This window comes from Bos indicus, chromosome 16 (genome assembly GCF_029378745.1).
Source record: "Bos indicus isolate NIAB-ARS_2022 breed Sahiwal x Tharparkar chromosome 16, NIAB-ARS_B.indTharparkar_mat_pri_1.0, whole genome shotgun sequence".
In the NCBI taxonomy this organism is placed as follows: Eukaryota; Metazoa; Chordata; class Mammalia; order Artiodactyla; family Bovidae; genus Bos; species Bos indicus.
Window position 1 is genome coordinate 7,272,254 of NC_091775.1, and position 72,089 is coordinate 7,344,342.

General features: G+C 41.3%; 2 long non-coding RNA genes and 1 other non-coding gene across 3 annotated transcripts in view; 2 read left to right on the forward strand and 1 right to left on the reverse strand.

Annotated features, from left to right (window-relative positions):
- LOC139176320 (uncharacterized) overlaps positions 1 to 5,374 on the reverse strand; it is an 11,939-nt gene extending 6,565 nt beyond the window's left edge. The window contains exons 1-3 of the long non-coding RNA XR_011560723.1: positions 4,831 to 5,374; positions 4,380 to 4,404; positions 1,428 to 1,987 (exon numbers count right to left, since the gene is read on the reverse strand). This is a non-coding gene — a long non-coding RNA (uncharacterized lncRNA). The remainder of the gene's footprint in view (positions 1 to 1,427; positions 1,988 to 4,379; positions 4,405 to 4,830) is intronic.
- A 26,050-nt stretch (positions 5,375 to 31,424) lies between these two features.
- On the forward strand, positions 31,425 to 57,264 carry LOC139176545 (uncharacterized). Its single transcript, XR_011561007.1, has 3 exons — positions 31,425 to 31,703; positions 32,702 to 32,837; positions 57,117 to 57,264. It is a non-coding gene; the product is annotated as an uncharacterized lncRNA (long non-coding RNA).
- A 14,429-nt stretch (positions 57,265 to 71,693) lies between these two features.
- TRNAC-ACA (transfer RNA cysteine (anticodon ACA)) lies at positions 71,694 to 71,765 on the forward strand. The gene has a single exon. It is a non-coding gene; the product is annotated as a tRNA-Cys (tRNA).
- Positions 71,766 to 72,089: the final 324 nt, after the last annotated feature.

The following is a 72,089-nucleotide window of genomic DNA, read 5'->3' on the forward strand; positions in this document are numbered from 1 at the left end:
TTTGAAGCAAAGTGGGAAGCTACTGGTAAGGATGAAATAAGCTAGTCGCAGGAGGACAAATACTGAACAATTCCATTTACCTGCCATATGGAAAGCAAAGTTCAGGGAAGCAGAGAATAAAAGGGTGGATCCAAGACCTGGGAAGAGGTTGACACAGGGAGTGTCTGTCAAGGGTTACAGGAGTTTAGTGGCAGTATGGAAAATTCTAGAGACGTGCTAAACAACATGGTGCATTGAGTTAACAGGACAGACTGGACACTTCAAAGGGTAAGAGGCAAAGCTGGAATGAACTTCCTCCATTTATGCCTGGAGCCTCTTCCTTTCTCAGATTTCTCTGAAACTGGGTGTTGCTTTTGGCAGCCCTTCTGCCCTTCTGCAGGGGCTGCCTGCAGAAGGAAGGCGCCTCCCCAGTACTGGGGGCCTTGGATGAGGGGGAGAGATTCATTCTGAGGCTCCAACAGAAAGAGTTTGAATGAGGGAAGTGGCAGAGTGGTGAATCATGAGCAATCAAATCCTACAAGACCTACTAAGTGATGAGATTTACTATTAAATGAAGGTGTGGTTGACCCCCTAAAGGGGATTCTGAAACAGTTTTGCTCATTAAGAATCTTATAGGACTTCTATGGTGGCTCAGTGGTTAAGAATCTACCTGACAATGCAGGAGACAGGAGTTCAACCCCTGGTCTGGAAAGATTCCACATGCTGTGGAGCAACTAAACCATGTACCACAACTACTGAGCCCACGTGCCAAACTATTGAAGCCCAAGAGCCCTGGAAGCCATGCTCTGCAACAAACAAGCCACTAAAGTGAGAGGCCTACGCACCACAACTAGAGAGTTGCCCTTGCTCTCCATAAGTAGAAAGAAGCCTGGGCAGCAAGGAAGGCCAAGAACAGCCAATAAAAATTTTAATAAAAATTAAGAAGAATCCTGTAAACATCTTCCTCAGTAGTGATGGGATTTGTCTTCCTGGGAAAAGGATGTTCACTTGGTATAAAATCAATGGATACAGTGAATGTATATACTTTGTTTTATTTTTATACACATAAACATTCATGGTACATTGTGATGGGAAATATTTTGGGGCTGACACCACTAACAGTGACGTTTAGGGTGACAGATATTTTGGAAAACACAACCCAAAAATTCAAACACACAAAGAATCACACTATTCATTATACATAAAAACACACCCAGTCCCATGGACAGAAACCTACACTATTAACCATAATACAGCTTCTTCCTGGAAGTACAGTAATCATCCACATTGATCTCTTGTAAATTACTTTCTATCACCAGGGCCCCTATACTCATTCCCAGCAGGAATTTGGAATCAGTTTGGCCTCTACACTAAAACCAGCGAGAAAGCCCCAACTTTCTCATCTACAAAGTTTTTTCTCCCAAAGGGAACGATTCTAGAATACATACCACTTTCACATCCTGAAAGGGCCACCTGCAAGTACAGAAGAGAAGACGCTATGAGGGTAAGATCACATAGATGCACAGTCTTTGGTTCATTTGGTGACAGTAGAAAACCTGATGAGGAGCAGTGTGGAGTCCAGGGAACCCAGCAAGATCAGCACACACATACTCAGGATGAAAGGCATGACCTGTGCCTGGAGGATGGAACTCCAAGTCCATTTAGGCTGGAAATTGCCCAATTCTTTTCCTAGAAGAAATGTTGCTGCAGGAGAGAGAAATCTGTACTCTACAGAGTGTAATGGATGCTAACAATTTTAGTATCTTGTGGACTGAGGAATCATGAGTTGGTAATAAGACTCTCATCTACATTATCCCAACAAAGGGAACTGTCTCTATATGAAACAAAAACCATCAGAGTCACAACTTAATTCTACTGAAAGAGAAATGAAACAATATTTCTATCTCATACCAAAAAAAAAAAAAAAAAAAACAGCTTGCCTTGGAGAAACACTGAGTCTCTTCTGTGTTGTCACATGGTGGGTTGACTGGCAGGTCCTCAGTGAAGTCTAGAGGGACACAGAGTAGCTGTTAGAACACTGGTGAAGCTGTTCAGGAATCATGCAGGGGGTTTTCTTTTTGTGTGGACATGGGGTGGTGTGTCCAGATGTGGGAGGTTATTAAGCATGAGGTGAACTTATGTTCATCCATCCTCTTTGGAGGAGGAAGGAAAGTCAAGGAGAGGAAGAAGGAAATGAAAATAGTACTTTGGCTTTCTAGCTAGAGGAACCTAATCAACATGAAATATTCAATCTAAAAAAAGGAAAGCTCTAAAATGTGTGTATTGTTCGATGAAAGAGACCCGTGACTCCTCCTGCTTCTTGTGAGGTCCTGCTAAATTACCACTGTCCCTTGATTTTTCCCAGATCACTCTTCTCCAGGATCTATAGTTGCTGATATTCTAATCATCATGTTTTGTATGAGACTTTGTACTTGATTAAAAGTGATCTTTGTTAGGGAACTGAATTCAATATTGGGCAAAGTGTGCTATTCTCTTAATTCACTAACCAATTTTCTTAAATGAAATCAAATATGCAGTATTTGGCAATACTGAATTCCTGCCATTTAATAAGAGCCACTATGAATGATATCATATTTTTCTATCAATATTTGTTTTCTATAGTGTGCATATCCACTGAGTCAGTTCCTGTCCACATTCACAAGGGCAATATGTATAGTGGGAAAGTTGATTATAGAAAGCACAGTTTCTCCACCAGGTTTTCTTGGGGAGCTAGAGGGACACAGAGTTGCAGTCAGGACATGGGTGAGGATGCTTATCAATCACTCAGTGTTTCTTTCTTCTTTTTTTTTTCTCCTTTTATTTGAAGGGGACATAGGGTCAAGTGTATGCATGAGGGAGGTTAGTAGCTATGGACCGAGCTGCTGTTGAATCATCCTTTTTGCTGGATGAAGGAGAGCAAAGGAGAGGAGAAGGAAAGAAATGAAATAGTTTCTGCGTTTTGACTAGGGATAACGTAAATGATGGGGAAAAAAGTAACACTAAAATGCATGCCAGCTTTCAGTGACAGAGACCCATGAACTTCCTGCCTGTTTAGAGCATCTGTTAAATGGTCCCTGTCTTCTGGATTTTTTCTCAGATCATCACCTCCCCAGGATCCACATTTGTAGCTACTGAATTTAGAATGTTTTCTCTCAGACTTTGTTCCTAAAAAAAGCAAACTCTGTTAGAGGACTGAATTCAATCCTACCTTTCCAAATAGCTACTATTAACCATGTGATATTCTTTCCCAGTCTTCATTTTCCAAACAATGTTTCCATGTCCACTGAGTCAGTGGCAGTTCACTCACAGAAGTCATACATTTAGTGGGACAGTTCGTTGTAGAGAGGAAACATAGGCTGAACGCTGACTTTGTCTAACCCAGGATTACAATGTTCAGGAGATTACAACAAAAGTAATGGTCGTTAGACTAACTACCAAGTTCCACTGTGAGATCTATTTGACACCTTCCATTGACTGTGTGCTACAGGGTCTAATCAATGTAAGTTTATGGTAATGTCACCCAGTACAATGAAATGTTTCCCTGATAGAATCTGCTCTTGTTCTTGTTTAAGCAATGACACTAGCATCAACACATATGACCAACATTGTCTGCACAAGGCCACACAACTCTCAAGATCTGAGAGCTGACCAGGAAGATGCGACCACATGGTGCCTTTTACCCTAATGACTGTGCCAAAGTTGGCTGTTAATCCACTTTGGTTGCCCTGGGTTTCAGGACAACTGACCCCACCTTAAAATGAGTCTGGAACTCTGGAACTCTAGTACCTCCAGGCATGGACATAGATGCAGGGACCCCTTTCTCCATGAATGAGGACCATGGCTGAGCAATAAGTGCAGGTCAGGGGTCCAGAGCAGACACAATGGGACCACCCATAGGTTCCCAGTTTGGCTTGTCCACTTAGGACGTCAAGAGCTTGGGCTGCTTTTCTCAGCACCATCTCCATTTGAGGATAATGAATATTAACCAAACTTGAGGAATGGCTGAGTTGAGGGAAGAGTCAGGTAATATATAGACAATGTCCAGTGGTGATGAGAAGTGTTGAGACAGTTTATGGTTGACTTGCGCTGTGTAAGAGGGACACATCGCCTGAGGAAACCCACACACATAGAGCTTCAGAATCACAACACATGGGCCCAGACATGGGCCCACAAACGTGATTCACACAAAGCCACAGTATCTAAACGATGTAGCTGTTTCCAAGTACCATAGAACACTGACATTGTTCTTTTCTGGGAGATCAGTCTCTTCTCTGGACCCCAAGTCCTCACACCCATAGGAATCCAGCAATAGGGTGACTCTGGAAAGCTAGCTGGCAAGAGAGCCCCAGAATCATCAGCTAAATTGTTCCTCAGCAGAGGGACGGTCAGTGAATACTTACCATGTTCATTGGCTGCTCCGGCTGCCTGTGATTAGAGAGAAGAGAACAGTGTGAGGGTTGCCAGCACCGTGTGTTCTCTGCAGTAACTTTTATATTATATGATATTTTGTTTTCCTCAGGTAACTAAACTCTTAAAAAAATCAATCGTTCCAAAAGGAAACAGAGAGGACCCTTGTTGAAAAGGCTGGGCTCTTTCACTTAGGATCTTTCAGTTTCCAGGAGGAAAAAATTCTACTGAGGAAAGTACCTACAGTAGTAATTGACGGTATTTTTTAGTGCCCTTTTGAATCAGGTCTCTGTTGATAACAGAATTAATGTCAATATTTCACCAGCAAGGAATTGCATACATAAGTCCTAATATACATTTTCAGATTACTGTAACTGTATTTCACTGAATGAAACATAAAGAAGTGAAGCAGGATCCATGTGAGACACAAACAGTTGAGCTTACCTCCAGGGGTCGGAGAGGTGATTCCTCAGCCCCGGCCTGGGGCAGTTCCACCACGAGGTGCTCCTGGGGAACTAGAGGGAAACAGAAGGCCATCAGGACAGAGGAGAGTCTACTTCCAAAGATCTCAGGTTTCTTGTTTGTTTGTTTGATGGGACATGGGGTGCAATGTGTACATGAGAGAGGTTAGTAACTGGGGACTGAGCTGCTCTTAAACCCTCCTCTTTGCTGGATGAAGTACAACAAAGGAGACAAGCAGGAAGGCAATGAAAGAGAGTGCCTGCACTTAACTGGTGATAACCAAAGTAATGGGAAAAGTGAAACATTACAATGCATGCCAGCTTTCAATGACAGAGACGCATGTCCCTCCTGGCTGTTAGAGCTTCTGGGAAATCACACCTATCTTCTGGATTACTTCCTAGATCACTGCATCCTCAGGATCCACTGTTTCAGCTATTGTACTTACCAAGTCTGTGAGACTTTATTCTCGATTAAAAGCAAACTCTTGTTAGAGGACTAAATTCAATACTACCTTTCCAAATAGCTATTATTAATCATGCAATGTTGTTTTCCAGGCTTGATTTTCCAAACAACGTTTGCAAGTCCACTGAGTCAGTGGCGGTTCACACTCACAGAAGTCACACTTTTAGTGGGACAGTTCATTATGGAGAGGAAGCATGGAGTGAACCTGACTGTCTCTGACCCGGCTGTGTATGAGATTTACGACAAGAGTCATGGTCACTAGACTATCATGTTCCACTGTGAGCTTTATTTGACAATTTCCCTCGAGTGTGTACTACAGGGTTTAATCAATGTGAGGTTATGGTAATGTTACCCAGTACAATGAAATACACCTCTGATGATAATATGCTTTTGTCCTTGTGTAAACAAAGACAGGAACACCAGCACATATGGCTTACACTCTACAAAAGGCCACCCAACACTCAGAATCTGTGACTTTACCAAGAGGATGTGAGTCCCGAGATTCTCTTCCCAATAATGACTGTGCCAAAGTTGGCGATAATCCACCTATGGTTACCCTGGGTTCTTTGACCACTGTGCCCACCTTATAATTATAATGATGGGCAGGATCTGGACCCCTGGGCCTGCTAGTACCTCCAGGGATGGCTATAGATGCCAGGACCCCCTTTCCACATGACTGAGGATCACGTGGCTGACTGGTAGGAGCAGCTTACTCATTCAGAAGAGCCAAATTTGGATCAACCCTAGGTACTCAGTTTGGCTTTTCCACTAGGAGGTTAAGATTTTGGGCCATTTGTCCAATTGCCATCTTCACTTGAGGAAAATTAGTATTAAGCTATTTTGGGGAATGGGTTCCCTGATAGCTCAGTTGTTAAAGAATCTGCCTGCAATGCTGGAGACCTGTGTTTGATCCCTCAGTTTGGAAGATCTCCTGGAGAAGGGAAAGACTACCCACTCCAGGATTCTGGCCTGGAGAATTCCATGGACTCTAGTGCATGAGGCTGCAAAGATTTGAATACAAACTGAATGACTTTCACTTTCACTTTTGAGGAAAGACTGAGTTGAGGAAAGAATCAGGTAATGTATGGCCAGTGTGCAGTGGTAGTGAGAAGTGTTTAGAAAGTTCACAGTTGACTAGTGCTGTGTACCAGGGAAACATCTCCAGAGGCAACACACACAGACACAGAACTTCAGAATCACACCACCTGGACTCACACAAGGGCCCCCAACCCTGATTCACACAAACCCACAACATCTAAATGATGTAGTTGCTTCCAGGTACCATAGAACAAAGACACTGTTCTTTCCTGGGAGATCAGTCTCTTCTCTGCACCTACAGCTTACACCCTAAGTAGGAACCTGGCATCAGGGCCACTCTCCAACCAGAGCCAGTCAGAGAACCCCACCTTTATCAGTTGGATTGTCCCTCAGCAGAATGATGATCCCTGAATATTTACCGTGTTCACAGGCTTCCCCAGATTCCTGTGATTGCAGAGAAGAAAACAGAGTGAGTGTCTCAGCATCTTGAATTTTCTGCACTAAGTCTTCTGTTATCTGTTTTTTTGTCCTCAGGTAACTAGCACTCTTCATTTCAGTGGCTCCAAAATAAAACAGACAGTCTTCTGTTGGGAAGACTGGTCTGTTTCTCTTAAGATCTCTCAGTTTTAATTTGATCAGTGTTTACAAATTGTTTTTCAAGAAAGAACACTTTCTGCTGAGCAAAGTACCTACAGTAATAAATGATGCTGTCTTATTTAAATGTCCTTTTGAATCAGGACTGTGTTAATAATAGATTTATCCTCTCTACTTTCCCAGCCAAGGATTCTCATGCCTCAGTGGTAACGTAAATTGTCAGATTACTATACCTGTGTTCAACTAAAAGGAAAATAAAGCAGTGAAGCCGCAGCCTTGCCCCGGTTAAGAAAGGTGCACTTACGTCCACAGTCCTCAGAGGCTCGTCTTCAGCCCAGTCCTGGGGCAGTTCCACCACGATGTCCTCTTGAGGAACTGGAGGGACACAGAACAGCACAGGGACACAGGTAAGGTGCTCACTGACCTCTCAGGAGTCTTTTTCATTGGAGGGGCATGGGGTGGACGGTATGCATAAGGCATTAGTAACTATGCACTGAGTTGCTGCTGAATCATCCTCTTTGTTGTATAAATAAGAGCAAATCAGAGGAGCAGGAAATAATGAAACAAAACTTCTGTATTTTAACTAGTGATAACAGTTCGGGATAAAAGAAACACTGAAATGCATGCCACCTTTCACTGACAGAGACTCATGAAACTCCTGCCTGTTTATATCTTCTGCAACACCAGCCCTATCCTGACGGATTTCTTCCTAGATCACTGCCTCCCCAGGATTCAGTTTCAGCTGATGCACTTACTATGTTTTCTGTGAGATTTTGTTCTTAATTAAAAGCAATCTCTGTTAGAGGACTGAATTCAACCCCTACCTTGCCAAATAGCTATAATCTATCATGTGATGTTTCTTCCTAGTCTTCACTGTCCAAACAATATTTGCACGTCCACTGAGTCAGTGTCTGTTCACACTCATTGAAGCCATACATTTCGTGGGACAGTTCATCATGGAGAGAAAGCATGGGGTAAACGTTGACCTTCTTGGACCCTGGTGTGCAGGAGGTTTACAACAAGAGTCAAGGTCACCAAGCAGAGTGTCAAGTTCCACTGTGAGATCTATTTGACACCTTCCCTTCAAAGTGTGCTACAGGGTTTAACCAATGTAAGGCTTATGGTAATGTCACCCAGTACAAAGAAATATCTCCCTGATGACAATCTGCTTTTGTTCTTGGTTAAACAATGACACTAGCACCAACAGATATGGCCTGTACTGTCTAAACAAGGGAACACAACTTTCAGATCTGTGAATTGACCAGGAGGATATGAATCCCAAGGTGCCTTTCACAATAATGACTGTGCCAATGTTGGCGATAATCCACCTACGTTTGCCCTGGGTTCCATGACCACTGAGCCCATCTTACAATGATGGGCACAATCTGAACCTCTGGAGCTCTAGTACCTCCAGGCATAAACGTAGATGCAGGGACCCCCTTGCTCCATGACTGAGGATCCCATGGTTGAGTGATAAGTGCAGGTCAGGGGTCCAGGGCAGACACACTGGGACCACCCCGAGGTTCTCAGTTTATCCTTTTCCACTTAGGAGGTCAATAGCTTGGTCCATTTTTTCTCAGCACTGTCTCCAGTCCAGGAAAATGAATATTAACCAAACTTGAGGAATAACGGAGTTGAGGAAAGAATTAGGTAATCTATAGCCAGTGCACAGTGTGATAAAAAGTGTTTAGAAAGTTCACAGTTGACTTGTGCTGTATAAGAGGGAAACATCTCCTGAGGAAACACACACAGACAGCTTTAGAATCACACTGCATGGGCTCACACATGGGACACTAACCCACGCATCTACATGATATAGTTGTGTCCACATACCATAGAACACAGACATTTTCTTTCCTGGGAGATCAGTCTCTTATCTGTACCCGCTCCCTTCACCCCTTTTAGGAATCCAGCATCAGGGCGACTGTCCAAATAGAGCTGGCAAGAGATTGCCATCTTCATCAACTAGATTATTTTCATCAGAGGGATTATCCCTGAATAATTACCATGTTCACTGGCTTGTTCACGTGCCTGCAATTAGAAAGAAGAAAACAGTGTGAGGATGTCAGTGTCTTCAGTACTGTGTATTCAGGTCTTTTGTTCTCTTTTTCTTGTCAGAAAACCAAATGGGAATGTGCTGTTCAGTCTGTAGCCCTAAAAGCATAATAGAGGACACCCCAACATAATAATAGAGGAGGTTGGAGCTCCTCCTGAAAGAGGTCTCCAGCTCATTTTCACCAGTAATTAAAACTTTCATTTCAGGAAGGAACAGTTTCTGCTGAGGAAACTGCTCCCGATTCCAGTTTTTAATTTGTGTTGTCATTTTTGAAAACCATCCTTTTGAATAAGTTATCTCCTGGGAGAAATTCATCCATCAAATTAAAAACTGTTTATATGAACTGTCTTGCGTATTTTGAAGCTTTATCTGAATTCAGCTAGAAAATAAAGTCATGAAGCAACACTTTTATCTCAGATGAATAGAAGGCACTTACTATGGAGTTGGGCGGAGCCTCTTCCTCCAACCTTGAAACGGATAGCCCCTCAAGATGGTCCTCAGGGAGCTCTAGGAGGACATAGAGGAATTGTCAGGACATCTGTGATGCTGATCGGGAAGACCTTGTTAATGTGGACACATTAGGGGAGTGTGTGGATGTGGGTGATTAATAAGTGTTGGCTGAAATCTGCTGGACAACCTTTCTCTTGGGTGGAGGAAGGCAAAGGAGATGAACGTTTCAGAAATGAGTCAGAGAGCCTTAAGCTTTCTGGCTAAAGGGAACCTGATCGCCTTGAAACTCGGTCTGATAGAGGGAAGCACTAAAAATCACACTATGCTTCAGTAGTCATGTAGAGTTGTGAGACTTGGACCATTCAGAAGGCTGAGTGCCAAAGAATTAATGCTTTAGAATAGTGGTGCTGAAGAAACTCTTGTGAGTTCCTTGGACAACAAGGAGATCAAACCAGTTAATCATAAAGAAAATCAATCAGGAATATTCATTGGAAGGACTGATGCTGAAACTTTAATACTTTGGCTGCCTGATGTAAAGAACAGGCTCACTCCAAAAGCCCCTGATGCTGGGAAAGACTGAGGGCAGGAGGAAAAGAAGGGGCCACAGAGGATGAGATGTCTGGATAGCATTATCGACTCAATGGACATGAATTTGAGCAAACTCAGGAAGACAGTGAAAGACAGGGAAGCCTGGTGTGCTTCTGTCTGTGGGTTCACAGACGTAACTTAGCGACTGAGCATTGTCATCAAAAATACATTGTATTTATTCTTTTCATAATTTTTAAGAGTTAAAAAGTTCCATCAGTTCAGTTCAGTTGCTCAGTCGTGTCTGACTATTTGTGACCCCATGAATCGCAGCACACCAGGCCTCCCTGTCCATCACCAAATCCCAGAGTCCACCCAAACCCATGTCCATTGAGTCGGTGATGCCATCCAACCGTCTCATCTTCTGTCATCCACATCTCCTCCTGCCCTCAATCTTTCCCAGCATCAGGGTCTTTTCAAATGACTCAGCTCTTCACATCAGGTGGCCAAAGTATTAGAGTTTCTGCATCAACATCAGTCCTTCCAATGAACACCCAGGACTGATCTCTTTTAGGTTGGAATGGTTGGATCTCCTTGCAGTCCAAGGGACTCTCAAGAGTCTTCTCCAACAGTGCAGTTCAAAAGTATCAATTCTTTGGTGCTAAGCTTTCTTTATAGTCCAACTATCACATCCATACATTACTACCGGAAAAAGCATATCCTTGACTAGACGGACCTTTGTTGACAAAGTAATGTCTCTGCTTTTTGATATGCTGTCTAGGTTGGTCATAACTCCTTCCAAGGAGTAAGCGTCTTTTAATTTTATGACTGCAATCACCATCTGCAGTGATTTTGGAGCCCAGAAAAATAAAGTCAGCCACTGTTTCCCCATCTATTTGCCATGAAGTACTGGGACCAGATGCCATGATCTTAGTTCTCGATGTTGAGCCTTCAGCCAACTTTTTCACTCTCCTCTTTCACTTTCCTCAAGAGGCTCTTTAGTTCTTCTTCAGTTTCTGCCATAAGGGTGGTCTCATCTGCATATCTGAGGTTACTGATATTTCTCCCGGCAATCTTGATTTTTCTGCATTCACAATTTAGTGTACCTATCAACACCATCTACATCTTTTTCATCAGATCCAATATAACCTCTGTACTCATTAAGTCATAATCCACCTTCTCCGTTGCCTCCTTGCTTTGGTAATTTCTATTTCCAGCTTCCATGAGTTAGCCTATTCTGTGTACCTTAAACCAGTGGAATCATACAATATTTGTCTTTCTGTGCCTGCCTTATTTCACTAACTATAATAAATTTTTGTGTTAAATTGCCCACCCATTTTGTAGCATATTTCAATCTTTAATTCGTTTTTATGGCAGGATATTATTCCATTCTGAGTACATATCACAATTCATTTATCCATTTATCACATGATGGTCTTTGGGTTGTTTCTAGTATTTAAATACTAATAATACACTGTGAACATTAGTGTGCAGATTTCTGTATGGTACTATAATTTAAATGTGCATATTTAAAATATCACTGAATATAACAATACAAAGTGTGAATGTTAGGTGAACTAATATGTTAGACTTTGAATTACTAAAAATATATTTTGTCACTAATTGTAAAAAAATGTACCACACATATGTTGTCTGTGAGTAGAATTTGATAACTGAAACTGAAATGATATGATATTGGAATTTTCTGTATAATCCATACAACTTTTATGTCAATGTAATCCTGCTTTAAATAAAGTCTAATAATTTAAAGATATCTTGAAACATGACTTCAGGGGGGAACACATCACACCTAGTGTTAAAAATTTAGCTAATGTCCAAACCATAGCTAGAGACAATCTTCACTTTTAAGCATGAACCAAATGCTGAATTTAGAATGCATCTTTCCTTTCATAGTTAAAGCAGTACCAACTGATATAGTTTCAATTTGAACACATGAAATAAAAGAACATTGCTTAACATTTCTGTTTGCTTTCTTAAATATGAAGCCCTGAACATACTACAATAATCATTCTTGAATGAACTTAATGAGAAAATTTCCACAGTACCTTCAGTCGAGTCACTTATAGGGTGCACCCTATTATGTGGCCAACAACAAACTCTCTTCATCCAGCTGGTTCTTGATGTTCTTGACATCCGAGGGATGTTTCTTTTCGCCTTCTGGATGAGACCTCCTGTGAAATGCATTATAATGGTGAGAGCTGTCGACATCTTGCTGGCAGAGGACCACCCGGGAGCTAATAATAATTGATCCATAATTCAGTCCTCTGGTCCCCTTCCTCACCAGATGCCTAGCAAGGCTTCCTGAATTCAAAGTGGACTTAGGAAGATCTGCAGTTTGATGTGCACTGAAAACATCCAACAGACTGGCTGTGTGTGCAAATATCTCTATTTAACTGAGACCTAGAAGCTCAGCAGAGCATGGTGACCATGACTGACAGACTGGATTCAAATCACATTTAGGAGAAGCAGGTACTTGGGAAAGACATATGGATCCCTCTTTGCCTCAGTTCCCTGTCCTGAGTGAGAGAAATGTTAACATGCCCTATTTTTAGTGCTATGAGGCCAAGAATGATTAAGTACAGGTAAAATATTAGAAAAATAAAGGAGGGACTTCCCGGGCAGTCCAGTGGGTAAGAATCTGCCTCACAATGCAGGGGATGGGGTTTGATTTCTGGTTGGCAAACTCAAGTCCACATGCCTCTGAGCAGTTAAGCCCACATGTTGCAACTACTGAGCTCAAGCACCACAACTGAAGAGTCAGTGCCCTGCAATGGAAGATCTGCACAATGTGATGAAGATCCCTTGTGCCACAACTAGGACCCGATGCAGCCAAATAAATGATAGATAGACAAATAAATAAATAGAAAAGTAAAGGACTGGTGCTTCATAATGCCTCTGTAAGTGTTCAACCTTGAATGATGGCAAGAATAAGATGGACCTTCAGTAGTGGTTGAAAGCAGAGAGGGCATTTTGATGGCTCCAATAAGTGGGGATGGAAGCTTATTCTTCAGCTTTTTCACAGAAACAAGGTTTTATAGCTCATGGAGAGTATCTATTATCACCTCTTTGACACCCAGCCCTGTTCAAGAGGAAGGGTGGATAAAGTGTGGGCTGTAATCCATATGTTACATTAGACGGTGTTGAAATTTAGAGAGATGAAGTGATTTTCCAAGGGTCACACAATGATAAATAGTGGATCTGGGACAGGATTGTACATGGTTCCCTGAGGACACAGATGCCTGCACCCCTGAGACCTGTGCTAAAACCCCTTACCCAGGAGCTCAACCCTACCTCCAACTCAAATTATCCTGCCCCTAGTTTTCTGGGGATGAGAGCTGATGCCCTGAAGAAGGTGCCTCAGCCTTACAAAGAGCTCCAATCCTCCTTCTACCACTCATCTCTATGTTTCAGTTCCTGATCCAAAATACAAGTTTCCTCTGAGCAAAGCTTCTCAGAAAGACCACAGGATTCCAACTCTGTCCATCCTCCAAAGCTTCTTCACACACTCAATCATCTCACGAGTAGCCTTCCCAAAGCTCAGTTCACCTTGCTAAGTGACCAGTGGTCTGTTTGGCCAACAAGTTGGCTCAGAGCTCAGAACCTTCTAAACCAAAGGGCACATGATGGCTCTACCAAGAATTAGCTTCCTTTTAACTTGACCAAGTCTGGATGAGCACTTAATGTGAGTTAACTGGGGAGGTGGCCATCTGTGCTGGCCTTTGGTGTCTTAACTAAGTCTGAGATGCTCAAAGTCTCACAACTGATCTGAACACTTATTTGACCAGCCTGGACCAAGTGATAGCTAAGAATGGGCAGGAGTTCAAACTTCCCCCACTAAAATTCTGACTCTATCAACTTCTCATCATGCTCTAGACCCTGTAGTGGAAGACTACAGAGCCCCATATTCTTTTTGAAAATCATCTCCATCCTCACAGCCTGGAGACTCTAACCCTAGATTCTCCTTGAGGATCAACAGACTCCTTCCCACAGTGACCAAATGTTCATCCTACTAACCCGACAGCGCTATGCCATCTCACTAAACTCCTTGGCAACAGCCAAACAATGATCCAGCCCACATCCACCCATGGGAATCCCACCAGTAAATCCCAGTTTCTTTCCTTCTTAAGTCTCTAGATTTACACTGCTAGTGTTTGTAGATTTGGGCAGCAACATTTGAGAAGAGTTGAGATGTAATTCCCTTTTACTATAATGTCTGATGTTGGGGAGACATCATGGTTCTCCTCTGTTAGTTCTTTCCATCTGTTCTCTGGTGTACAAAACTGGCATTGGGAAATTGGAAATCTAGGAAGATATTTAAGGCAGCCAGCTGACAGTAGAATCAAAATATAATTTAAGGAATAATACAAAACTATAAAACACAGTTATAACTCTGTATATAAATTAGAGTGATGGAAAAGAAAAATAATAAAAAAAAGATGAGGAAAATTCACCAGTAAAGGTTAACCAGCCCATATGAAGGAACAAAGTTCAGAGGAGCAGTGGGAACCTACCTCCCAAACAATTCAGATTACCCATTTCTCTTTGCCACCATACATGAAGCTCTCAGCTCGCAAACACACTGAATGTGGAATGTGTATCACCACATTACCATGGTGACCACACATCACAGAACTTTCAGAATTGACTGGACTCTGCACAGGATGAGACCAACTGCCACTGTCCAACTGCTACTGTCATTCTATGGACAAGTTTGGCTTTTCAGAGTAAACATTTTATTTCAAAAATTGAATCTCAAGCTCAGACATTCCTCTCTGATTATGAAAATAATTTGTATGAGTGAAAATGTTCTGTCCCCAAGCATAGCTGATAGTGACCATTTTGGGGTGAGGAGGGACAAATCTAATACATTGCGAATAAAAAGAGATTCTATTCTTGATTAGAATATCATCTCGGTACTATTCACAAGTTTGTGCTCCTAACACAGTGAGGAGAGAAAGCCTTACCTCAGGGCCACACAAGGAGAAAAGACAGACAAACAAAAAAAGCTGAGCACCCAGAAAAATGTCAGCAAAGTGCTTTTCTAGGAAAGCTGAGGGAGTGGCCTGTTTACTTCTGGGGTCAGAGTCTTTGTTCTTGAGGTCAGGTCATGGTCAGGTCACGATGTTCTTGTGGTGGTGGTGGTGGTTTAGTCACTGAGTCAAGTCTGAGGCTTGCGGCCCCATGGACTGTATCCTGCCTGGATCCTCTGTCCATGGGATTCTCCAGGCAAGAGTACTGGAGTGGGTTGCCATTTCCTTCTTCAGGGGACCTTCCCAACCCAAGAATCAAACCCAGGTTCCCTGCACTGCAGACAGGTTCTTTACTGATGGAGCAATGAGGGAAGCCCTCAGTCAGTTCAGTTCAGTCCCTCAGTCGCATCCGACTTTTTGAGACCCCATGAATCACAGCACGCCAGGCCCTCTTGTCCATCACCAACTCCCGGAGTTCACTCAGACTCACGTCCATTGAGTCAGTGATGCCATCCAGCCATCTCATCCTCTATCGTCCCCTTCTCCTCCTGCCCCCAAACCCTACCAGCATCAGAGTCTTTTCCAATGAGTGAACTCTTCACATGAGGTGACCAGAGTATTGGAGTTTCAGCTTTAGCATCATTCCTTCCAAAGAAATTCCAGGGCTGATCTCCTTCAGAATGGACTGGTTGGATCTGCTTGCAGTCCAAGGGACTCTCAAGAGTCTTCTCCAACACCACAGTTCAAAAGCATCAATTCTTCTGCACTCAGCTTTCTTTACAGTCCAACTCTCACATCCATACATAACCACTGGAAAAACCATAGCCTTGACTACATGGACCTCTGTTGGCAAAGTAATGTCTCTGCTTTTCAATATGCTATGTAGGTTGGTCACAACTTTTCTTCCAAGGAGTAAGCGTCTTTTAATTTCATGGCTGAAGCCACAATCTGCAGTGATTTTGGAGCCCCCAAAAATAAAGTCTGACACTGTTCCTACTATTTCCCCATCTATTTCCCATGAAGTGATGGGACCGGATGCCATGATCTGAGTTTTCTGAATGTTGAGCTTTAAGCCAACTTTTTCACTCTCCTCTTTCACCTTCATCAAGAGGCGTTTTAGTTCCTTTTTCCTTTCTGCCATAATGGTGGTGTCATCTGCATATCTGAAGTTATTGATATTTCTCCCAGCAATCTTGATTCCAGCTTGTGTTCTTCTAGCCCAGCATTTCTCATGATGTACTCTGCATATAAGTTAAATAAGCAGGGTGACAGTATACAGCCTTGACATACTCCTTTTCCTATTTGGAACCAGTCTGTTGTTCCTTGTACAGTTTTAACTGTTGCTTCCTGAGCTGCATACAGATTTCTCAAGAGGCAGATCAGGTGGTCTGGTATTCCCATCTCTTTCAGAATTTTCCACAGTTTACTGTGATCCACACAGTCAAAGGCTTTGGCATAGTCAATAAAGTAGAAACAGATGTTTTTCTGGAGCTCTCTTGCTTTTTTGATGATCCAGCAGATGTTGGCAATTTGGTCTCTGTTCCCCTGCCTTTTTTAAAACCAGCTTGAACATCTGGAAGTTCACGGTTCATGTATTGCTGAAGCCTGGATTGGAGAATTTTGAGCATTACTTTACTAGCGTGTGAGATGAGTGCAACTGTGCAGTAGTTTGAGCATTCTTTGGCATTGCCTTTCTTTGGGATTGGAATGAAAACTGATGTTTTCCAGTCCTGTGGCCACTGCTGAGTTTTCCAAATTTGCTGACATATTGAGTGCAGCACTTTCACAGCATCATGTTTCAGGATTTGAAATAACTCAACTGGAATGCCATCACCTCCACTAGCTTTGTTTGTAGTGATGCTTTCTAAGGCTCACGTAACTTCACATTCCAGGATATCTGGCTCTCGGTGAGTGATGACACCATAGTGATTATCTGGGTCATGAAGATCCTTTTTGTACAGCACTAATGTTGCTGTAAACCTCCCCCCAAAACAAACGCTACTCTCAGTTCTGACAAGAAAGCATCAGGTCCCAGGCACCACCATCTACCTCTGGGCTCCAGGCCCAGGCCAGGAGGAGGGGTCCTGGGCAGGCAGGGTATCCGGCACCCCGTCAGGGTCCTCCATCCAGTGCCTGGCCCTGGCTGAGGGGGCAGGTCTCAGCTGGCAGCACCTCAGAGCCAAGTCCCAGATCCCACCCAACTTTCATTTCTCTGGGTGCTTGGCGCCCAGGACCCAGCTGGGACTCAGGCTGTTCATTTAAGCTGCAGAGACACACTTGTAGCAACTTCCAACTGGGTTAATCTTTAGTTCACAGCAATTACTCTTTTTGACAGAGGTCCCAACCACAGAGGCGAGCCTGAAATGATGTGTAAGATCCTTGCACACCAACCTAACCTCCTGCCACCTCCTGGGGGTGGACAACTGATCAATGCTGGACCAAGTGTGGAAATGTGAATGGAGAAACAGGAGCTGGGAAACTCTTCCCTTAGTAGCCAGGGTCATATCCTCCAGCTGCCCAGGGCTCTGGGGACCATGCCCAGATCGTCCTCTGCAGCGTATAGGTCATGGAGGCAGGGACTGGGGAGAGGTTCACTGCTTTGTGTTGGGAAGAACCCCTGGAGAAGGGAAAGGCTACCCAATCCAGCATTCTGGCCTGGAGAACACCATGGACTGTATAGTCCATCGGGTCGCAAAGAGTCGGACAAGATTGAGCCCATTTCACTTTCACTTCGGCTGCTTTGTGGCCTGGATCTGGTCTGTGGGCACCAGTGGTGAGGGCTCTGGGCCTCTGTGGGACACAGTCCCCAAACTGTTCTGGGCCACCATCCACCTGCCTGCCTTGAGGCCAGAGGGCCTGGATAGAGTATGGAGAAGGCTTCTGTCCCAGACTCATCAAACTCTGGTGAGGACTGCTGACAGGTTTCCTGTTGGTGGAGCATGACCACTAACCCTAGGCTAAGGGTCCCACTGAAGGTCTTACAATATTGACTGTGCGCCCACCCCACCCCTAGTACAGTCTCCTCCACCCATTTCTACTCTTTCCAAGTCCCCAGACTTCCCTAGAAGAAACAAAGCCTAAGATTTAATCTTATAAACAAAATTAAGTTTCATACCTAATTTATCTACTTGTACTCTTTATTTGGACCCCTGCAAATTCTTCTCACAAAAATGAACGTTTTTGTCGTGTGTTGCAAGCATGTTTTCAATTTATCACTATCTTTAAGTTTTTTTTTTTATTTTTGTTTATTTGTTTTTGTCTGTGCTAGGTCTTTCTTGTCATGCTTGTCTTCTCTCTAGCTGTCCTGAGTAGGGACTTCTCTCTTGTTGTGGAGCACAGGCTCTAGGTGCACAGGCTTCAGTAGCTGTAACTCACAGGCTCTAGAGCCCTGGGTCAGTAGCGGTGGTGCACGGGCTAGTTGCTCAGCGGCATGTGGGATCTTCCTAGACCAGGGATCAGATCCATGTTCCCTGCACTGGCAGGCAGATTCTGAACTCCTGGGCCACAAAGGAAGTCCCATCACTGTCTTTTTATTATGGTTACTTTTACTTATATCATGAAGATATTTATTTTCAAAAACATCAGTAATTTAAATATTTTTGTTATTTTGGTTGTGAGAAGGAAAAGGGGAGGGATGTTATGACTAATATTTTTATTAAGGGCCAAGTACACCTTTAAAAATATTTTAATAAATAGGAAAATAACAGCAGGTGTTTAAAGACAACTTTTCTATTAAACAATTCTAAATATTTCTAAAGATGTTTGTCAAAATGAACTAATTAATTTTTTAGGGTAATGAGAGAAATTTCCTCCCAGAAATGATATAGAGTAGAAATATCCTGATACAGTCATAAATGGAACTGAGTATTTTGTAAAACACATGTGATAATTTATGTCTCAAAAACCTGAAAACATTTTGGAAGTGATAATGATGGTATATCAATGATTAAGTCATTTTAACAAATGTCATTTACAATGTGTCTATTCATCAGATAATGAACTTGCAGTTGTTTTCTGAGAAAAGAGGGGCACGTTCAATTTATGTTAGTTAAAGAACTTTAAAAGAATTTGTGATTAAATTTGTTATGTCCTATTAATGATTTCAATGGTGGAGAATTCACTGAGTTTTAATACAGCTCCAATTTGCCAAGTATATTTGTATTTCTTTGACCAAGCAACATATTGGACTTTTTGAAAGTTTTCCTATAGTTGATTCAAGAACTATTTATAAAAGTTGGTGAATATTTATAATAATTAAACAGGATAAATTATGTAAAACAAGGAAACAGGACCAACTTAGAGAATATCACTCTGTTAAGTGCATAGTACCTCGAACATCCTAACTAAATTCTGCTGACTATAAGTAGTGTGAGCTATTCTTGTTATGGACTAAACCTCTGTGTCCCCACATAAATTTATATGTTGAAACCCTAACCTCCAGTGAGATGGTCCCAGGAGGTGGGGCCTTTGGGAGGTAATTACATCATGAGGGTGGAGTCCCCATGACATTACCATCTTTCTAAAAAGAGGAATAGAGCTCATCCTTTCTCTCTTTCTGCCACATGAAGATAAATGAGAAGGTGGCAAAATCTAAGGAAGACACATTCACCAGAACCTGACCTTGCTGAATCCTGACCTTGACTCTCAACCTTTAGACTATGAGAAACAAATAATTATTGTATAAGCAACCTCATCCAAGGTATTCTGTTACTGCACCCCTAACTGACTGAAGCACCTACCATTATGGATTTTGAGAGTAAAGAGTTTTCTTTAGCTATTTAGTTCATAGAAAGGAGCCACAGATCCTCCCAAAAACATTGCACTGGAAAGAGTTAACTAGGCAAGGAAAACTTTTTTCAAGACATTGTGATAAAGGTCAAGACTACTGCAAGGGGAAAGACTGAACTCAACTCCCCTGAAACAAGTGACTGGGATAGGGGGATTTGTAAACACTGAGTGAGCTAATGAGAACATAACACAGGCCCTCAGCCTCAAGGTTCCCATCTGTGCTTAGTCATTGGCACTTGTGGAAATGAAGCTTCCGCCTTTCCACACAGACTGGGATAAAGGGACCCGTTTTTCAGATGATCACTTTTAGGAAGGTGGGCTCACAGGTTCTCGAGAAAGACATTCCTGGGTTGTAAAATGTTCACAGATCATCATGGTAGACAATGAATTGACACACCTTCTAAAGTAGATGGTCAAAGAATAAGGAGATCAAGAAAAAGTGTCTGGAATAAATTGGGAGATTGGGATTTATATTTACACACTGTTATATACAAAGTAGACAACTAATAAGGCTCTACTCTACAACACAGGGGACTCTCTTCAATACTCTATGTGCTGTGCTTAGTCAATCAGTCGTGCCCAAATCTTTGTGACCCCATTGACTGTAATCCATCAGGTTCCTCTGTCAATACTCTATAACTGATATATATATATATAAAGAGTCGAAAATGAGTGTATATATGTAACTGATTCACTGTGGTGTGCAGCAGAAACTAACACAACATTGTAAAGCAACTGTACTCCAAGACAAATTAGTTTTTAAAAATGTCTGAAGTTTATACAAACTGTGGGGACTGTTAAAGCCCTTTTCATAAAGCCCTAGTTCTTGCTTTTTTACTCTTGATAGAAAGGGAAAAATAAACAAAAGAAAATCTGTTGATCTGGTAGACATGCACTGCTAATCATTTTACATTGTGGTTTATTCGTGAAGAACCTCTGAATAAACGAAACAGTAAAATTAATCCCTCAGCATTCTTGAGAATACCTTTTTATTAATACATACTTTACAATTGTACATTTTAATGAAGGAAAAATATGATAATGACAACAAATCAAATCTTTCGGATGTTTTGCTCAATGATATTAGAGTATATATTATAATGACTAATCTTGTAATGGTAACAATGTGAGGAGCTAGAAGTCATCCCAGACTGCTATCAGCTTGGGATCCCCCTGAGACACCCAGACCCCTGAACACATACAGACATGTGCTTATTCCTATTTGTAAGCGTATTAGCCAGGGTAAAATTGATGAGAACTTATTAAAATACAGTTTCTTCTTGTTGTTCAGTCACTAAGTCACGTCGGACTCTTTGGGACTCCATGGACTGCAGCATGCGAGGTTTCCTAGTCCTTCACTTATTATTGTATTTGTATCATAATTAAATCCATCAGTGAGCACCTGGCATCACTTATTTCTCATTGAAAATATTTCCTGTATAATACAGTCTGCTGGATATGAGTGTAATTAAATAAGTCTTGATCTTACTTTTAAATCTAAAACCATCACTGTGTGACACTGCTGTTGTTGTTCAGTCAGTAAGTCATGTCCAGTTCTTCACAACCCCATGGACTGCAGTATGCCCGACTTCCCTGTCCTTCACTGTTTCCTGGAGTTTGCTCAAATTCATGTCCATTGAGTCAGTGATGCTACCTAACTACCTCTAACTACCTCATCCTTTGCTGCCCTCTTCTCCTTTTGTCTTCAATCTTTACCAGCATCAGGGACTTTTCCAATGAGTCTGAGCTTCAAAACAGGTGGATAAAATATTGGCACTTCAACTTCAGTCATTCCAATGAGTATTTGATGTTGATTTCCTTTAAGAGTGACTGGCTTGATCCCCTTGCAGTCAAATGGACTCTCAAGTGTCTATTCCAACACCACGGTTCAAAAGCATCAGTTCTTTGGCACTCAGCCTTCTTTACAGTCCAACTCCTCCATTTGTACAACTACTGGCACAACCATATGACCTAGGACCTTGGTCAGCAAGGTGATGTCTCTGCTTTTTAATATGCTGTCTAGGTTGGTCACAACTTTCCTTCCATGGAGTAAGTGTCTTTTAATTTCATGGCTGCAATCACCATCTGCAGTGATTTTGGAGCCCCCAAAATAAAGTCAGCCACTGCTTCCACTGTTTCCCCATCTACTTGCCATGAAGTTGAAAGGCTGTTGCTGAACGATGCAAAGACCTCTGGATTCTTGGTCTCCGGAGGAGAAGAATTCAATCTGGGGCCAGAGACGAGGCTTGATTGCTCAGAGCTTTTGTGGAATAAAGTTTTATTAAAGTATATAGGAGATAGAGAAAGCTTCTGACATAGGCATCAGAAGGGGGCAGAAAGAGTACCCCCTTGCTAGTGTTAGCCACGGAGTTATATACTCTCTAATTAGTTATTACAGTGAATCAAAAGAATGTCTGGAGGTTGTAAAGACCTCACTAGACCTACTCCCATAATTTACACCTTAAGATAAGAGGATTAGCCAGAAGCTTTTTTTCCAGAGACTGTCCTCAAGCAGGATACATTATTGTTATATAATCCTAAGGAATGTAGAAGGACACAAAAGTTTGTCCTTTCTTCCTCATTGAGAATTCCAGACCCCTCTCTCCTTGGGGACATCTGGACTTCTTATCAACCTGCCTAGGAAATGACTCTCTCAAAATGATGGGACGGGATGCCATGATCTTCATTTTCTGAATGTTGAGCTTTAAGCCAAATTTTTCACTCTCCTCTTTCACTTTCATCAAGAGGCTCTTTAGTTCTTCACTTTCTGACATAAGGGTGGTGTCACCTGCATATCTGAGGTTACTCTTATTTCTCCCGGCAATCTTGATTCTAGCTTGTGCTCCCTCCAGCCCAGCATTTCTCATGATGTGATTTGCATATAAGTTAAATAACCAGGGTGACAATATACAACCTCGACGTACTCTTTTTCCCATTTGGAACCAGCCTGTTGTTCCATATCCAGTTCTCACTGCTGCTTCCTGAAATGAATACAGGTTTCTCAAGAGGCAGATCAGGTGGTCTGGTATTCCCATCTCTTTCAGAATTTCCCAGTTTATTGTGATCCACACAGTCAAAGGCTTTGGCATAGTCAATAAAGCAGACATAGATATTTTTTTTTTTAACTCTCTTGTTTTTTGGATGATCCAGCGGATATTGGCAGTTTGATCTCTGATTCCTCTGCCTTTTCTAAAAGCAGGTTGAACATCTGGAAGTTCACAGTTCATGTAATGCTAAAGGCTCACTTGGAGAATTTTGGGCATTACAGAGTGAAGTAAGTCAGCAAGAGAAAAAACAAGTGTTGCATATATAAGGGATATAGAAAATGGTCCTAATGTATGTCTTTGCAAGGCAGGAATAGAGATTCAGGCATAGAGAAGAGACTTCTGGACACAGTGGGTGCAGGAGAAGATAGGATGAACTGAGAGAATAGCATTGAAATATATTCATTACCATATGTAAAATAGATAGCTAATGTTAACTTTATGTGTATCCCTGCTGCTGCTGCTGCTGCTAAGTCGCTTCAGTCATGTCCGACTCTGTGCGACCCCATAGACGGCAGCCCACCAGGCTCCCCCGTCCCTGGGATTCTCCAGGCAAGAACACTGGAGTGGGTTGCCATTTCCTTCTCCAATGCATGAAAGTGAAAAGCGAAAGTGAAGTCGCTCAGTCGTGTCCTACTCTTAGTGACCCCATGGACTGCAGCCCTCTAAGCTCCTCCACCCATGGGATTTTCCAGGCAAGAGTACTGGAGTGGGGTGCCATTGCCTTCTCCATGTATAACACAAGGAGCACAAACTGGTGCTCTTTGACAACCTAGATGGGTGGCATTGGATGGGAGGTGGGAGGAGGATTTAGGAAGGAGGGGACATATGTATACTTATGGCTGATTTATGTTGATGTATGGCAGAAACCAATGCAACACTGTAACACAATTATCCTCCAAATAAAAATGAATAATTTTTTTTAAAGTCCCTTTTAAAATTGACTGAAAAAATATACTTAGGAATAAACCTGACTAAGGAGGCAAAAGAACTATATGCTAACAAATATTAAACATGGATAAAGGAAATTGAAGATGATTCAAAGAAATGGAAAGATACCCATGATATTTGATTGGAAGAATTAATATTGTTATAATGCCCACACTACAGAAGGCAATCCACAGGTTTAATGCAATCTCTGTCAAAGCAACTATGACATTTTTCACAGAACTGAAACAAATATCCCAAAATTTATTTGGAAACATACAAATAAACAAAAACAACTGCAAAAGCAATCCTAGGGTAAATGATCAAAGCAGGAGCCATAACCTTCACAGACTTCAGACAATGCTACAAAACTATGGTAATCAGAACAGAATGGTATTGGCACAAAAATAGACATGTGGATCAATGGAATAGAAATAACCCACATATCTATGGTCTATTAATCTTCAACAAATGAGGCAAGAATACACAATGGAGAAAAGATAGTCTCATCCACAAATGGTGTTGGGAAAGCTGGAAAGTCACATGTAAATTGATGAAGTTAGTGTACACCCTCACACCATACACAAAAGTAAACTGAAAATGGCTTAAAGTTTTAAATATAAGACATGACATGATAGAACTAGAAGAGAATATAGCAAAACATTCTCTGACATAAATCACAGCAATATTTTCATACATCAGTCTCCCAAGGCAATAGATATAAAAGCAAAAATAAAAAAGGAACATAATCAAACTCATAAGCTTTTCCACAGCAAGGGAAATCAGAAACAAAATGAAAAACAATCTACGGAATGGGAGGAAACATTTGCAAATGGTGTGAATAACAAAGGATTAGTCTCCAAAATATACAAACAGCTCATACCACTCAATAACAAAAAAAAACAAAGGATGCAATAAAAAACTGAACAGAAGACCTAAATAAACATATTTCCAAAGAAAACATAGAGATGGCTCATAAGCATATAAAATGATGTTCAACATCACTAATAATGAGAAATTCAAGTCAAAACTACAACGATGTACCACCTCACAATAGTCAGGATGGTTATCATTAAAATGTCAATAACAAATGCTAGAGAGGGCATGAAAAAAATGGAACACCCCCCACTCCATACTGTTAATGGGACTATAAATTTGTGAAGCCATTATGGAATAGAGTAGTTACATTAAAAACTGAAAATAGAACTATTATGTTGCTATTGTTCACTTACTTAGTCATGTCCAACTCTTTGCCACCCCTTGGACTATAGCACTCCAGAGTTCCTTGTTCTTCACTATCTCCCAGAGTTTGCTCAAACTCATGTTCATTGAGTCGATGATGCCATCAAACCATCTCATCCTCTGTTATCCCCTTCTCCTCCTGCCTTCAATCTTTGCCAGCATCGAGGTCTTTCCAAATCAGTCAGTTCTTCAAATCAGGTGGCCAAATTATTGAAGCTTCAGCATAAGTCCTTCCAATGAATATTCAGAGTTGATTGACTGGTTTGATCTCCAAACTGTTCAAGGGACTCTGAAGAGTCTTCTCCAACACTACAGTTCAAAAGAATCAACACTGTGGTGCTCAGCCTTCTTTACAGTAGAACTCTCACATCCACACATGAATACTGGAAAACCATAGCCTTCACTATTTGGAGGTTGGTTGGTAATGTGATGTCTCTGCTTTTCAATACACTGTCTAGGTTTGTTATAGCTTTTCTTTCAAGGAACAAGTGTCTTAATTTCATGGCTGAAGTCACTGTCTGCAGTCATTTTGGAGCCCTCCAAAAAGAAGAGACATTACTTTACCAACAAAGTTTTATCTAATCAAGGCTATGGTTTTTCTAGTGGTCATGTATGGATGTGAGAGTTGTACTGTGAAGAAAGCTGAGTGCTGAATAATTGATGCTTTTGAACTGTGGTGTTGGAGAAGACTCTTGAGAGTCCCTTGGACTGCAAGGAGATCCAGCCAGTCCATTCTAAAGGAGATCAGCTCTGGGTGTTCTTTGGAAGGAATGATGCTAAAGCTGAAACTCCAGTACTTTGGCCACATCATGTGAAGGGTTGACTCACTGGAAAATACTTTGATGCTGGGAGGGACTGGGGGAAGGAGGAAAAGGGGATGACAGATGATGAGATGACTGGATGGCATCACTGACTTGATGGACATGAGTGTGAGTGAACTCCGGGAGTTGGTGATGCACAGGGAGGCCTGGTGTGCTGTGATTCATGGGGTTGCAAAGGGTCGGACATGAGTGAGTGACTGAACTGAACTGAAAATAAAGTCTCATTGCTTCCATTGTTTCCCCATCTATTTCTTATGGAGTGATGGGACCGGATGCCATTCAGTTCAGTTCAGTTTACATACTCAGTCATGTCCAACTCTTTGCTACCCCATGGACTGCAGCACACCAGTCCTCCCTGTTCATCATCAACTCCCAGAGTTTACTCAAACTCATGCCCATTGAGTCAGTGATGCCATCCAACCATCTCATCTTCAGTCGACCCCTTCTCCTCCCGCCCTCAGTCTTTCCCAGCATCAGGGTCTTTTCAAATGAGTCAGCTCTTCACATCAGATGGCCAAAGTACTGGAGTTTCAGCTTCAACATCAGTCCTTCCAATGAATATTCAGGACTGATTTCTTTTAGGATGGACTGGTTGGATCTCCTTGAACTCCAAGGGACTCTCAAGAATCTTCTCCAACACCACAGTTCAAAAGCATCAATTCTTCAGTGCTCAGCTTTCCTTAGAGTCAAACTCTCACATCCATACATGACTACTAGAAAAACCATAGCCTTGACTAGACGGACCTTTGTTGGCAAAGTATTATCTCTGCTTTTTAATATGCTGTCTAGTTTGCTCATTATCTTAATGATATCAGATTCCATTATCTTAATTTCTTCAATGCTGAAGTTTAAGCTAGCATTTTTTTTTTTTTTTTTACTCTCCTCTTTCACATGTAGTTCCTTTTTGCTTTCTGTCATGACACTGGTGTTGCAGTAGAAATTACTAGGCAGTCAGTGTAAAACTCTCAAACCTCAGGCTTGTTTTCAGTAAACATCCTGCTCCACTGTCCTGGATTCCTGGAATGTGTCTTTAGTCTGATCAATTATCAGCACTCAGATCCAAAGAAGAGCAGCAATTATATTCTGTTCCATATGCTTGAGGGAAAAACAGTGGTGATCATTAATCTTAAGACCATACATTTGGCCCATGGTAAAATGGACAGAGGGCATGAAAAAGGGCAGTGACTTAATCCAAGGATCAAAAGAAGTCATAAAGATGATGTTAAGTATCTTGACCTTTAAAGTGAATGTTTAGAAATAATGTGATTTAAGGGTATAAAAACCTCCTTGGGGTGATTCTTTACCCCCTCTCTATGCTGAGTGTCTATGCTGAGAGCTTTGCAATTTCCTCCTCTTTAATAAATCTTATTCAGTTACTACCTGTGCTTTTGCATGTTCATGAACTCCATTCTCTGGCTGCGTGGACAAGAACTTGGATTCCTGTCTCATCTTTTGGGGGCTCGTCTGGAAATCCTGAATGCCTACTCAAGGTAAGCACAGACACTCACTCTCAAATCTGTCATTCACTTCTCATTACCTAATCTAGCTGCACGGTCTCTTGAGCCACTCTATTACACAACCCTGCACGAGTTCCAAAGGCAGACAGTGTTAGTAGACAGTGGCCTCGGGTCTCGGTATTAGCCAGCAGATTGACCTGGGGTGCTGAGCAAAATCTCTGCTAGGCTGCTGCCTCAGTGAGAACCGCAGGACATCTACCATTTCTCTTTCCTAACATTTAGAGGTTTTGAGATTTTTCACTTAAGGTAGGATCATTTCAGAGTGTGTGTAAATACTACTAACCTTGTTCACTACATAGCTTGCTTTAGGGGAACTCCAGTTCAGGCACACCCAATGTTCAAGAGCACAGCAAGTCCACCAACTTAGGCTCTCACTCTATATCTGTCTCTAGGTGGAAAGGAAGATGGAGACAGGAAGAGGACAACAGTCTAGGGTAACCGGATAATGATGCTCCAGACCAGATGCACTCCAGAGTTGAGGGAAGCATACTTTATTGGTGTTTCTTTGCTCCCACTGTGCAAGGTGGGGACACCCTCTATCAGAAGAATCAGAGAAAAGACGAAGAGCACTGGACACTGGTCTTTTGTCTTTCAGATGGGAGCCGCCTCTTCTTGCCTTACACCCAGCTCAAAGCAGATGCCTTTGGCAAGTATACTGAAGAACTAGAAGAAGTTTGACCCTTAGACCTTGTTAAAGAAGTGTATGATCTTTTTCTGCACCAAGGCATAGCCTCAATAGGATCTATCTGATGGTGAAAAATGACCCCCTGAGGGCTCATTTGATTATAATACCATCCTCCAACTAGACCTCTTTTGTAGACAAGAAGGAAAATGGTCAGAAGTGCCATATATACAGATTTTGTCTTGAGAGAGACAACCCTCTTATCCAGGAGTTGTGGGCTTGCTACTTCCATGCTGCCTATAACTTCCTCCAAGTCCTCAGGTCCAAACTATCGCCCTTAACCAGAGCTGCCCAAACCTAGCCCGCAGGAGCCTCCACAATCTCTGGTAATGCCTTGGGCACCAGCAGCAGCTCCTACCCGAGTGGCTCCTAACCCAACACTGGTGATCTCTAGGCTATATCCTCCCCTCCTTCCATTACAAGAAGCTCCTAACGGGGACTTGGGAGCCACAGGAGTCCATGTTCCTTTCCCCCTTCGAGATTTAAGGCAAATTAAATTAGACCTAGGAAGCTTTACTGAAGATCCTGACAATTATATAAGTGTTTTCCAGGGTCTAAACCAGTCTTTGAAATGGCACAGAAAGATATTATGCTAATCCTGACTAGCGCCCTTACTGACAATGAAAGAAGTAGTAATTAAAAATGCCCAGGGATGGGGTGATGAATGGTAAGCTACTGGCATGCAGGGGAAATGTGACAGTGAATCAGCATGGTTACCTACCGGGCTACAGGCAGTGCCCATAGACGATCCTAACTGGGCACATGACAAAGACAGTGATGACTGGAAGAGAGTTCACTTTATCACTAGCATTAAGGAAGGCTTAAAAAAATCACGGGCTACTCCAAACTATCTGGAGTGATTCAGGAAAAGGAGGAAATTCACACAGCTTTTCTGGAAAGGCTCAGGGAGGCACTGAGAAAGCACACTAATTTGCATCCAGATGCCTCAAACTTATTCTTAAAGACAAATTTATTACTCAGTCTGTTCCAGATATTCAGAGGAAAGTCCAAAAACTGGCCTTTGGCCCCCATATAGATTTAGAGGGCCTCGTTTAAGGAAAGAAATATTGCTCAAAATAGTCTGAAGTCAAAACTCCCTCCCAGGTCCTCCTCACCATTCTATGCAAAACAAAGAACTCTGACCTGAAGAAAAAAAATGGACAATAAGGTTGATCACACCCAGCTCCTAGCTGGTCCCAGCTGGTCTCCAGGATTCCTTGCCCCAGCCGTTTATGAAATAACTACTCCGAACACTTCCCTGGCTTCCCTGTGGCTCAGACAGTAAAGCGTCTGCCTACAATGCAGGAGACCTGGGTTCAATCCCTGGGTTGGGAAGATCTCCTGGAGAAGGAAATGGCAACCCACTCCAGTATTCTTGCCTTGAAAATCCCATGGACAGAGGAGCCTGGTAGGGCTACAGTCCGTGGGGTCACAAAGAGTTGGACACGACTGAGAGACTTCACTCACTCCAAACAACCTTGGAGAAGAACAGGCCCCCTTAACAGTAGATGTCCACATATATGCCTATATATACTTACTCTTTTCTTGGGTTAGTGCAGCAGCTCACTAGTCTGATGCTGCCCCTTCTTGCCTCATTAAAGGTGAATCCGTTCCCTAAAGTGCCGGTCTCCTTCTTTTTCCGAACCTCGCCTCCTCTGACTCCCTTACCCTACACTGGTTAAGAGCTGCCACATCAGTATTCTTAAACAGAAATCAGGAAGAACCTAAAGAAAAAGAGAATAGAGATAAGAGAAAGGCCGAAGCTCTCATTATGGCCCTACAGGGAGTTAACTTTAGGGCTACAAATGTGGGAGGACACAAGCAGAAACCTGGCGTCTGTTTTTGTTGTGGCAAGGATGGACACTTTAAGGGACAATGCCCCCAAGGCAAGCAGAGGCCACCACCAAGGCCCTGCCCCACTTGCAAGGGAGATCACTGGGAGAGTAATATCCCCAGGGACGTAGGTTTCAGGGGTCAGAAACTCAGACACAAGATCAAGATTCACGGGGCCCAGGGCTTCCCACTTTGGCTTCTGTCCTCATTACCACACAGGAGCCTCAGGTGACTCTAACTAGAGGAGGCCATCCTGTTAAATTCCTACTGGATACCGGAGCCACTTTCTCAACCCTCCTGTGTAATCCGGGTCCTCCTTCTACTAAGTCAGCTACTAAAGGTGGCATTTCTGGAAAGCCAATTACAAAAATCTTTACACAACAGTTGAGTTGTAACTGGGATTCTCTTCTTTTTTCTCATGTGTATATGTGCATGTGCTCAGTCGTGTCCACCTCTCCGACTCTACGACCCCTTGGACTGCAGCCCGCCAGACTCCTCTGTCCAAGGGATTTTCCAGGCAAGAATACAGGAGGGGGTTGCCATTTCCTCCTCCAGGGCATCTCCCCCACTCAGGGATCGAACTTGCATCTTTTGCAACTGCCTGCATTAGCAGGCTGATTCTTTCCTACTGCGCCACCTGAGTATCCCAAGTGAGCACAGGGCGCCTGGTATGCAGGCGTGGGGTGAAGGGCAGTGGCAGCAAAACTCCAGGAGGTGAAGAAGGGGGAGGGCAACCACCCGAGGCCGGGTGATCCGCTCCTCCCATGGGGAGGCCGAAGGATCCCCCACGCTCAATCCACGAGGGACGCAGCATCCTTCCCCAAAGTTCTGATGGGGAGACCCTCCTCGAGGGCCCGGTGGGCCGGAAGTGGGGCTACGGACACCAGCCGGGCACATCAGGGACAGCTGTGGCACCCTCACTTCCACCCCCCCCCCCCCCCAGGGGTGGTGGTATAGGCATGTCACTCCACTCCAGTACTCTTGCCTGGAAAATCCCATGGACAGAGGAGCCTGGTAGGCTGCAGTCCATGGGGTCCCGAAGAGTTGGACACAACTGAGCAACTTCCCTTTCACTTTTCACTTTCATGCATTGGAGAAGGAAATGGCAACCCACTCCAGTGTTCTTGCCTGGTGAATCCCAGGGACGGGGGAGCCTGGTGGGCTGCCATCTATGGGGTCGCACAGAGTCAGACTCGACTGAAGTGACTTAGCAGCAGCAAGCCGGTGACCTGCGCACACTTGGACAAGGGCACCGCAGGGGGCGTCGCGCCGGGGGCTCAGGCGCTCTTCCTGGTCCAGCACGCGACAACATCAGCGGACAGAAGGAGGCAAAGGGCAATGGAGACGGGGGAAGGCGGGCCAGGGAAGCGAGACGCACCAGGGCGCAGCCCCAGGGATCAGAGGACAGGACAGACGAGGCACCAATGAAGTGCTGCCACGTAGGCCCACGTGGCATAGACACGGCAGAGGCATAGAACCGACAGTGGAGGTGGGGTGGCCGCCAGCTACTGCGAGGGGCCTGGAAGTCATTCTGAATGACCCGGAAGCGAAGCTGCTTCTGCGTCAGGACACGGAATCTCACCACAAGAAGCCTCCAGCACAGGAGCGGTCCCCTGGCACCCAGGATGTCTACTGACCTTCCTGGCCCCCATGGAGCCCCCGGATCGGGGCTTGCGCCCACCACCGCCAACACCCAGAACCACAACTGGCCCGGGAGAGCACTTTCCCGCCATGTACCGGTGCCTCCACGACCCTCACAGGCAACTTGCTGTGCCCAGCTTCCCCCCTCGGGGACCGAGGGCACTTCTGTGCCCGGAGACACCACCAGCCATGAAGGCCAGGGAAGGACACCACATGAGGCAAGACCGGTTAGGTCCTAAACAGGGTAAGGGGGCACTGGGCGGTCACCTATGTGGGGTGGGCCGGGAGCGGGGAAAAGCTGGAAGTGACGGGGAAGAGCAACAAACACGCACAGGGAGGGCCGGGGGACAGGGGCACGTGCGCTGTCTGGTGATCAGAAAGACTGAGTCACGGCCGACCACCTAGTTTTCAAGTAGGAATATTGCTATTTTTAAACAAAAACACGTCCACACCTGTTAAAGGATTTTGAGAGGCAGGTTGGAACCGCTCACCCTTTTATATACTATCAGCTGACTGAGTAGAATGATTTGAATTTGTTTCATGAATATAAAGATATTTTGCTGCTTTGTTTTCCTAACGTATACTACAGATTTACACTCCAAATAGTAACAGAGATGAATTTCAGGTGTTTAATACATTCATCACCTTTTGGTAATTTTTTTTCTTTTTTGTTTTATTCATCCTGTTGAGTATGTAATGGGTCCTAATTTTCTTTTTTTTTTTTCTAATTTTCTTGAATACATATTTTTCCTGATGACTAATGATATTATGCAAGTAAGCTTTTGGGTCATCACGTTCTTTTGCCAACTTTTGTTGGGTTATTTGCCTTATTAGTACATTAAACTTCTTTATAATTGGGACCATGAGTCTTTTCTTAGAATAATATATATTTCAAATAACTTTATTCATACTTTGTCCTGTGTATTTACTCAGAAAATGCATTTGGTAAGCAGAAGTTCTTATTCATAATATATTTCAGTTCCTTATATTTTCCTGTGTAGTTATTACTTTTCAAATCCTGGATAAGAGAAAATTCCTACTCCAAGATTTTGAAAATGTTTCCTTATGCTTTATCTTCTAAGAGACAATTCTATTTTTATTTGCACTTATATCTAAAATCTATCTAGAATATATTTATGTGTTTAGTGTGAGGTTGCTGTTGTTGTTTAGTCACTAAGTCCAACTCTTTGTGACCCCATGGACTATAGCCCTCCAACCTCCTCTGTCCATGTAATTTTCCAGGCAAGAATACTGGAATGGGTTGCCATTTCCTCCTCCAAGGGATCTTCCCAACCCAGAAATAGAACCTGTGTCCCCTGTCTCCTGCTTGGCAGGTGGATCATTACCACTGAGCCACCTGGGAAGCCCTTAGTATGAGGTAGGTGGTTACATTATTATTATTTTTTCTGTGTACTTATTTAAACAAACTCATTCAATTTCTTAAAAATAGTACAATTTCCTCTCACTTCACTGCAGTGGAGCATTTCTTACACATAACATAACTTTGTGAAGTATTAATGTATGTTTGTCTGGCTTCTGTTTTACTGGCCATTTTTTTTCTTCCTATTTTTACACTAATGCTTCACAATCTTCTTTACCAATGGTTTATAAGAGCCTTGATATCTGGTGGTAAATGATGATGATACCAGCAATTGATGTACCGGGCTCCTCTGTCCCTGGGATTCTTCAGGCAGGAACACTGGAGTGGGTTGCCATTTCCTTCTCTAATGCATGAAAGTGAAAAGTGAAAGTGAAGTCGCTCAGTAGTGTCTGACTCTTAGCCACCCCATGGACTGCAACCTACTAGGCTCCTCCGTCCATGGGATTTTCCAGGCAAGAGTCCTGGAGTGGGGTGCCATTGCCTTCTCCAAAAATTGTGTTTACTAATCTTTATAATAAAGAAACTACTTAATCAGATAGTTGTATTGATGGCTATGATGATGTATGTTAATATTTTGAAAAATACAATATTCTCTGAAAATGTATGTATGTATATACACTCTTGAGAGTCCCTTGAACTCTCAAGACCTTGAGAGCTCAAGGAGATCCAACTAATCCATCCTAAAAAAAAATCAGTCCTGAATATTCTTTGGAAGGACTGATGCGGAGGCTGAAGCTCTAATACTTTGGCCACCTGATGTGGAGCACCAACTAATTGGAAAAGGCCCTGATATTGGGAAGGATGGAAAGCAGGAGGAGAAGGGGACAAAAGAGGATGAGATGGTAGGATGGCATCATTGACTCAATGGACATGCGTTTGAGCAAGCTCCAGGAGTTGGTCATGGACAAGGAAACCTCATGTGCTGCACTCCATGGGATTACAAGGAGTTAGACATGACAGACGGAGAAGACACTCGGTCGTGTCTGACTCTGCGACCCCATGAACTGCAGCACGCTAGGCCTCCCTGTCCATCATCAACTGCCGGAGTTTACCCAAACTCATGTCCATTATGCAGACCTCTAGGGCTTCCCAGATGGTTCAATGGTAAAGAATCAGCCTGCCAAGCAGGCTGATCCGCTTCAGTCTGTGGGTTGGGAAGATCCCTGGAGAAGAAAATGGTAACCCTCCTCAGTCTTCTTGCCTGGGAAATCTCATGGACATAGAAACCTAGGAGGCTATAGTCCATAGGATCACCAATGAGTTGGACATGACTTAATGACAAAACAAGGAACGGAAGGGTCCTCTAATCTCCCCAAAAGAGGGAGAAGGGGTGGAAGAGAGATGGGAGGTAAGCAGGTTGACAGGAGTCTATCAAAGTTACAACTCATTCTCAGGGCCTTCTTTCCCAATCCAAACTAGAAATTTCAAGTCAATGAACATTTGAAATTACATTATAATATTGCTATTCTCATGATTAAAATGGAGAACTTAAATTCAGATAGATGTGTTTTCTGCATTTCCAAGAAATTAGAGACTCTGAGCGTGCCCACAGAAGATGTTCTTTGGCCCAAAACCTATAGCATGATTCCAGAAGAGTACAAGGGATAAGTTTTGTGGCTGCTGCTGTTGTTTGCCGCTGAATTACATTGACTTCCACTCTCCCAGTTCTGTGCAAAATAAACCATTGCCATCCTCTAACCTAACCAAATTAGACAATGTATTCCCGATTCCAGCTTTAAGGGTCCCTTTCCTGAAATCACTTCCGTAGCATATGGTTTCTATTTTGTCTCTTTTTATCCTTAATTTTTCAAGAAAACAAATTATTATATATTTGGTCATGTTAATTCTCATATAACTTAACATCCATGTAGTTGTGTAATTTTTCTTCTCATTACTCCTTCAAATATAAATTTAAATGCAAATATTTATGGGGTAACTCTTCTGAAGAAGAAAGTGTCTGAGAAACATATATATATATACACACACACACACACACGCACACGCACACACACATATATATATACAGATGTGTAAAGTGAAAGAAAGAAAGTGAAGTCACTCAGTCGTGTCCAACTCTTTGCGACCATATAGACTGTAGCCTACCAGGTTTCACCGTCCATGGGATTTTCCAGGCAAGAATATAGGAGGGGGTTGCTATTTCCTTCTCCAGGAGATCTTCCCAACCGAGGCATTGAACCCAGGTCGCCCGCATTGCAGGCAGAAGCTTTATCGTCTGAGCCACCAGGGATAGACAGATGTGTATATATATGTGTATATTCACACACACAAATATATGAATTATCCCCTCATATTTGAAGGTGATCTAGTTGATAAAAATTTTGATCCTAGCATTCTTTTTTTGTGATTTTTTAAAAAGTTTCATTGGAATGTGGTTGCTTTTCAATGCTGTGTTAGTTTGTATAAAAATTTTGATCCTAGCATTCTTTTTTTGTGATTTTTTAAAAAGTTTCATTGGAATGTGGTTGCTTTTCAATGCTGTGTTAGTTTGTAATGTATAGCAATGTGAATCAGCATACTTACATATACATCCCCTCCCTTTTGTACTTCCTTGTTATTCAGCTCATCACAGATCAATAAGTAGAGTTCCCTTTGCTGTAACATTCTCATTAGTGATGTTTTTAAAATACATAAAATATTGCATTATATAACTACTGAGCAGTCTGATGGCTAGCCCAATCCTTGTCAGAGTCTCAGATGCAGTCCTTGGGAATATCAGCCTGTTGTGTAAATTTGTGGGTGGGGAAACAGTTGCAGGCAAGACCCTAACTTGTACATATCTTTTCTAGTTTATGTACAAATGAGTGCCCAATTTAAAAGACAGCTACATGATGTCATGAAACTGATAAAGATCATTTTTAATTACTTCCATGTCCAGCTTCCCCAAAGGGCAATTCCATTGATGGGACTGGAGATATACTGAATTCATGGTGACTTAGAAGGAAAAGAAGAAGAAAGATGAATGTCCACAGATGTGTGGTTAGTTTAAACCAGTATTCATCTCTTCTGAGAATGACCTGTGAACACATAGGCTAGGTGTCAAATCTTGTGAAAGAAAAAGATCACAATTATCCTGGGGAACCAGAGAGAAATAAGAGGTCAATGGAAGCATTCCACACTATTCTATTTAATGCATATTCAGTATTCACTGCAACACTGATGCTAATTTTTCCAACCTAAGAGATTCTTTTGTGAACATTTTTGTACTTAAGTCTTTATATAAAAGCAATTCTAGGGTATATACCTGGAAGTGGAGTTTTGGGATCATATACAAGGGCATCTTAAACTTTCTCAGATATTAGCCAAATGTAATCTAAAGTATCGTAAAATATTTCTATTTATATGCAAGCAGTGTGTTAGAGTTTCCTTTACATTTTTATAAAAGAATAAATTTTTAGACTATTTTAAATCAATATCAAGTAAGGGTATAGTAGTATCATTGTCTGGAGAAGGCAATGGCAACCCACTCCAGTAGTCTTGCCTGGAAAATCCCATGGATGGAAGAGCCTGGTGGGCTGCAGTCCATGGGGTCGAGACTGAGTGACTTCCTTTCACTTTTCACTTTCACACATTGGAGAAGGAAATGGCAACCCACTCCAGTGTTCTTTCCTGGAGAATCCCAGGGACGGTGGAGCCTGGTGGGCTGCCGTCTATGGGGTTGCACAGAGTCGGACACGACTGAAGTGACTTAGCAGCAGCAGCAGCAGTATCATTGTCCTTGTTGTTCAGTCGCTCAGTTGTGTCTGACTTTTTGCAACCCCATGGACTGCAGCACACCAGGCTTCCCTGTCCTTCACCATCTCCTGTAGCTTACTAAAACTCACGTCCATTGAGTTGATGATACCATCCAACCATCTCGTCCTCTGTTGTCCCCTTCTATTCCTGCTTTCAAACTTTCCCAAGATCAGGGTCTTTTCTAAGGAGTCAGCTCTTCACATCATGTGGCCAAAGTATTGGAGCTTCAGCTTCAGCATCAGTCCTCCAATGAATATTCAGGACTGATTTCCTTTAGGATTGACTGACTTGATATTCTTGAAGTCTTCTCCAGTGCCACAGTTCAAAAACATCAATTCTTCAGCACTCAGCCTTAAAAATTAGTATTTTAGACTATTTTAAATCCATATTATAGGTGGACAAAGGTATCATATAATCTTTTAATTTGAATATTCCTGATCATCAATGCGATTGATTATTCTTTTATTTGTTTTCTGACTATTTTGATTATTCTTCTGCAGATTACCTGCCAATCCAAATTTTGCATCAGTTATGCTCTTGGTCTTTTCCCTTTTTGTGTGTGCACATTTAATGTGTATCTTTGAGACTAACATTGGTGATTTAGTTACATTGCATATTTGTCATAGTATTTAAGGTCAGTTCTTTAAAAATAAATTATTTTCTTCTGTGTGTGTGCTTAGTCACTCAGTCGAGTCTGACTCTTTGTGACCCCATGGACTGTAGCCTGCCGGGGTCCTCTGTCTATGGGGATTCTCCAAGCAAGAATACTGGAGTGGGTTGCCATGCCCTGCTCCAGGGGATCTTCCCAAACCAGGGCTTGAACCCAGGTCTCCCGCACTGCAGGCAGATTCTTTACCATCTGAGCCACCAGGGAAGCCAGTGTTATTTTATATTTTAAATGTATAGTAGATGGGTTCCCCCTTTGTACTTCTCTCTTTTTGATTGGAATTATGTTTATTTTGGAGATTATTTAGGAAAAATAATTTCTATTAGTGATATTGTTACTGTAGCACTTATCACCTTTATTTTTGCATGAGCACATTTTTGTTTTAAACTTCAGTGTTACTTCTGAGCAATTTAAAAGTGGTTTGTTAATATTTTATGTGTTATATTATTCTTATGATTTTTCATTTTCTGATCACTTTTTTCGAGTTTTTATATTCAGAATTTATAGAGAACTAACTTGGCATGTTTATTTAATTAATTTATTTAATAAATCTTTTTATTCCTTAACACAATCTATCTATCTATCTATCCATCTATCTATATATAACCTTTTGGCCATACTAAGTGGCATGCGGAATTTTAGTTACCCAACGAGAGATCGAACCTGTGCTGCTTCAGTGGAAGCTGAGAGACCTAACCACTGGATCTCCAGGGAAATCCCTAACACCTGGCATGTTTTGAATTTGCTTGTTTATTTAATTAATTTATTTTTAAAGAAGGATATTTGCTTTTCAGAATTTGTTGGTTTCTGCCAAACATCAACATGAATCAGCTGTAGGTATACATATGTCCTTTCCCTCTTGAACCTCCCTCCCATCTCCCTCCCCAAACCACCCCTCTAGGTTGATACAGAGCCCCTTTTTGAGTTCCCTGAGCCATACAGCAAACTATCTATTTTACACGTGGTAATGTAAGTTTCCATGTTACTCTCTCAATATATCCCACCCTCTCCCTCCTCCCTTCTCCCCATTTCCATAAGTCTGTTCTCTATGTCTGTATCTGCATTGCTGCTCTGAAAATAACTCCATCAGTACCATCTTTCTAGATTCCATATATATGTGTTCAGTTCAGTTCAGTCGCTCAACAGTGTCCGACTCTTTGCGACCCCATGAATTGCAGCATGCCAGGCCTCCGTGTCTATCACCAACACCCGGAGTTCATTCAAACTCATGTCCATCGAATCGGTGATGTCATCCAGCCATCTTATCCTCTGTGGTCCCTTTCTCCTCCTGCCCCCAATACCTCCCAGCATGAAAGTCTTTTCCAATGAGTCAAATCTTGGCATGAGGTGGCCAAAGTACTGGAGTTTCATCTTTAGCATCATTCCTTCCAAAGAACACCCAGGACTGATATCCTTTAGAATGGACTGGTTGGATCTCCTTGCAGTCCAAGGGACTCTCAAGAGTCTTCTCCAACACCACAGTTCAAAAGCATCAATTCTTCGGTGCTCAGCTTTCTTCACAGTCCAACTCTCACATCCATACATGACCGCTGGAAAAACCATAGCTTTGACTAGACGGACCTTTGTTGGCAAAGTACTGTCTCTGCTTTTGAATATGCTATCTAGGTTGGTCATAACTTTTCTTCCAGGGAGTAAGCGTCTTTTAAATTCATGGCTGCAGTCACCATCTGCAGTGATTTTGGAGCCCCAAAAAATAAAGTCTGACACTATTTCCTGTTTCCCCATCTGTTTCCCATGAACTGATGGGACCAGATGCCATGATCTTTGTTTTCTGAATGTTAAGCTTTAAGCCAACTTTTTCACTCTCCTATTTCACTTTCATCAAGAGGCTTTTTAGTTCCTCTTCACTTTCTGCCGTAAGGGTGATGTCATCTGCATATCTGAGGTTATTGATATTTCTCCCGGCAATCTTGATTCCAGCTTGTGCTTCTTCCAGCCCAGCATTTCTCATGATGTACTGTGTATATAAGTTAAATAAGCAGGGTGACAGCCTTGACGTACTCCTTTTCCTCTTTGGAACCAGTCTGTTGTTCCATGTCCAGTTCTAACTGTGGCTTCCTCACCTGCATATAGGTTTCTCAAGAGGCAGGTCAGATGGCCTGGTATTCCCATCTCTTTCAGAATTTTCCACTGTTTATTGTGATCCACACAATGTTAGGATACCATGTTTATCTTTCTCTTTCTGACTTGCTTCACTCTGTAATAGGCTCTAGGTTTATTCATCTTATTAGAAAGGAGTCAAGTGTTCCTTTTATGATGGAATAATCTTCCATTTTATATATGTACCACAGCTTCTTTATCTATTCATCTGTCCGTAGACATCTAGATTGCTTCCATGTTCTAGCTATTGTAAATAGTACTCTAATAAACAGTGGGGTACATGTGTCTTTTTCAATTTTTCTAACCTGGCATGTTTTTAATAAGCTTAATTCGTGGTAAATAATAACTATAAAATAATTAATAAAACGTATTCAGAGTTTGTTTCTTTTTACAGTCCGTTTTTAACTCTGATGCTATATTGAAGCATAGTTAGAAAATGAACCTTTACCAGTAATTTCAAGAACTACAAAAGTATTATTAGTACTGAATCTAGATGTCTGATCTAGTGTAGTTTAATTTCTCTCTATTTTATTCCATAGTTTATTACTCATTTAGATATAAGTTATGCTTTCAGATGTAATTTTGAACATCATTTTCAGACTTATTTCAAGACTTTGAAATGTTGCTCTTTACAGGTTAATTTTATCAGAAATCAATGTTTAGCTGTCAACTTCATTGGGATTTTCAAGATTGCATTTCTTATTGTTTTGTTTTACCTTTTGTTGAGAGTTCATTTTCAGCAAGAGCTTTTGGATTTTTTCTTTTCTTCTGTTTGGCATTTTGAAATTAATTAGCTCATAAGGAATTCCAGCCTTAAGACATGTTTGAGAGAGTGATTGCTAAGTCACACAGTCGTGTCCAACCCTTAGGGTCCCCATGAACTGTGCCCACCAGGCTGCTCTGTCCATGGAATTTTCCAGGCAAGAGTACTGGAGTGGGCTGACATTTCCTCCTCCAGGGGATCTTCCCAATCCAGGGAGATATGTTTAGTAGTACTTACTTATTTTCCCTTCTTTTATTCACTGATAGAAGTGGAAATACTGACTTCGAGTATTAAGTTAACCTGAGGTCCCCATAATCCTAACAATAAATTAGCATACCAACCAAGAAGGAGTAATACTTATGTGATAGACAAATTCCCTGTTTTCGGATTTATTTCATATATGAACCCAACTGTCCTTTTTAGCTTTCTTCATGTTTATAGTTGCTCTGATTTTAAATAAAGGGCAACATCAAAGCTAGAAATAACTTTCTGTACTGTGCCAGTTGTTTGGGCTGAGTTTCAAAACTGCTTCAGAATCCAGTAGAAAAAGCAATTTTCAATTATTGGAAATAAGTACAATATACCTTGACAATATAATAGGTAGCCTAAACTGTATACAAAGGGTCATTCTATGACATATTGCCTTCAAATTTATGATTTTGAGGAACCATTGAGAATTTTTATGCAGCATTAATGACATTTTAATCTATGCTGATTTATTTAGATTAGAAAATGTTATGTTTTCTAGTTTTGTGGATAACTTCTCAATAGCATTGCTTGTGTAATCATATGTACTAGTATATATAGTATATCAGCAACTTCATTTTTTAGTTTGAACTGTTTCTGTTACATATATTTTATTTCTTTTTTTTCTTTTGGAAAAATGACAGTGACATAAAAATTAATTTACTTAAATTTACAAAATGCGTTATAGGAACCAGAAAACTGGTGCCTCTCACTTTGGCCTGTACAGACAGGACTGGAGATTGAAATGCTATGAGGAACTGATATTCTTTGGGAAGATTCAGCTTCAGCTTTTATCTATCATTAGTGTTTATGTGATAAGTGTATTCAGCTATTCATGAATTCTGATGTTTGTTCCACAGTAAGAACTACCTAGTCAAATACCTTACCTTTATGACTAAGAAAAACAAGGATCAGACTTGTGACATTTGTTACAAACTGTCACAAGTTGGAATGCATTCTTAAGATGATAAACATTTATAAGTAAATGGATACAATTCTTTGACATTAAGCATTGTAAAACTGTAAACTTAAGCTTAAACTGTAAAATTGCTACATTAACAGTTAAAAAGTATATTCAAGTTTAAGAACTGTGTTATAATGTTAACCTGATTATTTCTTACATAATACAGTGGCCTGTAGTTGGATTACTCTCATCAGATAATTCAGTTTTAAGAAAACATAATTTAGCACTGGACTGGAATATATAATGGCTGCTTGTATGTACTATTCTGCGTGAGTGCATGCTGTGTGTTTGATTGTGACATCAAGGACTGCAGCCCTCCAGGCTCCTCTGTCCGTGGATGTTTCCAGCAAGAATACTGAAGTGAGTTACCACTTCCTCCTCCAGGGGATCTTCCTGACCTAGGGATCAAACCCAGTTCTCCTGTGTCGCTTGCATTGGCAGGCAGATTCTTTACCACTGACCCACCTGAGAACTTCATTCATTACTTGCAACAGTGCTGATCTACGCAAAACAAATTACACACCCTCATTATCCTAAACTAATGTCAGCCATGACGTCTCCGGAATAACAACATTTAACTTTCTTAGGGAAATTAGGTGTGACAGCAATGCAGATTTCCCTTACCAAGCAATAAATAATAGCTTGTTTTATTTTGGTTAGGCTGTGTGACTTCAAAAAACAAAAGTTAAAAATATTCCATAAAATGATTATTTTCTACATTATATAGATGTTCTAAAATAAAAGTTTTAGTCAGTACTTTTTATGCATATCAAAAGATGGAATGTAAACAAAATTTCTACTTGAAAGTGGAAGATTAACTATATTAATTTAGATCCACAAAATTTGTTATCTAAGGGTGAATGAGTGTTATCCAATTTTTATGTTTCTTTCTATAAAAATGAGATTTCTTGTTTTAAAATCGTCTGCTCTTGGATATGTGCCTTACTCCTTTTCATAGAATTAATGTGGTTTGCATGATTTCTCAGACAGGACTCTTGGTGTCTCTTTCTTTCATCTGGACTGGTGTGAGTCCATACCTTTTGTAAGGTCTGTATAGACACAGGACTCTTATAGAAAAGTACACTCTAGTTAGCTCTGTAGAGAAAAGCAAGTCATGTTCTTTCTGTTCTTCTTGGTCACATTTCTGTCTTATATCAGAAAGTTTGGGTTCATATTTGATCAAAAGAAGTGATATTTATTATGTCTTATCAGTTATTTTATTTTTTACTGTAAAAGTACATTTAATTATACTTAACAAAGTTACTTGCTCACCTATTTTCTGTATTGAAATCTAATTCTGTAATTTCTTTTGTATATTTTCCCTTGTGTACAAGAATAATAATAATTACATTTATACTCATTAGATGTAGCAACTAGTTTAAACACACACACATAATTTATTCTTCACAACAGTTTTATGAAATAGATGTTATGTCTCAGATTAGGAAGACAAGATAGGAAAAGGATGACTAACCACTCCTAGGATACAGACCAAGTAAATGGTAAACTAAAGATTCATACCCAAACAGCCTAATTTCAGAGTTCATATCTTTTAAAATTTATTTTATATCTCACATAGCATTTTTACTAATTTCTTCATTACAATTGTATATAACATAAAACAAAGTAATTGTTCCAAACAACTGACAATGTACTCCAGTTCAGTTCAGTTCATTTGCACAGTCATGTCTGACTCTTTGTGACCCCATCGACTGCAGCTTGCCAGGCTTCCCTGTCCATCACCACCTCCCAGAGCTTGCTCAAGCTCATGTCCATCGAGTCGGTGATGGCAGTGGCACTGAACAACCTCTCTATCTGCCAGTAATACTTCGAGCTCCATTAGATCTGCTGACCCATGGGACTTAAGTGGCAGAGCAGTTGCAGCTGGTGCCCCTGGGCTTCCAGTCTGCTGCAGTCTTCCTGTCTGTCTGCTACCTATAGACATTAAGCTTCAGCTCGGTGCTGAATATTCTCTGACTCATAATGAGTATTGATTGTACATGTGAGTAGAAATAGGATGTTTAAATCATTTTGCATCTTCTTCTTATTATTATTTATTTTTCTATTCCTGTTCATCATGAGGCAAGATATTCTGACCTACCAAGGCACAAAGTCAGGCATGTGTGACAGTGCTCCATTATCAAATGAAAGTGGGAATGAAGGAGACAGGGCTTGAGCAGGGCTGAGGGAAAAGTAGCTTGTGTGAAGGAGGTAGCTCACATGTCCATGGCTCCAATTCATATATCACATTCTTGAGCCCAATAAAGACAGTACTGTGGGATATAAAGAGACCACCCAAAGCTGACAGATGTGGCCACCTAGTTTCTATCTGGGGGTACCTCTAAAGGACAGGGCTGAATGGAGACTCGACCAGGAGACTTGTAACAGAGCACAGCCAAGAGCAGACCTCAGCACAACTGTACCTGTGAGCTATTACTCTGCACCCTGTTACCAGGCAGCAAGTCCTGTTCAGCCATTTTCAATGGGCTCCTCCCCCCAAGGAAGCAACTGTCAGTGAGTGACCATTAGTGGGGACAACCAGGAAAGGTCAGCGGAGCAGGGCTTGTCACATGGACAGTGAGGTAAGAGTCAATCCTGGCCTCCCCTCCAGGGTGCTCCAGTTCATCCAGCCTCAGACCAATGGTGATCTGGGGACCCAGGGGACATATGGGGGTCTGTGTCCTGTTGACCTCCAGAGCCCTCAATGCGGCCTCTACTGGCCGCGCCCAGGCCTTGAGGAGGCAGTGACCTTCTCCCCACCTCTGCCACCTTCTGGCTGCACCATCTGCCCTGGATGCCATCTCCAAGACCTGCTCCCACACCCCACACGTGGCTGGCCTGAGGAGCCTGAGGGCCAGTTGCATTTGGCGCCTGGCTCCCTCAGCAATGACAGCTGAGCAGGGTCTGAGGACCCAGCGTTGAGGGTGCTGCCAGCTGAGCTCTGACTCTGCCAGGACTGGACCCTGCAGGATAAGTCGTGCCCCAGGACCTGCCCTTTCTTGTCAGAACAGAAACTAACGAGTGTTAGCTTTCGTTATTTACGGGAACAGTTACCTGACCGTGACCTGGCCTCCAGATCTGGAGCTCTGACACCAAGATGTTTAAACACCTCACCATGCTCCTGCCTCAGCTTTCTAGGAAAGGGCTTCACTGAGGGCTTTCAGGCAGTTTGAGGTTTTTAAGGCATGAGCCACTCCTGTCCTTGCAGGGCCCTCAGTACATCTTTCTGGGCTCCACACCCTGACCTTCTGTTCTTGTTTAGCCTCCCTGTAAGTTGGGCATAGGGACTTGTTTTTCAGTAAAAGGCAGAGCTTCAGTCAGGATAATTGCCTGTTTGCTTTTGCCTATAAGGCGAAATGCCAAATGACCAGCTTGATACCAATTCATGAAATGTGGCCAATGGTTTGGTGGAATGATCATGGGCACAATTGTAAGATTCATGGAAAAAGAGTCTTGAAGATGGTCTGTAGGTAGATGTCTTTGGAAACAGGAAAGGAAGATATTTGTGTTCCATGTGAATTAGTAAAAAGAAAACCAACCAACCAAACAAAAAAAGAGGTACTTGAGCAATCAAGTGACTAAGACAGCTTCTACTATGAATGTCTGTGAGCATCCTGCTCAGCCACCTCTGTCTTTGCTCAATGACTCATGAACAAAGCAGTCCTGGTGACAAGGATGGGATCAGCATGAGCTTAGCAATGCTGAATTCCACCCCCAAGGCTGGCCTGGCTGTTGACTCTGTTGAGTGTCCTTATCCCAACAATGGAGACTGACCCTGAGTTCTCTGAGGTGATCAGCCAGCTACCTGGTGGCAGGCTGACTACATTAAATCCCTTTCTTTATCGAATTGGGTAACATCTTGCTTTTCCTGGAAAATACACTTGCTCAGAAAATGAATTTGCTTTCCTTGTCCACAGTGCTTCCCCCCAGACTACCATGACTGCTATATCCACCGTCATGGTTTCCCACACAGCTTTGCTTCTGAAGTAAATCGTGCAGAATTCCCTTTCTAGTGTGTTTCTACATCAGGTAGGCTGTAAGAGCTACACTCCTGTGAAACTTCAAGGAGGCTTTGAAATAACTGTTTTATAGTGCACATACACACACACCTCCTAATGACCTAGTTACACACTCATCTTTTCACTGCTGTGTAGGAATTTTGAAGCTGCAGTGAAATTGATTTAATGAATCAGGCCTAAGCAGTCAGTTTTATTAAAAGATATATCATCTTGGGTGGGCCAAATTTAATTAATCAAAAGGCCTTTAAAAGAGGGTGTGTGCGTGTTAGTCGCTAAGACGTGTCTGAGTCTTTCGTGACCCCATGAATGAAAGCCCACCAGGCTCCTCTGTTCATGGGGTTTCCCAGCCAAGAATCCTGAAGCAGATTGCTATTTCCTTTTCTAGGGGATCTTCCTGACGCAGGGATCAACCCAGGTCTCCTGCATTAGCAGGCGGCTTCCTTAGCATTGAGCCACATTGGAAATTCTGTTAAAAAAGGATAGATCCTTTTTATATCCAAAGATTCCAGGCTTCATTTCATATAGTTTCCAGTCATGATTTTTAGCTCCTGGCTGTATGCCTTGCCAAAGTTCTCTTCTTTAATCAGCCACCAGGAATGGGTGAACCAATCCCTTGTAATAAGTATTGCTTCTTTTACTGAATTTCTGTGCACAAAAGTAATTCATGTTATTAGAGATTATTTCTAACACAAGAAGCACTTTTGTTAATTACATTTCTTTATTTTTGATTATAATTTTTAAAACTGATGGACCAATGTTGTCACATGATTATTAAGTAAGCACCATAATTTATGTTAGGCATCACTCTTCCTGTTGTACAGTTTTGTGGGTTTTGACAAATGCATCATGCCATGTGTCCACCATTGTAATGTTGTATAGATAGTTTTAGGACCCTGAAGATCCCTGGGCTGCACTTACTCTTCCCTCTCTCTCCTCCCCTTCCACCAAACTCTTCCACCAAACTTCTGGCAATCCCTGATCTTTTCAACACCTGTAGAGCTTGGCCTTTTCCAGAATGTCATAGAGGTGAAAGCATCCTTTTTTATTCAGGATTTTGAGAATGACTTCTCTCACTTAGTAATAGCTCTTTAAACCTTCTCCATTTCTTTCAAGGCTCAGTTTCTCATTCCTTTACTTACCAAATAATAATCTATTGTATGAATGCGTCACAGTTTATTCACTTACTGAAGGACAACTTGATTACTTCTAATTTTTGGCAATTATGAATAAAGTTGCTCTGAACATCTGTGTGGAAGCTTTCATGTTTTCAGTGCATTTGGATAATTCACTAGGAGTGTGACTGCTGTATTACATGATAGGTAGCCTATATTTAGCTTCATAAGAAGCCCATAAAGTGCTTGTACCATTTTACATTCCAATAACAGTTAATAAATTGAGTTCCTGTTGCTCTGTATCTTCACTAATATTTGGGACTTTCTGTTTATTGGAGTTTAGCCACTCTGATAATTTGCATAGTGGTATCTGCTTTTAAAAGAAATGAATTTATCATTCTTTCTTACTTTACTTTAGACCTTATTTTTGTATTTATTATTGTAGCTATAGTGTAGTACCTGAAAACTTTAATCCTAGAACCTGGTTTCTTAGGTTCAAATTCTAACTCTACCTTTTACTCCTTGGTGACATTAGGTTAGCTGTTTAACATGTGCTTCAGTAACTTTATGGGTTTCCACAGTAAAGAGCTCAGATGCTAAAGAATCCACCTGCAGTGTACAAGACCTGGGTTTGTACCCTAGATCTGGAAGATCCCCTGGAGAATGGAATGGCAACCCATTCCAGTGTTCTTTGGTGAATCCAGTATACAGAGGTTTTAGTCCATGGGGTCAACAAAGAGTTGGACAGCAATAAGTGACTTTCACTTTTTTCAGTAGCCTTAATAATAAGATATACCTCACAGAGTTGTTACAGTAATTAGACTTAGATTATTCTGGAACATATAAATAGCAATGAGTATCTGGCCTGTACTAAACTCTTTTATTATTTAATTGTATAAAATAACTTCATTTTTTGTCAAGAGGAAGCCATTTAGAATGTAAATAATTCCAAATATAGACAGAATATTGGTAATTATATTAATTTTAATTGTAAGGAAAACTCTCACATAATGATAACATTCCTCCATTGCTGCAGTATTACCATATACAGCTATCACTACACTATTTAAATTGTAATTCAGTAACTTCACAGTTGTAGGTCCCCCACTACTTTGTAATTTTGTTTGATCATGGCTTTGACTTGATGAAACTGAGTTCAATATAATAAATGAAGTTGCAAGTTCAAGGTTTTGATCCTGTATTTATTTTTAAATTCTAGCAATCAGAATCCAACAACACATTATAAAGATCATACACCATGACCAAGTGGGCTTTATCCCAGGGATGCAAGGATTCTTCACTATCTGCAAATCAATCAATGTAATACACCACATTAACAAATTGAAAAATAAAAGCCATATGATTATTTCAATAGATGCAGAGAAAGCCTTTGATAAAATTCAACATCCATTTATGATAAAAACTCTCCAAAAAGCAGGAATAGAAGGAACATACCTCAACATAATAAAAGCTATATATGACAAACCCACAGCAAACATCCTCAATGGTGAAAAATTGAAAGCCTTTCCCCTAAGGTCAGGAAAAAGACAAAGTTGCCCACTCTCACCACTACTATTCAACATAGTTTTGGAAGTTTTGGCCACAGCAATCAGAGCAGAAAAAGAAATAAAAGGAATCCAAATTGGAAAAGAAGAAGTAAAACTCTCACTGTTTGCAGATGACATGATCCTCTACATAGGAAACCCTAAAGACTGCACCAGAAAATTACTAGAGCTAATCAATGAATATAGTAAAGTTGCAGGATATAAAATCAACACACAGAAATCCCTTGCATTCCTATGCACTAATAATGAGAAAATAGAGAAATTAAGGAAACATATGTGCGTGGATTTATCTCTGGGCTTTCTATTTTGTTCCATTGATCTATATTTCTATCTTTGTGCCAGTACCATACTGTCTTGATAACTGTGGCTTTGTAGTAGAGCCTGAAGTCAGGTAGGTTGATTCCTCCAGTTCCATTTTTCTTTCTCAAGATCGCTTTGGCTATTCGAGGTTTTTTGTATTTCCATACAAATTGTGAAATTATTTGTTCTAGCTCTGTGATGAATACTGTTGTTAGCTTTATAGGGATTGCATTGAATCTATAAATTGCTTTACAATGGATTAAAGACAATCTCTTTAACAAGTGGTGCTGGGAAATCTGGTCAACCACTTGTAAAAGAATGAAACGAGAACACTTTCTAACACCATATACAAAAATAAACTCAAAATGGATTAAAGATCTCAACGTAAGACCAGAAACTATAAAACTCCTAGAGGGGAACATAGGCAAAACACTCTCTGACATACATCACAGCAGGATCCTCTATGACCCACCTCCCAGAATATTGGAAATAAAAGCAAAAATAAACAAATGGGACCTAATTAAACTTAAAAGCTTCTGCACATCAAAGGAAACTATTAGCAAGGTGAAAAGACAGCCTTCAGAATGGGAGAAAATAATAGCAAATGAAGCAACCGACAAACAACTAATCTCAAAAATATACAACAACTCCTACCGCTCAACTCCAGAAAAATAAATGACCCAATCAAAAAATGGGCCAAAGATCTAAATAGACATTTCTCCAAAGAAGACATACAGATGGCTAACAAACACATGAAAAGATGCTCAACATCACTCATTATCAGAGAAATGCAAATCAAAACCACTATGAGGTACCATTTCACACCAGTTAGAATGGCTGCAATCCAAAAGTCTACAAATAATAAATGCTGGAGAGGGTGTGGAGAAAAGGGAACCCTCTTACACTGTTGGTGGGAATGCAAACTAGTACAGCCACTATGGAGAACAGTGTGGAGATTCCTTAAAAAACTGGAAATAGAACTGCCTTATGATCCAGCAATCCCACTGCTGGGCATACACACTGAGGAAACCAGAAGGGAAAGAGACACGTGTACCCCAATGTTCATCGCAGCACTGTTTATAATAGCCAGGACATGGAAGCAACCTAGATGTCCATCAGCAGATGAATGGATAAGAAAGCAGTGGTACATATACACAATGGAGTATTACTCAGCCATTAAAAAGAATACATTTGAATCAGTTCTAATGAGGTGGATGAAACTGGAGCCTATTATACAGAGTGAAGTAAGCCAGAAGGAAAAACACCAATACAGTATACTAACGCATATATATGGAATTTAGAATTATGGTAACGATAACCCTGTATACGAGACAGCAAAAGAGACACTGACGTATAGAACAGTCTTATGGACTCTGTGGGAGAGGGAGAGGATGGGAAGATTTGGGAGAATGGCATTGAAACATGTAAAATATCATGTATGAAACAAGATGCCAGTCCAGGTTCAATGCACGATACTGGATGCTTGGGGCTGGTGCACTGGGACGACCCAGAGGGATGGTGTGGGGAGGGAGGAGGGAGGGGGGTTCAGGATGGGGAACACATGTATACCCGTGGTGGATTCATTTTGATGTTTGGCAGAACTAATACAATTATGTAAAGTTTGAGAATAGAATAAAATTAATTAAAAAAAAAAAAGAAATTAAGGAAACAATTCCATTCACCATTGCAATGAAAAGAATAAAATACTTAGGAATATATCTACCTAAAGAAACTAAAGACCTATATATAGAAAACTATAAAACACTGATGAAAGAAAGCAAAGAGGAAACTAGTAGATGGAGAAATATACCATGCTCATGGATCGGAAGAATCAATATAGTGAAATGAGTATACTACCCAAAGCAATCTATAGATTCGATGCAATCCCTATCAATCTACCAACGGTATTTTTCACAGAGCTACAACAAATAATTTCACAATTTGTATGGAAATACAAAAAACCTCGAATAGCCAAAGCAGTCTTGAGAAAGAAGAATGGAACTGGAGGAATCAACCTGCCTGACTTCAGGCTCTACAACAAAGCCACAGTTATCAAGACAGTATGGTACTGGCACAAAGACAGAAATATAGATCAATGGAACAAAATAGAAAGCCCAGAGATAAACCCACACACCTATGGACACCTTATCTTTGACAAAGGAGGCAAGAATATACAGTGGAGAAAAGACAGTCTCTTTAACAAGTGGTGCTGGGAAAACTGGTCAACCACTTGTAAAATAATGAAACTGGAACACTTTCTAACACCATACACAAAAAAATAAACTCAAAATGGATTAAAGATCTAAACATAAGACCAGAAACTATAAAAATCTTAAAGGAGAACATAAGCAAAATGCTCTCTGACATACATCACAACAGGATCCTCTATGACCCACCTCTCAGAATATTGGAAATAAAAGCAAAAATAAATGGGATCTAATTAAATTTAAAGCTTCTGCACAACAAAAGAAACTATAAGCAAGGTGAAAAGACAGCCTTCAGAATGGGAGAAAATAATAGCAAATGAAGCAACTGACAAACAACTAATCTCAAAAATATACAAGCAACTTCTGCAGCTCAATTCCAGAAAAATAAACGACCCAATCAAAAAATGGGCCAAAGATCTAAATAGACATTTCTGCAAAGAAGACATACAGATGGCTAACAAACACATGAAAAGATGCTCAACATCACTCATTATTAGAGAAATGCAAAGCAAAACCACAATGAGGTACCATTTCATGCCAGTCAGAATGGCTGTGATCCAAAAGTCTACAAGCAGTCAATGCTTGAGAGGGTGTGGAGAAAAGGGAACCCTCTTACACTGTTGGTGGGAATGCAGACTAGTACAGCCACTATGGAGAACAGTGTGGAGATACCTTAAAAAACTGGAAATAGAATTGCCATACGACCCAGCAATCCCATTGCTGGGCATACACACTGAGGAAACCAGAATTGAAAGAAGACACGTGTACCCCAATGTACGTTGCAGCACTGTTTATAATAGCCAAGACATGGAAGCAACCTAGATGTCCATCAGCAGATGAATGGATAAGAAAGCTGTGGTATATATACACAATGAAGTATTACTCAGCCATTAAAAAGAATATATTTGAATCAGTTCTAATGAGATGGATGAAACTGGAGCCTATTATACAGAGTGAAGTAAGCCAGAAAGAAAAACACCAATACAGTGTACTAAAGCCTATATATGGAATTTAGAAACATGGTAATGACAACCCTGTATGCAAGACAGCAAAAGAGACACTGATGTATAGAACAGTGTTTTGGACTCTGTGGGAGAGGGAGGGGGGGTTGATTTGGGAGAATGGCATTAAAACATGTACAATATCATATAAGAAACGAATCGCCAGTCCAGGTTTGATTTAGGATACAGGAAGCTTGGGGCTGGTGCACTGGGATGACCCAGAGGGATGGGATGGGGAGGTAGGTGGGAGGGGGGTTCAGGATGGGGAACACGTGTACACCCGTGGCGGATGCATGTTGATGTATGGCAAAACCAATACAACATTGTAGTAAAAAATAAATAAACAGGTTGTTTAAAAAAATTAAAAATAGCAATCAGTGAGGCAGAAAAACAATGAGAAGATGGTTCCCAAGATGCTAATGAAATAATATTCTCATAAGAAAGTAAAGTATATATTTTAAAATGCATACAAAATGTTGAATATGTATGAAACTGAATGTTAACAGTAGTTTTAATGCAGTAGATGTGTCAGTGATTTAATTTGGGGTTTTTTGTTTCTATTTTCCAAAAATGTTGTGCAATAAATTCACAATACTATTGTAATATGAAATGAGAAATATAAAAATAGTTTTGTAAAGATCAGACCCTTTATTGATCTTTTGTAAAATCAATGCATGATACAGGATGCTTGGGGCCGATGCACTGGGATGACCCAGAGGGATGGTATGGGGAGGAAGAGGGGAGGGGGGACTCAGGATGGGGAACACGTGTACACCCATGGCAGATTCATGTTGATGTATGGCAAAACCAATACAATATTGTAAAATAATTGTTCTCCAATTAAATTAAAATATAAAAAAAAAACAATTCAATAAAATGAATTCTTAAAATTTCCACTCTCTCTGGAAGATGCCATAGCTAAGCATCTTAATTTCAATATATAAACAGATTGTTCCTGGTACCCTGATTCACCTACAACAACTGAATAGCCTGTGGCCTGACCCTAAGAGGGCACAAAGTTCAGAGACTTAATTATTACAAACAGTATGTCTTCTGTTTTAATTTTCTAATGGAGAGTAACTCTAAGACCCTTATGCAGGGAACTGACTTACGTTTCACGGCCTTGAAAAATGTTGCCACCTCAGTTAAATTAAGGGTCTACAGCTTTGACCATTTTGGGAGAACTGTCAGTAGTTATATGTCCTAAATGTGGCCAGTTTCATATGAGCATTGTTAAGACATTAGAGGACTTCCTCAGTGGTCCAATGGTTAGGACTCTGAACTTTCACTGCCCAGGCCCAGGATTCGATCCTTGGTCAAGCAACTAAGACCCTGCAAGCCACAAGGTGTGGCAAAAAAATAAAAATAAGAAAATAACCCCACCTCCCTTCTGAAACATTGTTAAACCTCAGAACTAAGTTGTGCTTGTCACAGACATCATATTTAGGAGTTTTTCTATCACATCAAAATTTTCATTTACACTACCAAATTTTAGAGCTAATGGATTTTGTACTATATACATATTTACTACATATATAGGTTTACTATATATAAGTATCATAAATGCTTAACTTTTTCATAGAATTTGTCCTGTGAATTTTCAGCCTTATCATGACACTGAGTAATGCCGTGTGTCCTCAATAATGTTATTTTTGGTTGTGGAATGTGGGGCATAATTTTTCTCCCACATTCAAGAGATAACCCCTTATAAACTCTCCGTTCCTAAAATGTTTTAATGAACGGAGGATATTTTTCAATTCCTATGCAATTAGATTTATAGAATAGTTATTATATTTTTCATATTGATATTTTATAAATCTGGGGAATTTCCAACTATTCTGAGGAATACCACTGGAAAAAACAAACAAAAAAAATCAAATAATAATTCCCTGTACTACTTTGGGTTCTTATCTTGGCAGTGAAAAGCAAATTTCTAAGAAAAGTTAATTTCAACAACAGTAGTATCTTTAAGGTAAATATTTCCCTTATACTTGCCTATCATACAACCATACAAAAACTAGATAGATTAAAAAAAAAGTCAGAATTTTTTATCTGATTGGTCAGAGCCAAAGGACCAGTGATTCTTTTTTAATATTAAACTAATATATAAAATAGAGTGAAACATACTTTTGTAGTTTGTAAGTCAACGCCATCTCATAAATGATATTATATTTATCATATTAAATTTTATTTTTTATGATATACTTTCCAGTTTATTTATTTATTCTTTAAATTTATTTACTTTAATTGGAGGCTAATTAACTTTCCAATATTGTAGTGATTTTGTCATACATTGACATGAATCAGTCATAGTGTGTTCCCCATCCTGAAGCCCCCCTCCCACTTCCCTCCCCATCCCATCCCTCTGGGTCATCCCAGTGCACCAGCCCTGAACACCCTGTCTCATGCATAGACCTGGGCTGGTGGTCTATTTCACATACGATAATATACATGTTGCAGTGCTATTCTCTCAGATCATCCCACTCTCACCTTCTCCCACAGAGTCCAAAACACTGTTCTATACATCTGTGTCTCTTTTGCTGTCTCGCATATAGGGTTATCATTACCATCTTTCTAAATTCCATATGTATGCATTAGTATACTGTATTGGTGTTTTTCATTCTGGCTGACTTCACTCTGTATAATAGGCTCCAGTTTCATCCACCTCATTAGGACTGATTCAAATGTATTCTTTTTAATGGCTGAGTAATATTCCATTGTGTACATGTACCACTGCTTTTTTATCCACTCGTCTGCTGATGGACATCTGGTTTGCTTCAATGTCCTGGCTATTATAAACAGTGCTGCGATGAACATTGGGGTACACATGTCTCTTTCAATTCTGATTTTCTTGATGTGTATGCCCAGCAGTGGGATTGCTGGGTCATATGGCAATTCTATTTCCAGTTTTTTAAGGAATCTCCACGCTGCTCTCCATAGTGGTATACTAGTTTGTATTCCCACCAACAGTCTAAGAGGGTTCCTTTTTCTCCACACCCTCTCCAGCATTTATTGTCTGTAGATTTCTGGATAGCAGCCACTCTGACCAGCATGAGATAGTACTTCATTGTGGTTTTGATTTGCATTTCTCTGATAATGAGTGATGTTGAGCATCCTTTCATGTGTTTGTTAGTCATCTGTGTGTCTTCTTTGGAGAACTGTTTAGTTCTTTGGCCGATTTTTTGATTGGGTCATTTATTTTTCTGGAATTGAGCTGCAGGAGTTGCTTGTATATTTTTGAGATTAATTGTCAGTTGCTTTGTTTGCTATTATTTTCTCCCATTCTAAAGGCTGTCTTTCCACTTTGCTTATAGGTTCCTTCATTGTACAAAAGCTGTTAAGTTTAATTAGGTCCCATTTGTTTATTTTTGCTTTTATTTCCATTAGTCTGGGAGGTGGGTCATAGAGGATCCTGCTATGATTTATGTTGGAGAGTGTTTTGCCTGTGTTTTCCTCTAGTTTCTGGTCTTACGTTTAGATCTTTAATCCATTTTGAGTTTATTTTTGTGTATGGTGTTAGAAAGTGTTCTAGTTTCATCCTTTTACAAGTGGTTGACCAGTTTTCCCAGCACCACTTGTTAAAAAGAGATTGTCTTTTCTCCATTGTATATTCTTGCCTCTTTTGTCAAAGATAAGGTGTCCATATGTGCGTGGATTTATCTCTGGACTTTCTATTTTGTTCCATTGATCTATATTTCTGTTAAAATTTCAAACCCTTTTTTCAAACAATATTGAAAACAGATTAAGAAAAATTACCAACACCTTTTTGGATATTTTCTTTTTTTAAAAGATAGCGAATGGTGGTTTATTTTTTTTTAATAAATTGTGTACAATTTAGAAATACTTTCCATATGCACTATTCTTGGACATTTTCTTACAATGGTAAATATTCAGAGCACTTCACGATATTCCACAATGACATTTTAAAGTTTATTTTCCATTCTATTCTGATCTATTGTGTATATCTGTTTTTGTGCACATTAAGGAAAATGTCAAAGCGGTTTAGTAGTACATTTTCATTACAAAAGGTAAGCTTCCATAAAGGAACGACTGTGAAAAAGATCAAACAGTGTCAATTTTCTGTTTTATTGCCCTCTAAAGCAACCTGTGGACTTAAATAATTGCAATTTTGACCTCTATTGCAAATGATCAATCAGCAGAGACATATTAAAAACTCTTAATATGACTGACAAAAGAAGATATGATTGGGCAACAAAATGGCCAGAGATTGATCTTAGTTTTTAAAATCTTTATTTGCTCAATGACAGATATAAGTCTTGGGGATGAACTCGGCAGGCAGAGAAGATGTCTAAAGCAAAGGCGCCCCTGTGTGGATGTGCCTGCCAGGAACAGTGAGGAAGTCAAGGAAGTGGACATAAACTGAGGTGTTAGGTGGTGAATTTGGAGAATTCAACAACAACACGGATGGCCTAACCTGAATTACTGTGTGTGTGTGTGTTTAGATCTGTTTAATCAGAAAGGGGTTAGGAAAAGTAGCAAGGTATATATCTGTGTGTGATCTTATTCTTCCGTATTAACAGTGCTAAGGAGAAGGCAATGGCAACCCACTCCGGTACTCTTGCCTGGGAAATCCCATGGACGGAGGAGCCTGGTAGGCTACAGTCCATGGGGTCGCGAAGGATCGGACATGACTGAGTGACTTCACTTTTACTTTTCACTTTCATTCATTGGAGAAGGAAATGGCAACCCACTCCAGTGTTCTTGCCTGGAGAATCCCAGGGGATGGGGGAGCCTGGTGGGCTGCCGTCTATGGGGTCGCACAGAGTCGGACACGACTGAAGTGACTTAGCAGCAGCAGCAGCAGCATTCTATTGTATGTCTGTGAATATATATATGTGTGTGTGTGTGTATATATATATATATACACACATATGTGAATATATACACACACACACATAACATCTTCTTTATCCATTCATTGGCTGCTGGATACTTAGGTTACTTTCATATCTTGGCAACTGTGAATAATACTGCTTTGAACAGTGGGCTTCATGTACGTTTTTGAACTAGTGGTTTTGGTTTTCTTCAAATATATACTCAGGAGTAGAACTGCTAGATCATATGGTAGCTCTATTTTTATTTTGTTGACGAAGCTTTATACTGTTTTCTGTAGTGTCTGTTGCAATTTACATACCCACCAACAGTGTGGGAGGATTCACTTTTCTCAGTATCCTCACCAACATTTGTTTTTTGTATACCTCATTGTTTGTTTTTTTAATCTGCATTTCCCTGATGATTAATGATGCTGAGCATCCTTTCATGTGTTGCTATTATTTTTAAACTGATATGTACAGGTACAAATCTTAACACCTATGCAATTTCTTTTATGTTTCACCCACTTAGATGTGGGTCTAGGCCCTTTCCTTTAACAAGAGTTGATACAGAGTAATGAGGGCTTACTTATCACTGACAGATGTCCTGGAAATAACACTGTGTAATGTCCACAGTTAAGCCTGAAAAGGCCATGAGCCACTCAGGTCAACCTCCTGCTGGAGCCATCCACCACCCACAATGAGCTCTGTGGTTCTGCCTTCTAGGAGGAAGCCCAGGCCTCGTGGGGAGGCTTCCTGAAGCTCTGCCAGCAAGCCCAGCTTCAGCTGCAGACGTGGCAGTGACGTCACCTCCAGTGGAGTCCAGCTCCTAGTGTTAGTATCAACCCCAACTGGTGAGTCTCCTCTCCTGAGACCCCAACATCCTAGAGCAGAAATAGCCATCCCCAGTGCACCCTGTCTGAATCCCTCACCTTGGGACCAAAGTGGGTGTCACGTGCCATGACATGGGGCTTAGTTTATAAAAATATTTTATATTAAAAGCATCGAGAATAACACAGTTGTGGAAAATTCACAGGTTACAACAGAGTGTATATTAAAATCTCTTTCCTTCCTTCCGTATTCTATAGCCTTCTAGATGCTGTCTCTGGAAGTACTGTTATTTTTTCCAGACTTATTAATGGAACTATCAGATAGTGCTGACACTCTGACGTACATGTTTCTAAGAGTTGTACCTACATTTACTCATTTGCTCTTCGTGCACCATGAGTTCTCAGGTGGTAACTGGAAGGGAAATCTGCTTCATTCTGATTTCCTTCTAAAATTGGGTGTCTGAACTGCTGTCCTTTATTTCTTTTTGAATTATATTCCTCCAATATATTTGAAAATACAGTCCCTAGGGATTTGCCTGGCAGTCTAGTGGTTAGGATTTGCCCTTCCAAAGTAAGGGGAGTGTGTTCTGGGTTCAATCTTTAGTTGGGAACTAAGATCCCACATGCCTGGGAGCCAAAAATCCTAAAACATAAAAACTAAGCAATATTGTAACAAATTTAATACATACTTTTTAAATATTATTAAAAAATAAATAGATTCCCTAATTCTTTTTTTAATTTTTATTCCTCAGTTTCCTTATTTATATACACACACACACAGACACACATACACACATTTTCCATCAAGCTGGGAAGCACTAAAATTGTTCATTTCATTTCAGTTCAGTTCATTCACTCAGTCATGTTCGACTCTTCGTGACCCCATGAATTGCAGCACGCCAAGCCTCCCTGTCCATCACCAACTCCCAGAGTGCACTCAGACTCACTTCCATCGAGTCAGTGATGCCATCCAGCCATCTCATCCTCTGGCGTCCCCTTCTTCTCCTGCCCCCAATCCCTCCCAGCATCAGAGTCTTTTCCATTGAGTCAACTCTTCCCATGAAGTAGCCAAAGTACAGGAGTTTCAGCTTTAGCATCATTCCTTCCAAAGAAATCCCAGGGCTGATCTCCTTCAGAATGGACTGATTGGATCTCCTTGCAGTCCAAGGGATTCTCAAGAGTCTTCTCCAACACCGCAGTTCAAAAGCATCAATTCTTCGGTGCTCAGCTTTCCTCACAGTCCACACTTGGTTCATATCTCAGTTGGGTAATCCTTTTAAATAATTTAACACCATCTTAATTATTGTTTTACTTCATCAAGGACCCACTTAATCTGTTAGTTCAGATATTTGGAGGTGAGGTGAGTTGAGTCAGCAATGAAGGGCTTCCCTGGTGGCTCACACAATAAATAATCTACCTTCAGTGCAAGAGACACAGGTTCAATCCCTGGGTTGGGAAGACCCCTGGAGAGGGGAATGGCTACCCACTCCAGTATTCTTGCCTGGAGAATCCCATGGACAGAGAGACTGGCTGGCTACAGTCCACTGAGATGCAAAGAGCCCAACGTGATTGTGTTACTAACACTTTCATTCTTTTTTTTTTTTTTTTTTTTCAGTAACGATAAGGCTTTGTATTACACCTGGCCTTCCCAGATGGCTCAGTGGTAAAGAATCTACCTGCCAGTGCAGAAGACACAGGAGACATGAGTTCCATCCCTGGGTTGGGACGATCCCCTGGAAACGAAATGGCAACCCACTCCAGTATTCTTGCCTTGAAAATCCTATGGACAGAGGAACCTGGTGGGCTACCAGCCATGGGGTTTCAAAGAATCAGATGTTATTGAACACAGAGGTACACACACACAATACGGGATTCCATGCCTTGGGCGTGGAATTAATTTGTTTTAAGTGCGGCAACTTTTAATGGGGTAATTTGTTTTAAATGGGGCAACTGTTGGAGAAGGAAATGGCAACCCACTCCAGTATTCTTGCCTGGAATATCCCATGGACAGAGGAGCCTGGTAGGCTACAGTGCATGTGGTCGCAAAGAGTTGGACATGACTGAGTGACTTCATTTTCACTTTTTCATCTTTCTCTTAAAGTTTTCGCTTCTGTGTTTTAGGGGGCTGGTCACTTATCATTCTATAGCCACTGTTCATGACCATGAGAATGGGGATTGATTAGGTGTTGAATTGTGACCCAGAACACACATTTAATCCTAGAGTTTTGGGTGGTCTAAAATTCTTCATGTAGAAAAACAATACACTTTCACCTAACCTACAGCTGAAAACACAGTGAATTGTTTTTTGTTACTTGTTCAGTGAATAGCCAGGCTTTATACACAATAACAGATAAATTGTTACATGAATTGGCAGAGATTGAGAGATAAGTAAGTCTGTACATGTAGGTGCATATGGAGAAAAGGAAGTAATATAGGTAGAGAAGGAGAGAAAGATTTACATAATTTGATAAGTGTATGTATTTTACAGTAAGAATATGACATTTTGCAATTGAATTTCAATTAATGCTTTTTATTTCAACTGGAACGTATTTTGAATTATTTGATCTAGAAATATCTGGTTACTTAGAAATTTTATAAATGATATATATACAGGAATAGAATTCTTTTTCTTGTCAACATGTTAGCCTTGTTCCTCTTCACCCTGAGACGTTCACAAACAACTGTATTTGGGGGGCAGGCCTTTTTCTCTCATATACATTATTTTCTTAATCAAAGAGAAATCTGTGAACCTAGGATTCCTTAGTTGAGAAAAAATATTTACTTTGAAAAGCCCAGTTTGTCCATAGAAACAGAGTTTCTGGACAGTAGCAGTTGGACTCATCCTGTGCAGAGTCCAGTTCACTCTGAAAGTTCTGTGATGAATCATCTCCACTGTAATGTGATAATGCACATTCTGCACCAGGTGTCGCTTTGTGAGCTGAGAGGTTCACATATGGTGTCAAGTGAGAAGAGCTCACCTTCAACCTTGAGACTGAAAATGGGCAACCTGAACTGTTGTTCTGGAGGGAGGTTCCTACTGATCCTCTGTAGGCTGTTCAAATCGGTTGGTTAACTATTACTGACTTGTTTTTCCTTTTTTTTTTAACATAAATTTATTTTAATTGGAGGTTAATTACTTTACAATATTGTATTGGTTTTGCCATACATCAGCTCATTTTTTTTTCATTTCCATCCCTTTACAGAGATATAAATGTATTTTATAGTTTGTTTTATTCCTTAATTTATATTTTTTGGTTGCTGTCAAATGGCCACCTTAAATATCTTCTTAAATTAGAAAAATGTACAATTTCCTAGTGATAGTTTTGTACCCACTCTTCCATAAAAACAAAAATGGAAAGAACAGAAGCAGGAGAACCATGAGGTCTCCCCAACATTGGACATTGCACAATAAGGGAATTGCAGCTCAACAGACAGGAGGGTCATAGGTCTCTGTCATTGAAAGCTGACATGCATTTTAGTGTTTCTTTTTCCCATCTGTTAGGTTATCACTGGTTAATATGCAGAAGCTGTAGCTCATTTCTTTCCTGCTCCTCTCCTTTGCTCTCCTTCATCCAGCAAAGAGAATGATTCAATGGTAGCTCAGTCCATAATTACTAACCTCCCACATGCATACGCTCCACCTTGTGTCCCCATCAAAAAAAAAGAAAAACAGAACACTGAGGGATTGGTGAGCAGCCTCACCAGTGTCCTGACAGCTACTCTGTGTCTCACTACTTCCCCAGGAGGATCTGCTGGAGGAACCCCCCTGGGGCTGGAATGAGGAACAGGGACTGAGTACCCTGAAGGTATGGTCACATCTGTTTATCTGGGATAAGGCCGTTGCTTCACTTCTTTTTTTTTTATTCAGTCGAATACAATTACAGTAGTCTGACAATGTACATTATCACTGATGCATACAGTTTACTTGGTTGCTAGAATATTTAAGGTATATCAATTGTCAACACAGAGCTGATTCCAAAGGACATTCTAAAACGAAAGCATCAGTTACTGTATAACAGTAGGTACTTTCCTCAGCAGAAATTTTTCCTCTTTGAAAAAGAATTTTGTAATTGTTGTTCAAATGGAAACAGAGATCTTACATGAAATAGGCCACCCTTTTTTAACACGGGAGCCTTTCTGTTTTCTTTTGAGGCCATTGACTTAAGGAGTTTTAGTTTTCTGAGAAGAAAAATCAGAAGAGAAGACTTAGTGCAGAGAATAAAAGATGCTGACACCCTCACACTTTTTTCTTATCTCTCATCACAGGTTTATGAAACAGCCAAAGAGATTTCTTCATATTCAGGGATATACATCCCTCTGCTCAGATACAATCTAATTGGTGAAGGTGGGGCCCTTTGCTGCATCAATTTGAGGAGGAGCCCTGATTTTTAGTTCTTACAGGTGGTGAGACCTAGAGATTGACCTCCCAGAAAAAAGTACTGGCCCAGTTCTGGTGTCTCCAGAAGCAACTGCATCATTTAGATGGTGTGGGATTGTGTGAAGGAGGGTGTTTGGAGGTGGGCATGTGTTGAAACCACATAGTATTACTGTGAATCTGCCTGTCTGTGTATATCCTCAGAAAAAAAGAGGGACATGTGCCCTCTTCAGCCTCACCTTTTCATGCCATGCCCTTCATTCACACTTGCTCGTCCAGATCTTCATCATCATCAATGACATCCCCAAAGTGAAAGTGAAAGTGAAAGTGAAGTGGCTCAGTTGGGTCCAACTCTTTGGACCCCATGGACTGTAGCCCACCAGGCTCCTCCATCCATGGGATTCTCCAGGCAAGAATACTGAAGTGGGTTGCCATTTCCTTCTCTAGGGGATCTTCCCAACCCAGGGATCAAACCCAGGTCTCCCAAATTGCATGCAGATGCTTTAACCTCGAGGCACCAGGGAAGCACAATGACATCTCCAAAAGCATTCCTCAAAAAGATTAACACAGTTTTCTGACATCTAGAAGGAAGAGATCAGTTGGGCAGGTCCAAGCCCTTCCAGGGCAGGAAAGCAACCATATGCGGTAGCCCAGGGCAGTGCAGACTGTATGGGGCCCATTGAGCTGTGTGGGTCCAGACCTACTGACTCCAGCCTCAACTCCTGCTCAGGCCACTTATGGTGACAAAGCCAGATTCAAGGGTGCCGACCTGAGCTCAGGAGTGAGGACGATGCTAAGAAAGTGGGGGAAGAGGGCTGCAGACAGATTTCATATATTTTATATAAGGTCCCAGGAACCCAGTTGCCTATAAGAGACCTGGTCCTGCAGAATGATAATCATAAAAAGATGGAAAGAGGAGATGGGAATAGGTTACAAGGAGAGTCTGTGGATCAGAAAAAGAGAAAAGAAAAAAAAAAAGAGATATGAAAGAAGAAATAAATGATTTCCATATTCTTGCTCTTCTCTAATTGTTCATTATCTGCTGTACAGTTTTCTGGTGTTGGTGGGCAGTAGTCATGTGGAGTGGCTGTGAGAAAGTAAAAGGGCAATTTAGAGTCAGGATGTGACCAGGGGACCCTGTGCTCCTCAGAGCCTGGACTTGGGCCCCTGGTGTCCTTGTCTCCAGGGTCCTCCCAGGACCTCAGTGTTTTATGCTTCAGTGAAAAAGTGGGTCTCTGACCTCCAAAATCCTGTTGCCACCCTCAGCTTGTCTACATGTGACCAGGAATGAGGCTGTGCCTCCTCCAAGTGCTCACTGTCTCCATGAGTCTCTGCCCACGACCTTGTGAGAGAGTCATTTCCTAGGCAGTTTGATAAGAAGTCTGGGTGTCCCCAAGGAGAGAGGGGTCTGGAATTCTCAAGGAAGAAAAAGGACAAGCTTTTTTCCCCTCTTTCCCTCTACATTCCTTATATAACAATAATGTGTCCTGCTTGAGGACAGTCTCTGGAAAAAACCTTTTGGCTAATCCTGTTATCTTAAAATGTAAATTATGGGAGTAGGTCTAGTGAGGTCTTTACAACTTCCAGGCATTCTTTTGATTCCCTGTCATAACTAATTGGAGAGTATATAACTCCATTGCTAACACTAGCAAGGGGGTACTCTTTCTGCCCCCTTCTGATGTCTATGTCAGAAGCTTTTTCTATACCTTTTATACTTTTATAAACTCTATTGCACAAAAGCTCTGAGTGATCAAGCCTCATCTCTGGCCCTGGATTGAATTCTCAACTGGAGGCCAAGAATCCTGGTGTCTTTTCGTGGAAGGTTACTCTAATTTCACCCTGGGTGGCATCAGAGGCAAGCAAAGTTTAATGGTGAAGAGCTGGACGTCAGTCAGGGATGCCATCAGGTCTATCCCTGGTGCATCCCCACTCAATCTCGGCGGTAGAACCTGGAGGGATGAGTACAGTGCCTTCAACAGTAAGGGACCGACTAAGTCTGACCAGGAAAGAAAAGCTTTGGTGTAAAGTCTGTCTACATCCCCATCTAGAGCAGGGAGGGACGCCTCCGGTAGAAAGATGGCGATGGTCACTTTTTTCTCTCTTACAGATGGGAGTTAACAATTCCAGCCTCACTCCTTTGAACTGTATGCTGAGAAACTAGGATAGATTTGATCCCCAGGGCTTAAAGAAGACACACCTGTTCTTCCTATGTGATACTGCATGACCACAGTAGCCACTGGAGAACAGCAAATGGTGGCCAATTGGAGGGTCTCTTAAGTAGAATACTGTTTTACAATTAGACCGGTTCTGTAGAAAACAAGGGTAATGGGTAGAAATAGCATATGTGTTGCCCTTTTTCTCTCTTGGAAATATGCCAGACTTGTGTCCCAAGGGTATGGATTTGGGTGTGACTCCTTTAGCTCCCTCCTATCCTCCTACTTTGCTAGATGAGATGGAGGACAGGAGACAAAGAGATCAAGAAAATCAGGTTTCTCCAGTCTATCCCTGGGATCATATGCACAGAGCAGCCAGAGAGACTGAGGAACAGCCACACAAGCAGTTGCCTCTTCATGAAGCACTCACCAGGAAAAATAATCAGTCTATGCGAGTTAAGCCTTTTTCTTACTGCGAAATACAAAGAATCAAGGAGGATCTGGGAGACTATATAGAGGACCCAGAAAAATATGTTAGAACTTTTAAAGGTGTTACTCTGCTTTATGACCTTACTTGGAAGGATGTGATGTATATCTTGGAACAAACGCTGACTCCTGACTCAGAGTCAAATTTTGGGAAAAGCTGTTGCTTATGGAGATGAATGGCTTGGTAATGAATCAGTAGGGGAGAGGGAGGACAAGATAGCTGCCCTCCCCACTGGGAATCAGGCGGTCCCAACTATAGAACCAGATTGGGACTACAACACAGCTAAAGGAAGATGGGGTCAGAGTCATTTTGTCAGATGTATTTTGAAGGACTCAAGCAGGTACGTCCTAAGCCTTTAAACTATGGCAAATTGGCAAACATAGAACAGGAGGAGAAGGAAGCTCCTGGTAAATTCCTAGATAAACTGAGAGAAGCCCTTCACAGATTCACTAAGATTGATCTCAAAAATGAAGAGGGAAAAGTGATGTTAAAAGATAGATTTCTCACTCAGTTGGCTCCAGATATCCACCATAAGCTATTAAAATGGGTGTGTGGACCAAATCAGTCTTTAGATAATGTGTTAAAACTGGCTCAGACAGTCTATTATGGTAGGGAATATTAGGAATAGAAAGGCAGGAAAAGGAACAGGCGGAAGCCCTCATAATGGCTGTAAGAACCATCCTGAAACAGCCTGAGAAAAATGCCCAGAGGGACCCAGGTGAAAAGGGAGGGGCTTGCTATTACTGTGGAAAGGAGGGGCACCTCAATTGGGATTGCCCTCAGGCATCTAAGCTGCCCCCAGCTCCATGTTCGATCTGCAAAGGACCACACTGGAAGAGAGACTGCCCCCAGATTGTCTCAAGACAATCAGGACTGAAGTTGCCCAGGCAGTCCCCACACAAGCTCCCGTCCTAATTACACCTGAGGAACCCCTAGTATTAATAACTTTGGGGGGCCAATCCGTCGATTTCCTTTAGACACTGGGGCAGCTTACTCTGTGCTTACTGAAGCCCCTGGCCCACTTTCTTCCCGATCTGCTTCCATAATGGGACTGTCTGGATGAGCCAAAAGGTATTATTTCACTTGATCTTTAAGCTATAACTGAGACTGTGCTATTTTCACACGAGTTTCTGATCGTGCCAGGTCTCCCTCACTGCATTTGGGGAGGGATATACAGAGCAAGGTCCATGCTTCTGTTTTCATGAATATGGAGCCCTCCCTTTCTCTCCCTTTAATTGAACAAAATGTAAATCCTAGAGTGTGGGCTGATGGAAAATCAGTGGGTCGAGCACAAACTGCTATTCCTGTAGTTGCCAAGCTCAAAGACCTGCACTTATTTCCACATAAGAAGTAGTATGCACTGAAACTTGAGGTTAAAGAAGGGTTAAAACCCATCACTGAAAATTTAAAGGAGCAGGGACTATTAATTCCCTGTAACAGTCCATGCAACACTCCTATTTTGGGTATAAAGAAATCAAATGGTAAATGAAGACGTTCAAGATTTAATAATAAATTTGAGGCTGTAGTTCTTTACACCCCATGGTGCCTAATCCTTACACTGTATTGTCTGAAATTCCTGAATGAGCCAAATATTTCTCAGTAATTGATTTGAAAGATGCTTTCTATTCAGTGCCTTTGGCGGAGGAAAGTCAATTTCTATTTGCCTTTGAAGACCCTACAACAGCCAGCTTCTCAGTTTTGCCCCAGGGATTTTGTGACAGTCCTCACTTATTTGGACAAAGTTTGTCACGGGATCTTCAACACTTTAATAGCTGTGAAGCGGTGGTGTTACAATATGTAGATGATATTCTGCTCTGTGCTGAGACAGAAGAAGCTTGTTCACGAGCCTCAGGAGCTTTCTTAAACTTTCTGGCAGGCGGCAGTTGCAAGGCATCAATAGAAAAGGCTCAGCTTTGTCAAGAATCTGTTAGATATCTGGGCCTAATCATATCAGAAGGGACTAGGGCCATAGGTCCTGAGAGAATTAAACCTATACTAAATCATCCCCTACCTATGACTTTAAGACAACTGAGAGGATTTTGAGGAATCACGGGCTACAGTTGCATTAGGATTCCAGGTTATGGGGAACTTGCCGGGCCTTTATATAAACTTATAGCTGAAACTCAGCAAGCTCAAACCGACAAACTGGTTTGGTCTCCAGATACTCAAAAAGCTTTTAAAGTTCTTCATACTGCTCTCCTGCAAGCTCCCGCTTTGAGTTTGTCCACAGGATCAGAATTTAATTTGTTTGTCACTGAAAGAAAAGGTATGGCCTTGGGAGTTTTGACACAACTCCGAGGGCCTCACAAGTAACCTAGTGTTTATCTAAGCAGAGAATTAGATGTAATTTCACGCGGGTGGCCCGTTGCCTAAGAGTAGTTGGGGCATCGGCTTTAGTAGCACCTGAAGCTTTAAAAATAATTAATGGATGAAACCTTATTGTATTGACTTCTCATGATGTGAGTGGAATCTTAAATTCTAAGGTTAATATTTGGGTGATGGACAGAGGCTTCTTAAATATCAGTCATTGTTGTTAGAAGGACCAGTAACTAAGCTTAAAATTACTGGTCACTTATCATTCTATATATATACATATATACAATATATACTCCCTCTACTTTGGTGCCCTTACAAGGTATGGAATCCTGTACTGTGTCTGTTTGGTCACCAAGTTTCTCAGAGCTTAGAACCTTCTAAACCATAGGCTACATGATGGCTCTACAAGGAATTAGCTTCCCTTCTACTGACCAAGTCTGGATGAGCAGTTAATGTGAGTTAACTGGGGAGGTGGCCATCTGTGCTGGGCTTTGGTGGCTTAATTACGTCTGTGATGCTCAAAGTCTCACAGCTGATCTGAACACTTACTTGAGCAGCTTGGACCTGGCGCTATGTAAGAATGGGCAGGAGTTTAAGTCTGCCCTCACTAAAATTCTGACTCTTATCAACTTCTTATCATGCTCTAGACCCTGTAGTGGAAGACAGTAGAGCCCCAAATTCTTTTTGAAAATCATCTCCATACTCACAACCTGGAGACCACAACCCAAGATTCTTCTTGAGGATCAGCAGAGAGACCCTCCTTCCCTCAGTGACCAAATGTTTGTCCTACTAACCCGACAGCATTGCCCCATCTCACCAAACTCCCTGGCAACAGCCAAACAGTGATCTTGTCCACATCAACCCATAGAAATCCCACAAGTAAATCCCAGGTTTTTTCCTTTTTAAAAGCCTCTGGGTTTACACTGCTAGTACCTGTAGATTTGGGAAGCTACATTTAGAAGTGTTGAGCTGTAATTCCCTTTTCCTATAATGCCCATTGTAGGGGAGACCTCACGGTTTTCCTGCTTCACGTCTTTCCGTCTGTTCTCTGGTAGGACGGGTACAAAACTGGCACTGGGAAATTGTACATTCTTCTAAATTTAGGAAGATAATTAAGGCAGTCAGCAGACAGAAAAATCAAAATATAACAAGGAATAAAAAAAACTATAAGACATATTTATAACTCTGCAGATAAATTAGAGTGATGGAAAAGGAAAAAAAAAAGATGAGGAAAATTCATTAGTAAAAGTTAACCAGCCCATTTGAAGGAACAACCTTCAGAGGATCATTGAGGACTTACCTCCAGAACAACAGTTCAGATTACCCGTTTTCAAACTTTCAAGGTTGAAGGTGAGCCCTTCTCACTTGACACCTTACATGAACCTCTCTCAGCTCACTAACTGACACTTGGTACAGAATGCAAAATGAGCATTACCACATTACCGTGGCAATGATACACCACAGAACTTTCAGAGTGAACTGGACTCTGGACAAGGTGAATCCAATGGGTACTGTCCAGAAAGTATGTTTCTATGGTCAAGTTTGTCTTTTCAGAGCAAGCATTTTATTTTAAAAACTGAATCTCAGGCTCACACATTCCTCTCTGATTAAGAAAATAATTTATATGAGAGAAATGACCTTCCCCCAAGTTGTTGATAGCATTTCAGGTTGAAGAGGGACGAAGCTAACACATTGAGAATAAAAAGATGTTCTATTCTTGATTAGAATATCATCTTGGTACTGATCACAAGTGTGTGTTCCTAACACACAGTGAAGCCAAGCAATACCAAACCTTCAGGAGCCTGGAGCAGAGAAAGCCTTACTTCAGGTCCAAACAAGGAGAAAGGACAAACAAAAAAAACCGGAGCTCCCAGAAAGCTTTCAGCAAAGCCCTTTTCTAGGGAAGCTGAAAAAGTGGCCTGGTTACTTCTGGGGTCAGAGTCTTTGTTCTTGAGGTCAGGTCATAATGTTCCTGCAAAGCAAATGCTACGCTCAGTTCTGACAAGACAGGGTCAGGTCCCAAGGCACCACCCTCTACCTCCCAGTTCCAGGCCCAGGCGAGGAGGAGGGGTCCTGGGTGGGCAGGTTATCCTTCCGGGGTTCAGGAGGGCATCTATCCAGCACCCCGTCTGCGTCCTCCCACCAGTGCACGGCCCTGGCTGTAGGAGGCAGGTCTCAGCTGGCAGCAGTTGCAGAGCCAGGTCCCAGACCCCACCCAACCAACTAAATTACTGTTATTACAGGGGTGAATGCTGGTTTCAGGCAAAAAATACCTTGACTTAGATCAGGTAGAGAGAGACTTCTGCTCTGCTAGGCAGGCATATGCCCATGCACAGCAGGAAGAAGTTACAGAAGAAAGAGATCTGTGCCCCAATTCCCAAGAAGTAACTTGAGTATGAAGTCTCTCAGGGAGGAGTTGTTAGGGGAAGCACACTGATTGAAACCGCCCACCCTGGCCAGGGACCACAGTAACCAATTGCATGAGTTGTTTTACGACAGGAGGTCCTACTAAGGAACAAGGAACTAATAAGCCACCACCAACTGGAAGAGTTTGGGAAAGGTCAAAAGGAGACATGACATGTCGGACCATCTCCTAGAATCCTTCTGTCTGGCATCCATCTTGGTTGAACAAGGCGTGCACCACCAGGAAGGACTCTGAGTCAGAATGACTGGCTAAGGACAACCCAATGGAAACTAATCCCATCACCATAAAACCCAAGACTGCAAGCCATGTGGCAGAGCTGTTCTCCTGGGGTCCTTTACCCTACTACTCTCCACCGGGGTGCCCTTTCCCAATAAAATATCTTGCTTTGTCAGCACGTATGTCTCCTTGGACAATTCATTTCCGAGTGTTAGACGAGAGCCCAGTTTCGAGCCCTGGAAGGAGTCCCCCTTCCTGCAACAAATGGCGAGTCTGGCGGGGACTCTTCTTCACTGCAACTGACACCCTGACCACTTGGGGTGCTGAGGGGCCAGCTTGCCTGCCAATGGACCAGACCCAGCAGCTGCAACTGGGACCTTTTTGTCCCTGATCTCCTGATGAGGACAACTGACCAGAGTGCCACGACCGGTAAAGAACAAGAGACTTTATTGACCTCTCTCCCCTTTTCTCTCTCTCTCTACTCTCCTTAACCCTTCCTACCCTTCCCCTTTTTACTAGTCCCCCAGTCCTGGACGCAGGAATGTGATGGTCGAAGGGCCTCAGCCTGAGCTGAGGATTGGAGACTGATCACCTCCTCTTGGCAGAGAACTCGAATTCTGGTTCTGTTCTGGTCTGATTTCTGGTAGGGCTGAGTTCCAGTCCTCCCTTCTCTGGAGGCCCAGGCCTGGGTATCTGCAGGTGGCAGGAGATGTCTGTAAGGCCACCCCTTTTGCCCCCCTCTCCTGCCTCCTCCCCCTTCTTTCAACCTGGCTTCCTTTCCTTCCTTTGAAATCTTTGAAGACCTGAGATATTTTCCTTTACTCTGTTCGCACTTGGATCTGAAGTTCTGTGTCTGTATAGGAGGTTTTCTGAGAGACTGTTCTCTTATATTTAAGGGAGTGTCTGATGAGGACTGCCAGGTTTATATGTGTGTGTTTTAACTTTGTGTTCTGTGTTGTGATTTTTATGGCCATTTTTCTTTGTTTGGCCACCATTTGGTTTAGACCTGCTGCCATTTTGTTAGAACTTGATTTTCTTTCCCTGTGCCTTGAGACCAGGGCTCTGGCTCTGTTCTCGGGAACACTTATCTAGACCATCTTTAACTCCTGAGACTGAGGAAAAAAGGGGAAAAGGCTTTAAAAGTATTATCTATTTCAACTGTTTTTTATAAACTAGTAAACTTTATATTGTAATATCCAATTCATGACTAAGCGTAGAAAATACAGCTAGATCTTGCATTGTGTCTGTCTAAATATGTCTTGGCATGTCTTTGTCTCTGGATAGTATTTGTGAGGTTAATTTGTAAATGAGCTGTATATAATTGGCTTAAAGAAAAGTAAGTCCTTACAAATCAAATAATTCTAAATTAAACAATAAATTCTAGTTTCATGTGAAGTGGGAAATATTCAGTATTAAATACATGATATTAATGTTTGTTTGTTGACCTATCTAATATAAACATGTCTTAGAGTAATTAACATTAAGTAGAATATTTTCACTGTACCTAGTAAGCTAAATATTGTATCTGTTACAAGTTTGTTAATAGGGAAATTACCTCTAGTGAAGAAACTTCTAAAAAATATGTAAATAAGAGATGAGCTTTTGGATAAACTCTATTAGGAATAATTATTCTTTAGAAATATCTGTTTAAAATATTCTCTCCAGATGGGCATAACTTGAATTTCTAAGGGTTGTGCTAAACGAAGTGTTGGAACTCTATTGAATAGTTAGATCATTTCCAAATAAAATAAGATTTTGAAACATTTACTACTAAACACTAATTTTGTTTTACAGAGAAACAAAGAGATTCGGGACTATAAATGAATAATGTTTGGTGCCATCCTAAAATGCTCTAAGAAAGCAAGGGTTTTAGAGACTATCACTGGTATTTATGCTGGCCAATCTATAAAATGCTAATATGAAAGTTAGTTCTTGGTTGCTAAAGAAAAGTAGGAAGTGTGTTTTCAGTAAAAAAAAAAAAAAAAAAAAAAGAATGAAAAAATGCTAAAAAGTGTTATGCATGACCAAGATTTTCTAAAATTGGATTACAATTAATTAGATAAATGGGTTTTGTTATGAATGACACAACCATAAGAAAACTGGTTAGAGCCAACTAGGTCCAAGATGGCGGAGCTGACTTTCACTAGACCTTGAGCCTTGGTATTTATGCCCACTGTGACATATCAGCAAGCTAAATGATACACCCATCAACATTGACTAAATCTGACCAAATGTTCTAAACCTTTTTAATTGATCTTTACAATAAAACTTACTAAATCGAATTCTTTTGAAGTTCCTTTGACCTCTAGCTAACTTTGGGATGCTTCAGAGGGCCCCTGAAACATCCCAAAGAGAGATATTAAACTGTGTTTATTTGGTTGGTTAAATTACATGAAAGAGATTATCAAATGAGTAATAAATCCACTCATGTTACAATGTATGATAAAATTACTGATACAGAGATCCTAGAAATTATATCTGTTCTTAACATTCTTAGGGCTTCCCTGGTAGCTCAGTGGTTAAAGCGTCTGCCTACAATGCAGGAGACCTGGGTTCGATCCCTGGGTTGGGAAGATCCCCTGGAGAAGGAAATGGCAATCCACTCCAGTATTCTTGTCTGGAGAATCCCATGGACAGAGGAGCCTGGTGGGCTACAGTCCACGGGGTCGCAAAGAGTCGGACACTACTGAGCAACTTCACTTCACTTTAACATCCTTATATGTCCTGGTATTCTAATGGAAAACCTGATGACTTCACAAAAGTTAACAAAAGGACTGAATGAACTAGCGAATATGCTTATAACTTTTATGGTTTGTATCTGAGAAATTATGGGTTTGAATCTTACGTTTTCTGGGAGTAGGGAAAATCTTCCTCTCAAACTAATTATGACAATACTT